Source organism: Ranitomeya variabilis, chromosome 7 (genome assembly GCF_051348905.1).
Source record: "Ranitomeya variabilis isolate aRanVar5 chromosome 7, aRanVar5.hap1, whole genome shotgun sequence".
Classification (NCBI taxonomy): Eukaryota; Metazoa; Chordata; class Amphibia; order Anura; family Dendrobatidae; genus Ranitomeya; species Ranitomeya variabilis.
In genome coordinates this window covers 80,647,845-80,715,913 of record NC_135238.1, presented here as the reverse complement: position 1 = coordinate 80,715,913, position 68,069 = coordinate 80,647,845, and the positions used below count along the sequence as shown (strand labels likewise).

The 68,069-nt window shown below is 46.7% G+C and overlaps 1 protein-coding gene across 1 annotated transcript; it reads left to right on the top strand.

The window, feature by feature from the left end:
* Nucleotides 1-9,057: 9,057 nt before the first annotated feature.
* ZC3H15 (zinc finger CCCH-type containing 15) lies at nucleotides 9,058-28,745 on the top strand. Its single transcript, XM_077275361.1, has 10 exons — nucleotides 9,058-9,298; nucleotides 16,229-16,330; nucleotides 20,467-20,578; nucleotides 22,803-22,955; nucleotides 23,289-23,380; nucleotides 23,850-24,032; nucleotides 24,370-24,516; nucleotides 24,604-24,705; nucleotides 26,657-26,783; nucleotides 28,352-28,745. The coding sequence occupies exons 1-10, from the start codon at nucleotides 9,224-9,226 to the stop codon at nucleotides 28,531-28,533; spliced, it is 1,275 nt and encodes a 424-aa protein (XP_077131476.1). The 5' UTR covers nucleotides 9,058-9,223; the 3' UTR covers nucleotides 28,534-28,745.
* Nucleotides 28,746-68,069: the final 39,324 nt, after the last annotated feature.

Below are 68,069 nucleotides of genomic sequence, written 5' to 3'. Positions count from 1 at the left end.
TGCTGATATACCGCTGCTGTCACTGTACACTGCTGATATACAGCTGCTCTGTCATGTACGCTGCAGATATACCGCTGCTCTGTCACTGTACACTGCTGATATACCGCTGCTGTCACTGTACGCTGCTGATATACGGCTGCTCTGTCACTGTACACTGCTGATATACCGCTGCTCTGTCACTGTACACTGAAGATATACCGCTGCTCTGTCACTGTACACTGCTGATATACCGCTGCTCTGTTACTGTACACTGCTGATATACCGCTGCTGTCACTGTACACTGCAGATATACCGCTGCTATCACTGTACGCTGCAGATATACCGCTACTGTCACTGTACGCTGCTGATATACCACTGCTGTCACTGTACGCTGCTGATATACCGCTGCTCTGTCACTGTACACTGCAGATATACCGCTGCTGCCACTGTACACTGCTGATATACCGCTGCTCTGTCACTGTATGCTGCAGATATACCGCTGCTGTCACTGTACACTGCTGATATACCGCTGCTGTCACTGTACACTGCAGATATACCGCTGCTGTCACTGTACGCTGCTGATATACCGCTGCTGTCACTGTACACTGCTGATATACCGCTGCTGTCACTGTACACTGCTGATATACCACTGCTCTGCCACTGTACGCTGCTGATATACCGCTGCTGTCACTGTACACTGCTGATATACAGCTGCTCTGTCATGTACGCTGCAGATATACCGCTGCTCTGTCACTGTACACTGCTGATATACCGCTGCTGTCACTGTACGCTGCTGATATACGGCTGCTCTGTCACTGTACACTGCTGATATACCGCTGCTCTGTCACTGTACACTGCAGATATACCGCTGCTCTGTCACTGTACACTGCTGATATACCGCTGCTCTGTTACTGTACACTGCTGATATACCGCTGCTGTCACTGTACACTGCAGATATACCGCTGCTATCACTGTACGCTGCAGATATACCGCTACTGTCACTGTACGCTGCTGATATACCAATGCTGTCACTGTACGCTGCTGATATACCGCTGCTCTGTCACTGTACACTGCAGATATACCGCTGCTGCCACTGTACACTGCTGATATACCGCTGCTCTGTCACTGTATGCTGCAGATATACCGCTGCTCTGTCACTGTACACTGCTGATATACCGCTGCTGTCACTGTACACTGCAGATATACCGCTGCTGTCACTGTACGCTGCTGATATACCGCTGCTCTGTCACTGTACACTGCTGATATACCGCTGCTGTCACTGTACACTGCTGATATACCGCTGCTCTGTCACTGTACGCTGCTGATATACCGCTGCTGTCACTGTACACTGCAGATATACCGCTACTGTCACTGTACGCTGCTGATATACCGCTGCTCTGTCACTGTACGCTGCTGATATACCGCTGCTCTGTCACTGTACACTGCAGATATACCGCTGCTGCCACTGTACACTGCTGATATACCGCTGCTCTGTCACTGTATGCTGCAGATATACCGCTGCTCTGTCACTGTACACTGCTGATATACCACTGCTGTCACTGTACACTGCTGATAAACCGCTGCTGTCACTGTATGCTGCAGATATACTGCTGCTGTCACTGTACACTGCTGATATACCGCTGCTCTGTCACTGTACACTGCTGATATACCGTTACTCTGTCACTGTACGCTGCTGATATACCGCTGCTGTCACTGTACATTGCTGATATACCGCTGCTCTGTCACTGTATGCTGCAGATATACCGCTGCTCTGTCACTGTACACTGCTGATATACCGCTGCTCTGTCACTGTACGCTGCTGATATACCGCTGCTGTCACTGTACACTGCTGATATACCGCTGCTCTGTCACTGTACACTGCTGATATACCGCTGCTGTCACTGTACACTGCTGATATACCGCTGCTCTGTCACTGTACGCTGCTGATATACCGCTGCTCTGTCACTGTACACTGCTGATATATCGCTGCTGTCACTGTACGCTGCTGATATACCACTGCTGTCACTGTACGCTGCTGATATACCGCTGCTCTGTCACTGTACACTGCTGATATACCGCTGCTGTCACTGTACACTGCTGATATACCACTGCTGTCACTGTACGCTGCTGATATACCGCTGCTGTCACTGTACACTGCTGATATACCGCTGCTGTCACTGTACGCTGCTGATATACCGCTGCTCTGTCACTGTACACTGCAGATATACCGCTGCTCTGTCACTGTACACTGCAGATATACCGCTGCTGTCACTGTACACTACAGATATACCGCTGCTGTCACTGTACACTGCAGATATACCGCTGCTCTGTCATTGTACACTGCTGATATACCGCAGCTGTCACTGTACACTGCAGATATACCACTGCTCTGTCATTGTACACTGCTGATATACCGCAGCTGTCACTGTACACTGCAGATATACCGCTGCTCTGTCACTGTACACTGCAGATATACCGCTGCTGTCACTGTACACTGCTGATATACCGCTGCTGTCACTGTACACTGCAGATGTACCGCTGCTGTCACTGTACGCTGCTGATATACCGCTGCTGTCACTGTACACTGCTGATATACCGCTGCTGTCACTGTACACTGCAGATATACCGCTGCTGTCATTGTACACTGCAGATATACCGCTGCTCTATCATTGTACACTGCTGATATACCGCAGCTGTCACTGTACACTGCATATATCCCGCTGCTCTGTCACTGTACACTGCAGATATACCGCTGCTGTCACTGTACACTGCTGATATACCGCTGCTGTCACTGTACACTGCAGATGTACCGCTGCTCTGTCACTGTACGCTGCTGATATACCGCTGCTGTCACTGTACACTGCTGATATACCGCTGCTGTCACTGTACACTGCAGATGTACCGCTGCTGTCACTGTACACTGCAGATATACCGCTGCTCTGTCATTGTACACTGCTGATATACCGCTGCTGTCACTGTACACTGCAGATATACCGCTGCTCTGTGACTGTACACTGCAGATACACCACTGCTCTGTCACTGTACACTGCTGATATACCGCTGTCACTGTACACTGCAGATATACCGCTGCTCTGTCACTGTACGCTGCTGATATACCGCTGCTCTGTCACTGTACGCTGCTGATATACCACTGCTCTGTCACTACACTGCAGATATACCGCTGCTCTGTCACTGTACACTGCAGATATACCGCTGCTGTCACTGTATACTGCTGATATACCGCTGCTGTCACTGTACACTGCAGATGTACCGCTGCTCTGTCACTGTACGCTGCTGATATACCGCTGCTGTCACTGTACAATGCTGATATACCGCTGCTGTCACTGTACACTGCAGATGTACCGCTGCTGTCACTGTACACTGCAGATATACTGCTGCTCTGTCATTGTACACTGCTGATATACCGCTGCTGTCACTGTACACTGCAGATATACCGCTGCTCTGTCACTGTACACTGCAGATATACCACTGCTCTGTCACTGTACCCTGCTGATATACCGCTGTCACTGTACACTGCAGATATACCGCTGCTCTGTCACTGTACGCTGCTGATATACCGCTGCTCTGTCACTGTACGCTGCTGATATACCGCTGCTCTGTCACTGTACGCTGCTGATATACCGCTGCTCTGTCACTGTACACTGCTGATATACCGCTGCTGTCACTGTACACTGCTGATATACCGCTGCTGTCACTGTACACTTCAGATATACCGCTGCTCTGTCACTGTACGCTGCTGATATACCGCTGCTCTGTCACTGTACACTGCTGATATACCGCTGCTCTGTCACTGTACGCTGCTGATATACCGCTGCTCTGTCACTGTACACTGCTGATATACCGCCGCTGTCACTGTACACTGCTGATATACCGCTGCTGTCACTGTACACTGCAGATATACCGCTGCTGTCACTGTACACTGCAGATATACCGCTGCTGTCACTGTACGCTGCTGATATACCGCTGCTGATATACCGCTGCTGTCACTGTACACTGCTGATATACCGCTGCTGTCACTGTACGCTGCTGATATACCGCTGCTCTGTCACTGTACACTGCTGATATACCGCTGCTCTGTCACTGTACGCTGCTGATATACCGCTGCTCTGTCACTGTACACTGCACATATACCGCTGCTCTGTCACTGTACACTGCTGATATACCGCTGCTCTGTCACTGTACACTGCTGATATACCGCTGCTCTGTCACTGTATGCTGCTGATATACCGCTGCTTTGTCACTGTACGCTGCTGATATACCGCTGCTCTGTCACTGTACACTGCTGATATACCGCTGCTCTGTCACTGTACACTGCAGATATACCGCTGCTGTCACTGTACACTGCTGATATACCGCTGCTCTGTCACTGTACACTGCAGATATACCGCTGCTGTCACTGTACACTGCTGATATACCGCTGCTCTGTCACTGTACGCTGCTGATATATCGCTGCTCTGTCACTGTACGCTGCTGATATACCGCTGCTCTGTCACTGTACACTGCAGATATACCGCTGCTGTCACTGTACACTGCTGATATACCGCTGCTCTGTCACTGTACACTGCTGATATACCGCTGCTCTGTCACTGTACACTGCTGATATACCGCTGCTGTCACTGTACACTGCTGATATACCGCTGCTCTGTCACTGTACACTGCAGATATACCGCTGCTCTGTCACTGTACACTGCAGATATACCGCTGCTCTGTCACTGTACGCTGCTGATATACCGCTGCTGTCACTGTACACTGCAGATATACCGCTGCTGTCACTGTACACTGCAGATATACCGCTGCTGTCACTGTACACTGCTGATATACCGCTGCTCTGTCACTGTACACTGCAGATATACCGCTGCTCTGTCACTGTACACTGCTGATATACCGCTGCTGTCACTGTACACTGCAGATATACCGCTGCTCTGTCACTGTACACTGCTGATATACCGCTGCTGTCACTGTACACTGCAGATATACCGCTGCTGTCACTGTACACTGCTGATATACCGCTGCTCTGTCACTGTACACTGCTGATATACCTCTGCTGTCACTGTACACTGCTGATATACCGCTGCTCTGTCACTGTACACTGCTGATATACCGCTGCTCTGTCACTGTACACTGCTGATATACCGCTGCTCTGTCACTGTACACTGCTGATATACCGCTGCTGTCACTGTACACTGCTGATATACCGCTGCTGTCACTGTACGCTGCTGATATACCGCTGCTCTGTCACTGTACACTGCAGATATACCGCTGCTGTCACTGTACACTGCAGATATACCGCTGCTCTGTCACTGTACGCTGCTGATATACCGCTGCTCTGTCACTGTACGCTGCTGATATACCGCTGCTCTGTCACTGTACGCTGCTGATATACCGCTGCTCTGTCACTGTACACTGCTGATATACCGCTGCTCTGTCACTGTACACTGCAGATATACCGCTGCTCTGTCACTGTACACTGCAGATATACCGCTGCTGTCACTGTACACTGCTGATATACCGCTGCTGTCACTGTACACTGCTGATATACCGCTGCTGTCACTGTACACTGCAGATATACCGCTGCTCTGTCATTGTACACTGCTGATATACCGCAGCTGTCACTGTACACTGCAGATATACCGCTGCTCTGTCATTGTACACTGCTGATATACCGCAGCTGTCACTGTACACTGCAGATATACCGCTGCTCTGTCACTGTACACTGCAGATATACCGCTGCTGTCACTGTACACTGCTGATATACCGCTGCTGTCACTGTACACTGCAGATGTACCGCTGCTCTGTCACTGTACGCTGCTGATATACCGCTGCTGTCACTGTACACTGCAGATATACCGCTGCTCTGTCATTGTACACTGCTGATATACTGCAGCTGTCACTGTACACTGCAGATATACCGCTGCTCTGTCACTGTACACTGCAGATATACCGCTGCTGTCACTGTATACTGCTGATATACCGCTGCTGTCACTGTACACTGCAGATGTACCGCTGCTCTGTCACTGTACGCTGCTGATATACCGCTGCTGTCACTGTACAATGCTGATATACCGCTGCTGTCACTGTACACTGCAGATGTACCGCTGCTGTCACTGTACACTGCAGATATACTGCTGCTCTGTCATTGTACACTGCTGATATACCGCTGCTGTCACTGTACACTGCAGATATACCGCTGCTCTGTCACTGTACACTGCAGATATACCACTGCTCTGTCACTGTACACTGCTGATATACCGCTGTCACTGTACACTGCAGATATACCGCTGCTCTGTCACTGTACGCTGCTGATATACCGCTGCTCTGTCACTGTACGCTGCTGATATACCGCTGCTCTGTCACTGTACGCTGCTGATATACCGCTGCTCTGTCACTGTACACTGCTGATATACCGCTGCTGTCACTGTACACTGCTGATATACCGCTGCTGTCACTGTACACTTCAGATATACCGCTGCTCTGTCACTGTACACTGCTGATATACCGCTGCTCTGTCACTGTACGCTGCTGATATACCGCTGCTCTGTCATTGTACACTGCTGATATACCGCTGCTCTGTCACTGTACGCTGCTGATATACCGCTGCTCTGTCACTGTACACTGCTGATATACCGCCGCTGTCACTGTACACTGCTGATATACCGCTGCTGTCACTGTACACTGCAGATATACCGCTGCTCTGTCATTGTACACTGCTGATATACCGCTGCTGTCACTGTACACTGCAGATATACCGCTGCTCTGTCACTGTACACTGCAGATATACCGCTGCTGTCACTGTACACTGCAGATATACCGCTGCTGTCACTGTACGCTGCTGATATACCGCTGCTGATATACCGCTGCTGTCACTGTACACTGCTGATATACCGCTGCTGTCACTGTACGCTGCTGATATACCGCTGCTCTGTCACTGTACACTGCTGATATACCGCTGCTCTGTCACTGTACGCTGCTGATATACCGCTGCTCTGTCACTGTACACTGCACATATACCGCTGCTCTATCACTGTACACTGCTGATATACCGCTGCTCTGTCACTGTACACTGCTGATATACCGCTGCTCTGTCACTGTATGCTGCTGATATACCGATGCTTTGTCACTGTACGCTGCTGATATACCGCTGCTCTGTCACTGTACACTGCTGATATACCGCTGCTCTGTCACTGTACACTGCAGATATACCGCTGCTGTCACTGTACACTGCTGATATACCGCTGCTCTGTCACTGTACACTGCAGATATACCGCTGCTGTCACTGTACACTGCTGATATACCGCTGCTCTGTCACTGTACGCTGCTGATATATCGCTGCTCTGTCACTGTACGCTGCTGATATACCGCTGGTCTGTCACTGTACGCTGCAGATATACCGCTGCTGTCACTGTACACTGCTGATATACCGCTGCTCTGTCACTGTACACTGCTGATATACCGCTGCTCTGTCACTGTACACTGCTGATATACCGCTGCTGTCACTGTACACTGCTGATATACCGCTGCTCTGTCACTGTACACTGCAGATATACTGCTGCTCTGTCACTTTACACTGCAGATATACCGCTGCTCTGTCACTGTACACTGCAGATATACCGCTGCTGTCACTGTACGCTGCTGATATACCGCTGCTGTCACTGTACACTGCAGATATACCGCTGCTGTAACTGTACACTGCTGATATACCGCTGCTCTGTCACTGTACACTGCAGATATACCGCTGCTCTGTCACTGTACACTGCTGATATACCGCTGCTGTCACTGTACACTGCAGATATACCGCTGCTGTCACTGTACACTGCTGATATACCGCTGCTCTGTCACTGTACACTGCTGATATACCGCTGCTGTCACTGTACACTGCTGATATACCGCTGCTCTGTCACTGTACACTGCTGATATACCGCTGCTCTGTCACTGTACACTGCTGATATACCGCTGCTCTGTCACTGTACACTGCTGATATACCGCTGCTGTCACTGTACACTGCTGATATACCGCTGCTGTCACTGTACGCTGCTGATATACCGCTGCTCTGTCACTGTACACTGCTGATATACCGCTGCTGTCACTGTACACTGCAGATATACCGCTGCTGTCACTGTACACTGCTGATATACCGCTGCTCTGTCACTGTACACTGCTGATATACCGCTGCTGTCACTGTACACTGCAGATATACCGCTGCTCTGTCACTGTACACTGCTGATATACCGCTGCTCTGTCACTGTACGCTGCTGATATACCGCTGCTCTGTCACTGTACACTGCTGATATACCGCTGCTGTCACTGTACACTGCAGATATACCGCTGCTGTCACTGTACACTGCTGATATACCGCTGCTCTGTCACTGTACACTGCAGATATACCGCTTCTCTGTCACTGTACACTGCTGATATACCGCTGCTCTGTCACTGTACGCTGCTGATATACCGCTGCTCTGTCACTGTACACTGCTGATATACCGCTGCTGTCACTGTACACTGCAGATATACCGCTGCTGTCACTGTACACTGCTGATATACCGCTGCTCTGTCACTGTACGCTGCTGATATACCGCTGCTCTGTCACTGTACACTGCTGATATACCGCTGCTCTGTCACTGTACACTGCTGATATACCGCTGCTCTGTCACTGTACACTGCTGATATACCGCTGCTCTGTCACTGTACACTCAAGGTAAAACACGGGCCTGTCTGCTGCAGCCTGAGGAGGGGAAGCTGGGTTTGCACTAGGGACCTTAGCTGTATCCGCTGTGTCCGGTCATGGCCGCAGGTTTAAATTCTCATTGCATAGTGCTTCTGATCGGTGAGGGTGGTCCGGAGACCCCAACAGTCAGGCACAGCTGCACTCTGAGGTCCGGCGCTCCTGCACGGGCGGTGCTATGTACAGGCTCAATGGTCTGTGTGAGAGGGAATGTCCAGTCCACACTCAGTAATGAGCCCCCACACCGACCCTCACAGTCCTGTAACTGCAGACTACAGAGGAGGGATTCAGGAACACGTCCGCACTACACATCCCATCATGCCTGACCAGCGAACAGCACCATGGGAGATCCCGTCCAGCCACTCCGGCGGCGGCGGCACTGTGCGTCACGCAGGTCCAGTTTCTCCGGCTGGTCTAGGAGTGATGACGTCACTGCTGAACTTCCAGCCGTAAAGCGAGCTCTTATGTGAGGCAGGGAGTGCAGTCAGGACTGCGTGCACCGCAATGCCACCAAAGAAAGTGCCAGCTCCTCCGCCAACGAAGAAGACCGACCAGAAGAAGAAGGAGAAGATCATAGAGGTGACGCCATACTGCAGCCCGTGTGCTGAGCGCAGCGACTCATGTGTGCGGGCGGCCCCGGCCTGCCGGCTGTCATCCTCCCCAGTTTGGAGCCCTGGTACTGGGCCTTACCTCTCCGGTGCTGTGATTGGGGCTGATTACCCGACGTCTCAGAGCTGATCCTCCGAGCCCCCTATTATGTTCCCCTCTTCTATAATGCCAAGACATAAAGGGGGGGCTCCAGGGGCAGCAAAGGTTGGACAAAATGCTGAAATAATTAACTCCCCCCTAGATGCCCGCCGGGTGTCTGCCCCTCGCCCGGTCCCTGCCCGCTCCCGCCTGGTGTCTGCCTCTCGTCCGGTTCATGCCCCTTCACCTTTTTCGCCGGGTGTCTGTCTCTTGCCCGATCCATGCCCAATGTCTGGTCCCGCCGGGTGTCTGCCCAATGTCTGGTCCCGCCGGGTGTCTGCCCCTTGCCCAGTCCCGCCAGGTGTCTGCCCATTGCCAGGTCCTGCCGGGTGTCTGCCTCTTGTCCGGTTCATTCCCCTTTTCCGCCGGGTGTCTGTCTCTCGCCAGATCCATGCCCCATGCCCGGTCCCGCCGGGTGTCTGCTCCTTGCCAGGTCCCGCCGGGTGTCTGCCTCTCGTCCGGTTCATGCCCCATGCCCGGTCCCGCCGGGTGTCTGCCCATTGCCAGGTCCCGCCGGGTGTCTGCCTCTCGTCCGGTTCATGCCCCATGCCCGGTCCCGCCGGGTGTCTGCTCCTTGCCAGGTCCCGCCAGGTGTCTGCCTCTCGTCCGGTTCATGCCCCTTCACCTTTTCCGCCGGGTGTCTGTCTCTTGCCCGATCCATGCCCAATGTCTGGTCCCGCCGGGTGTCTGCCCAATGTCTGGTCCCGCCGGGTGTCTGCCCAATGTCTGGTCCCGCCGGGTGTCTGCCCAATGTCTGGTCCCGCCGGGTGTCTGCCCAATGTCTGGTCCCGCCGGGTGTCTGCCCAATGTCTGGTCCCGCCGGGTGTCTGCCCAATGTCTGGTCCCGCCGGGTGTCTGCCCAATTTCTGGTCCCGCCGGGTGTCTGCCCAATTTCTGGTCCCGCCGGGTGTCTGCCCAATGTCTGGTCCCGCCGGGTGTCTGCCCATTGCCAGGTCCTGCCGGGTGTCTGCCTCTTGTCCGGTTCATTCCCGTTTTCCGCCGGGTGTCTGTCTCTCGCCAGATCCATGCCACATGCCTTGTCCCGCCGGGTGTCTGCCCCTCGCCTTGTCCCGCCGGGTGTATGCCCCGCGCCTAGACTGTAATGAGTGAAATGATATGGAGCAGTTTGCCAGTGATCTCTGTATGGAGAAGCTCCATCTTGTCTGGAAACATCAAAATGCTTTAGATGTATTGAAAATAGAATGAGCTAATCTGCTTTATGTATAAAATGTGCTCTGGCATCCTGAATGCAGACCCCATCTTGCAGTCCTAGCTGCCCCCTTAGGGCTTGTTTCCACTTGCGAGAAACACGTCCGTGTCTCGCATGTGGAAACCAAGCTCTGGCGCCGGCACTTGGGAGCGGAGCGTGCAGCTCCATGTGCTCCTATGCAGCCGCACGCTCCGCTCTGGAGTGCCGGCGCCAGAGCTTGGTTTCCACATGCGAGACACAGACATATTTCTCGCAAGTGGAAACAAGCCCTTACACTGATGCTCACACCCGGACACTGCTTCCCCCTCCCGGGTTCGTATATGATTGGAGGGCTTCCTGATGGATTTCCACAGACATATGCTAGTATTTAGGACCATGGTGGCATATGTCCCTTAGGTTCTCCTTTAAAGTCCCTCTAGTTTTTTTATTTCCTCATCATTTATCAGTAATGAAGGTTTGCTGTGAATACACCCTTAGTCTGTGTCAGTATAGTCTTGTTTCTACACCGTAGCTTTCTCTTGTCCTATTCTGAGTATATTTCTTTTCTTCTGGCATCTCACGTCCCATATAAGTCTGACAATCGATCTTACAGATGAGGGGTAGCATGTACTTGGATTCTTCTTGCATTCTGGTGCCATGATGAGCATTGTGGGACTGGAGCAGCCATTATTCTAGTGCAGTACAGAAGCCTGCGGGTTGTATGTACTTGTCTGTGGTGGCAGCATGGTTGCTACTTTTATGGTTATTCCCAACCTAGATGGAATCCCGATGCTATCTCATCGGGAGGGCGGTAATGTCACTATGGGGGCAGACATGCGGCGCTGTTGTTGCCTAATGGCATCCTGTGATAATCTAATGACTTTTGCATCAGGGGACTCATGTGCTTGACGCCTACGCTTATATGCAGTTTTTTTGTCCCAGAGATGCTGTCGCTCTTCAAGAGTCCCTTTTGCCCTTTGTTGTCTTCGACGTTGTGCCTTTGCTACTTTCCTTTCATTGTCATTGGCGTACTTTTTAGGAGGAGCCATGTTGGCATTGATATAACCCCTTTAATGTGACCGGCTTCCTCTGCCTGTAGATACATAACGCATCTGCTGCCGGGATCAGCTGAATGATTCACTGTGCCTGCGCAGAATTCGTGCAGGCGCAGTAAATCAGACCGCCGTCTTCTTTGTACAGACAGATAGCGGCTGTCACATTAAAACTGTGCATGTGCTCCTTCTGTACAAAGATGGTGGCGATCAGTGAATCATTTGGCTGATCCCGGAGGTGACATGTTCGCGACGGTGTTCCACTGGTGGTACCGCACAAGAGGATGTGTGAGTGGTGCGTACGGCATATAGAGTGTGTGTGTGGTGTGACGGTGGTACCGTGCAATAGGTTGGTACCAGCAACCATCACTTGGGTTTCCCAATATGGCGGTGAACGTCTTCTGCTTGGAATCCTGGGATACGGTGACATCTGGACAGAACAGGAAATGTAAACATTACAAGGCAATTGTAACAACTCTGCTGGCATCACGGCATGGCCTCTCATCTCTCACACTATCTTACCCACTGCTCCAGGTCATGTTGTGGTTTCTGTTTCTTGCCGGCTCCATATTCTGTGTCTCTGCTCTCTGCATGCTTCCTGGCTGTGTGCATAGGGGGGCGGCGCCTGAACTCTCTGGTTCTTATAGGAATCTAGTGCACCTGTCTAATCTGTTCCTGACCAATTACCAAGAGGCCTCCAGTATTTAGTGCAGCTCCACCCAGTGGACTGGGCCTGTGCAATGTGATAGCTCAGTTTGTGTTTTAAGGTACCGTCACATTAAGCGACGCTGCAGCGATATCGACAACGATGTCGATCGCTGCAGCGTCGCTGTGTGGTCGCTGGAGAGCTGTCACACAGACAGCTCTCCAGCGACCAACGATGCCGAAGTCCCCGGGTAACCAGGGTAAACATCGGGTTACTAAGCGCAGGGACGCGCTTAGTAACCCGATGTTTACCCTGGTTACCATTGTAAATGTAAAAAAAAAACACTACATACTCACCTTCTGGTGTCCATCATGTCCCTGGCCGTCTGCTTCCCGCACTGACTGTGAGCGCCGGCCGTAAAGTAAAAGCAGAGCACAGCGGTGACGTCACCGCTGTGCTTTACGGCCGGCCGGCGCTCACAGTCCGTGCGGGAAGCAGACGGCCAGGGACCTGACGGACATCAGAAGGTGAGTATGTTCCGTTTTTTTTTTTACATTTACAATGGTAACCAGGGTAAATATCGGGTTACTAAGCGCGGCCCTGCGCTTAGTAACCCGATATTTACCCTGGTTACCATTGTAAAACATCGCTGGCATCGTTGCTTTTGCTGTCAAACACAACGATACACGCCGATCTGACGACCAAATAAAGTTCTGGACTTTCAGCAACGACCAGCGATATCACAGCAGGATCCAGATCGCTGCTGCGTGTCAAACACAACGATATCGCTATCCAGGACGCTGCAACGTCACGGATCGCTATTGTTATCGTTGCAAAGTCGTTTAGTGTGAAGGTACCTTAACTTCTGAGTTTGACAGGCCTTGCTCTGTGTTACTCCCTCTCTAGAGGCTTTTCTCAGTGTTCTTGCCTTGATCTTGTTGTCTGCCCTCCAGGAGGTAGAATATCCTGGTCCCTGTGTCTTTGTTCTTGTTCCTTGTCTTGTTCCATTACCTTGTCTGAACTTAGTCTTATCTCAGTCTCCTTGTCTGTGGCTTCCTTCCCTGCTGTGTCTTTCCTTGTGTTCAGTCTGCTTATGCTCCGCACTCTTGCAGCTCTGCCTGCTCTGAACCCTTGTGACCTTGCCTGGGCTCCGCTCTCTTGCTGCTTTGCCTCTGCTCTGCACTCCTGCGGTTCCTGCCAGCCCTGTGTTCTCTGCCGTGCCTGCCAGCCCTGTGTTCTCTGCCATGCCTGCCAGCCCTGTGTTCTCTGCCGTGCCTGCCAGCCCTGTGTTCTCTGCCGTGCCTGCCAGCCCTGTGTTCTCTGCCGTGCCTGCCAGCCCTGTGTTCTCTGCCGTGCCTGCCAGCCCTGTGTTCTCTGCCGTGCCTGCCAGCCCTGTGTTCTCTGCCGTGCCTGCTTGCCTACTCGTCCAAGTTTCAGCAGTGCTCATCTGCCAGTCGCCCGCACCTGTCCTAGTGTCCCTGTTCTCCAAGTGGGATCAGCAGCCACAGCCAGACACCACCCTGGAGTAGCACCTGGCAACTGCCTGCCACACGAGCCTGCCTTCACCAACAGAGGCTCCAGCAAAAACCCAGGCAGCTGTCATAGTCACGCCCCTTCCAGGGTAGTCTGGTTTGTGGCACAGTGGGGCCACAAACCCCCCGAGCTCTTGCCCACCAGTCAGGGCGTGAGCATGACAGCTATTATATAAATAGATTCAAAGGTTATTTTGTCCTCTGGAACCTCCAGCGATCCCAGGAATTAGGCTCTGCACAGCCCCGTCTTGTATGAAGTAGAAGTGCACATGCTCGACCTCCACTTCATTCATTGTCTATGGGACTTTTGGAGAAAGCAGTGGTAGCAGCGCAATGTCCCAGCACGATCCAAGTCGCTGCTTCCAATCACCTCAAGTCTTTCCCAGACCGCAATCAGTTCTGATGAAGGTCTAAACAGACCGAAACGTTATATTGTGGATTGCTAATAGATCTGCTGCACGTTTATACATTTCTGAGTGCCAAGTTTATAGCTGCTACTGGATTACGGGTTGGAACCCTACTTGGGCGCCTGGTCTACTCACCAGGAGTGCCGTATATTCCTTCTGGACATTTTGGAGAAAGCAGACTACAGTGCTGGACTATTTTCAGCAGTCCCATTGAGAAATTTAGCATGTGCACTTCCGTTGTATTAATCATGGGGCTCTTGAGAACCCAGTTCCAGGGACATAGGATCCCCATTCTCGGGATATCTGGAGCACTGACCCAGCAGTCAAGTTATCTCCTATCCTATTGGTATAACTTATAATTTGGGGAAAACACTTTAAGAATGATAACCAACACATGGCGAAGAAAACCTTATGCCACAATATGCACCTTGCCCTTAAAGGTATAACAAGATATGGCATGGGAAGCACTTGCTATTGGCTGTCACTACATGAGTAGCTTGCGGAAAAGGCCAAGATGGCTGTCTACACTACACCAGTACCGGTGCCATGTAAACTGTACATATGATCCTTTGAGGGAATAGTAGGATGGAGGACCACTGTGTAACTTACCCATAGGCGCTGCTAGTAACTGGGCCTCTGACCTTCTTCTGTCTGTTGTGGTCACCGTGGATAAGTGGCATCCCAGGGCCACATATCTAAGGTGACCACAATCTCTTGCTGATTGTCCTGGCTGAAAATCCTCTGCGTTTTCCAGTAGCTCCGTTCTGACACTTAGAAATCTCGTGCACGTGCTGCGGAGAATATGCATAGGGCAGATTTACATGCAAAGAATGACATATTGAGCTTATTCCCGACTATCCGCACAGGTATTTCCTGCAGTGGGAAGTTGGCAGCAGACGTGCCATGTGGGAACTTGCCCTTAAAGGGAAGGTGCCACCAGTTTTCTTGTAGTTTGTTTTTTTGTGAAATTAAGCTTAAAATAGTAAATAAAATGTATTAATGCAATGTTTGCACTGTTTGCAAACATTTCTATATGAAAAATATTATATATTTTCTTACAAATATATATATATTGACCACTAGGGGGAGCATTTTCCGTTCTAGACCTCAAGCAGCTATAGTAAGACTTACCAGCTTTACTGTTAGCTGGAAAATCTGGGCAGTAACTGCTGACATCAGCATTTCCCTCCCCTTTTGGGTGGTCTAATATCCCTGGGGCAGAATGAAGAGCAGCATCACAGGGCAGAGCCATTTTGTGTGTGACTGCCCTGTGATCTGCTATCACCAGCAGTTACTGCATCAGAAGCACAGTTTATGTGGTGTGTATGGAGCAGCATTGTCTGTGCAGAGCTGTCTGTGACTCATCCCTCAGTAAGATAAGAAGGAGATCCAGGTCTGCAGTGAATGGCCAGGCATTGTGGAGGGAGGGGAGAGATACATTGTATGGCTGACAGAGGTGTCAGGTGTCACCTCTCTCTGCAGGCTGGGAATGCAGCTGAATGGAGCTCCTGTGATAGAGAGTAAGTGGAGCTGGGCAGAGAGCACTGGGCTATAATAAAATGGCAGCTAGTCACACCTACAGCAGTGAGTTGTGCAGCCCACAGAGGCGTGCCCAGCTCACTGCTAACGCCTCTCCAATGTTATAGATAGGGTCAGCGCCGGTCTATTATCTCCTATGTCCATGGGGTGCTGTAAAATGACACTGTTAGTGCCCTGCTACTGCTGCAAAACCAAGATGTCAGCCCCCAGTTCCTTTTTTAAACACATATAACACACGAAATCTGTTTCACATGCATTTAAAACTTGGTTATAGCAGCATGTTATGCTACATTACAGTGATTTATTAATGATCTACAAACGCGGTACCTTATACGATGCCACATTGTACAATCAAATGGTGGATTTGTCCTAAAATACATTTTATCTTTGATTGCAGGACAAGACATTCGGCCTTAAGAACAAAAAGGGTGCCAAGCAGCAGAAATTCATAAAAAATGTCACACATCAGGTGAAATACGGGCAGCAGAACCCTCGAGTGGTAAGTAAGCGTTGTGTCCGGTGCTTTGTAGCTGTCATACTGACAGTGTGAGTGGTACAGTCATTGCGCCTTATGGCATTACTGGCAGGGTGGTCTAGAGCCCTCCTGTCCTAAGAGCCACCCCTGGTAATGCGCAGCCAGTCCAGATCCACCTCTAGATGCCGAGGCTTTTCCTGCACTAAAGGCCCCGTCTCACTAAGCGATTTACCAACGATCACGACCAGCGATATGACCTGGCCGTGATCGTTGGTAAGTCGCTGTGTGGTCGCTGGGGAGCTGTCACACAGACAGCTCTCTCCAGCGACCAACGATCAGGGGAACGACTTCGGCATCGTTGAAACTGTCTTCAACGATGCCGAAGTCCCCCTGCAGCACCCGGGTAACCAGGGTAAACATCGGGTTACTAAGCGCAGGGCCGCGCTTAGTAACCCGATGTTTACCCTGGTTACCAAAAAAAACAAACAGTACATACTCGCCTTTCGGTGTCCAGGTCCCTTGCCGTCTGCTTCCTGCTCTGACTGAGCCGCCGTACAGCGAGAGCAGAGTGCAGCGGTGACGTCACTGCTGTGCTCTCACTTCTCACTGTACGGCGGCACTCAGTGAGAGCAGGAAGCAGACGGCAAGGGACACCGAAAGGCGAGTATGTACTGTTTGTTTTTTTTGGTAACCAGGGTAAACATCGGGTTACTAAGCGCGGCCCTGCGCTTAGTAACCCGATGTTTACCCTGGTTACCAGTGAAGACATCGCTGGATCGGTGTCACACACACCGATTCAGCGATGTCAGCGGGGCCTCAACGACCAAAAAAAGGTCCAGGCCATTCTGACACGACCAGCGATCTCGCAGCAGGGGCCTGATCGCTGGTACGTGTCACACATAGCGAGATCGCTATGGAGGTCGCTGTTGCGTCACAAAACTTGTGACTCAGCAGCGATCTCGCTAGCGATCTCGCTATGTGAGACGGGGCCTTTACTCTGTTTATTGTCCCTGTAATTATTCCTCGGGCCGCTAATCAGCAGAGCTAACGTTCTTAGGAGCCTGTGTGCCAACATTCAGATCATTATCAGTACATCCCCTGTGTGAAGAGAGAATACCCTGCCGGCAATAGCGCAGCCTGTATGGGGGGTTACTATGGAAGTAGCAGCTGTGTCCATCCCCCTGCATGCTCACTTGGATTGCCACATGGAAGACCAAGGCTAATCACCTTTTTTCTGTATCATCGATCAGCACTATTTTGGCAGCTTATCCGATCATGTAAAAGCACTTTAGCGGCTTGAAAAAAATCAGACATGGTGCATTATCCCCTGGCTGACCCCAGGACTTTTTGTTTTTGTTTTTTTCTTTTACCATTAGCTATAACTTGTGGTTTTTATTTTTTTTTTACAGTATGTTATAGTGTTCAGTGATGGTTTAGTTTACCTTATAATGTTCTGACATTGGGATGGGAGTTTAATTTTTCCGGCATTCATGATGTGGTAAAATTGACCATACAAATCAATACTTCAGGTCAGTATTATCTGGGGCAGGTGTAGGCACTGGAAAAAGTGGCAATACTGGTATTACAATTTTTTTTTATTTTTATTCCGTTATGGTGCCCGCCATACTGGTTACCCTATATACTCTAGTATAAGCCTAGATTTTCAGCCCATTTTTTTTAGGCCGAAAGTGCCCCTCTCGGCTTATACTCGAGTCATTGTCCCAGGGGGTCGGCAGGTGAGGGGGAGCGGCAGGAACCGGCGGCTGTCACATCATACTAACCCCCTCCCGGTGCGTTCTCTGCACGTCTCTGCTTCTCCGATGGTCTCTAGTGCCTGCAGCTCTTCCTGTGTTCAGCGGTCACGTGATACCACTCATTAAAGTAATGAATATGGACGCATCTCCACTCCCATAGGTGTCGAGTGCATATTCATTACTTTAATGAGCAGTACCATGTGACCGCTGAACACAGGAACAAGCTGCCGGCACGCCCGAGACCATCAGAGAAGCAGGGACCGTGCCAGGAGGGTGAGTATGACGGGGGAGGGTGAGCCATGCTATATTCACCTGTCCCCGTTCCACCAGCTGGGCTCTGTCTTCCACATCCTCTGGCTGTGACGTTCAGGTCAGAGGGCGCGATGATGTGTTTAGTGCGTGCCCTCTGCCTGAATAGTCACTGCAGAGAGCCGGAAGACACAGCGGCACGCAGCAGTGGAACGGGGACATGTGAATATTGCAAGTGTCGGGGGCCTGAGCCAGTGGCAACTCCCGCACCTGGCCCCTATAGAGCGCCGGTGTTCCTGCCTGCTCAGGACACTCTGCGCCCAGCGATGAGAGGTGACTGTTTTTTTTTTGTTTTTTTTTTATCGCAGCAGCATATGGGGCATATTATGCTGTGTAGCATCTTATGGGGCCATCAACCTTTACGGAGCATTATATGGGGCATATTATTCTATGGAGCATCTTATGGGGCCATCATTAACCTTTGTGCAGCATTATATGGGGCATATTTTAATATGGAGCATCTAATGGGACCATTATTAACCTTTGTGCAGCATTATATGGGGCGTATTTTGTATGGAGCATCTTATGGGGCCCATCATGAACTGTATGGAGCATTATATGAGACTCCTGATTCTATATGGATATTCAAAAACATTTAACCTACTGATGTCTCAATTAATTTTACTTTTATTGGTATCTATTTTTTTTTTTAAATTTACCAGTAGCTGCTGCATTTCCCACCCTAGGCTTATACTTGAGTCATTAAGTTTTCCCAGAATTTTGTGGCAAAATTAGGGGTCTCTGCTTATACTTGGGTCGGCTTATACTCGCGTATATACGGTAATTACTTTATATTTTCAAAAACATATACCTTTTTTTTTTTTTTACCTTTTTTAAGTGATTTTGCAGTCGTTGGATCGCTTTATCTATATAGTGTAATACTACAGTATTGCGATATATAGTGAAAATGACGGTCCCATATGAAACCCAGGCTACGGCTAGGCTTCACACGAGTACCAAGATGGTCGTGACTTGGGTCTTCAGCAGGCTGCCATGGCTATCCATAGCCACCTGTGTGACATCATGTTAGAAATTAAGTGGTTAAACAGCAGTAATTAGAGCTGTGGCAGATGCCAGCAGTGTGACACAGCCGATACCTTCCCTGTATAGTGCGGGCTCAGATCATGCACCTGAACCCAGTGTGTGCCCTACATGTACGCCATACGTCAGGAATGGGGCTACAATGATTGTTCTGGGTACAGTGTTCATTATAGCCTGTCACAGAAGGCGGGGGCCTATGTAAATCACTAGGCTCTGGCTGATGGCTAGAACAGTGACACGGCAGAGGGGGTGGATGCAGGTCGTATGACTGAATCATGGGAATTGTAGTCTGCAGTCATGCAGACGTCATTGGGTGGGGGGGGTGAGTCCTGGATGTAAGTAAAGGCAGCACCCGACCAAAGAAACCAGAGGCCGAAGGGACCTCAAAATGAGATGAAGAGGTATTGTAGAGGTTTGTGGGCTCGATAAAGTGCCGCATAGACACGTCAGCAGTGCCGCAGCCAATCGGTGAGCCCAGCCGCTCTGAGCACGGGACGTTCTGACTACATGGAAACTTCCCGCTCAGAGCCGCTGAGCTCACTGATTGGCTGGTGACGTGATGCCACCGCCGCACCAAATGCCAAACACTGGAGCAGTGTAGAGACTTGCCGGCGGACCCAAGGAAGAGGAGGAGAGCATAGTGTTTCTTCATCATCAGCAGCCAGGGACCAACAACCCCATGAATGAAGACTTCCCTTAGTGGGGTCCCAGCTTTTTTTTCTCTAGAAAGCTAAGCCATGAAGTGGGATGTCCAGGGAGGATACGTTGTCGCCTACCCATGGGATAGATTTGGGTGATAACTAGTGATGAGCGAGTATACTTGTTGCTCGGGTGGTCTCCGAGTATTTATGACTGCTCGGAGATATAGTTTTCATCGTGGCAGCTGACTGATTTACAGCTACTAGCCAGGCTGAGTACATGTGGGGGTTCCCTAGCAACCAGCAACCCCTGTGTGGCCTGATACAGACTGGCTTGGTGGGGATGGGCCTCTTACAAGACATATTGAAGATTGTAGTGTCAGATGTCAGAACATTTTCAGCTTTTTCTGTTCTTTAGGTGACGCAGACTGACGCTGATAAGAAAACTAAAAAGGATGACAAAAAGAAAGATCTTCAAGAGCTTAATGACCTCTTTAAACCGGTAGTAGCTGCGCAAAAGGTCAGCAAAGGTAGATTAACTGCATGAAAACTCAGTGCATGTGTGGGAATGGGAGCGTTCCTGGGCACAGTCTGTATTACTGGGGTTTCTTTTTTAAAATATACATATATTTGTTAAATCTTTAGTATGGCATCATCTTAATATGGTGTCCACCATTAGGCTACGCTCACAAACTGCTTAAAAAATCTGCAACGCTTTGTTCTTTACCATTCACAATAGCAGCTGTAAGTCACGATCGGAGGGAAACCATCATAATGGCCCATAAGGCATGAAGCCAATGTGAACAGACTCCTATTCTGTGAGTACTGTAAGATGCATTCAGTGGCCAGGATTTGGTCTTGGTTTGAGACACTGACTGCTTGTGTATCGGGTCAGTATAATCTAAGGGGCATGTTACTACACCACGTGTATACCAGCACATGACTTGTTTGCATACCCTATGATGGTCCATTTTTGTAGCCATTTAAGTTAATACTAGTGAGCAAAAAACTTACTGCACACTGTCATTCATGTGCTATTTTTCATTAGTACAAAACTAAACACACTCACAGTCAGAACTTCCCATAAAAATATATAACTTTATTAGTACATAAATACACATATAAAAAGCTGTAGAGCAGGTTAATGAACAACAGGGAAAACCAGGACATGCACTATATAACGGTCCATATGCCCACAGGCTCAAGGCAGACTAACTGCAACGACATCAGTTTAATAGAGTCGATCCAATGCATTAAGTATGGGGCCCATGCTGAATAATATGAAAAATCAATACCCCAGAGAACACACATAGTAGTATAGCATTAAGGAACTAGTATATAACATATGTAACTACCTGATGCCGTTCACAGCAAGACGCCGAGAGTGCACCCGACGTACGTTTCGGAGGTCACCGCTCCTTCCTCAGGTGCGGTGAGCTCCGAAACGTACGTCGGGTGCACTCTCGGCGTCTTGCTGTGAACGGCATCAGGTAGTTACATATGTTATATACTAGTTCCTTAATGCTATACTACTATGTGTGTTCTCTGGGGTATTGATTTTTCATATTATTCAGCATGGGCCCCATACTTAATGCATTGGATCGACTCTATTAAACTGATGTCGTTGCAGTTAGTCTGCCTTGAGCCTGTGGGCATATGGACCGTTATATAGTGCATGTCCTGGTTTTCCCTGTTGTTCATTAACCTGCTCTACAGCTTTTTATATGTGTATTTATGTACTAATAAAGTTATATATTTTTATGGGAAGTTCTGACTGCGAGTGTGTTTAGTTTTGTACCATATGGTTGGCAGTTGTTTCCTGACTACAGTCTGGATATACATGCATTGAGGTACCTTTGTGATATATTTTTCTATTTGCACTCTTGTTCATGGGTACCTCTGCATGACTATGTATTTAACAATCTCCCTTTATATTTTTCATTAGTGTGTATATAGCCTTAGAATAAGATATTCAAGGGGTTATCCATCTTGTATGTTTGTTTTTGGTTTTTTTTGTTTTTTTTTTATACCGTGGGATCCATCCAGCACAATGATGAAGTGTCCTTGTGTTCCTCGGAGTGACATGTCCCCTTCACTGTTCACAGCTGCTCTTATGGATGCGCTATGGTTAGTGATGAGTGAGCATGGTCGGATAAGGTGTTATCCAGGGTGCTCGCCTGCTAATGGCGTGTTCTAATACAGTATTTGAGTCTCCTTGGCTGCAAGTCTCTTAGCTGTTAGACAGCCACAACACATGCGGGGATTTCCTAACAGCCACGGGGACTCAAATATGGCATTAGAGCGCGCTGAAGACACTATTGGCATTAGAGCACACTCGCTCATTACTAGCTATGGGTTCTGTATAAATAATGATGAGGACCCTTCATTGTGCTGATTAATGTAGGTTTCGGGACCCCTGTGTATGAGCCAGAGCATAGAGCTGCTGTGGAGGACCCAGGTCATGGGTGTATGATCCGGCCGCCTTCTTCAGCCCCCATTGTGGGCTCCTCACCACTTCAGTCCCTCAGTGTAATCTATGAAAGCTGTGCCTCTCACTGCAAGGGATAAAAACCAATCTCCTGTCCCTCACTTCTCAAACCCAGTTGTAGGGTGAGCCGCTCCCTAAGTTTCTGTCTTCTCATTTCCGATCTGTAAAATGCTTCTGAGTCCTCTGTGTGTGTGATGGCGGGCCAATCTGAGGGCTATAACTCACAAAACTGGATGACTTGATTATTTTTTTTTGGTCTTACATAGGCGCTGATCCAAAGTCTGTAGTATGTGCTTTCTACAAGCAAGGCCAGTGCACAAAGGGCGACAAGTGCAAATTCTCCCATGACTTGTCCTTAGAAAGGAAATGTGAGAAGAGGAGTGTTTACGTTGATGGAAGAGATGATGAGCTTGAAAAAGGTACAACTGTCTGTGCACTCCATTGTTGCCCAACCCCTAAGGTGAAGTGCCATTCATATGACCCCCAGGGTAATTATTAGACATGACGTCTGTAGATGGAGTGTTCTGCCCATCCATATGTAATGGGGGAGCTGCTGGTTATGGGGCCACTTGCATCTATCGAGCAGAACCCTATGAGTGGACTTGTCTGAAGCATGGCACCTAGGAATAGACTGTGTATTGTATCTTTTGCTATAGATGTGAATAAAATAGGTGGTCTCACTAATTCATCATGGCTTACCCCTATGTTCAGACTCGAGAGCTGCTTGACTATATCCATATTCTTATTTGTAGATACAATGGAGAATTGGGATGAGAAAAAACTGGAAGAAGTGGTGAACCAGAAGCACGGAGAAGCAGAAAAGAAGAAACCTAAAACCCAGATAGTAAGTTATATTTTTGGTGTTTTTTTTTTTTTTGCATTGGTGGGAAGCCCCCCGTAGTTATCTCCGTCAGTGTGTACTATGTGGGGACTTTCTGACCATTAATGAATGGTGAGGCTGCACACTGCAGGGAGGTGTGGTGGGACATGGAGGCCGCTCAGATGAGCGGCTGTCCATGTAAATCCTGCCGAGCGCAAGACTGCTTCCCCTTCCTGTTTCTTAAAGGGGAAGTTGTAAGAGAGGGAATAAATACATGATGAACTGATATGGGGTAAGGACTTGTGCACACCAGTCGTTTCCCTGGAGTGATGCATGCTCCCCTCCTGGTAACCACTTGTGGGCAATACTTATTGCAGCATGCTCCAGTCCGGGCATGGTGTGTGGGTGAATATGGAGGGGCCACTGAACTACTTTTCTGTTCTGTGACTGGGTCTGGATCCGGGAGCTGATCTTTACACATTTATTGTCACAGGTTTGTAAATTCTTCCTAGACGCAATAGAAAGCAACAAATATGGCTGGTTTTGGGTCTGCCCTGGTGGAGGCGACACCTGCATGTATCGCCACGCGCTGCCTCCCGGCTTCGTATTAAAGAAGGACAAAAAGAAAGAAGAAAAGGAAGATGAAATTTCGTTAGAAGATTTGATAGAAAAGGAGGTATGCCGAATTACTTTCACAAGGGGCGACAGTCACCTTCTTCAGAGCTTCTACTATGGACAATGATTTAAGACATGACTACTCCCTACAGTATGGATTCCTGTAGCTCCATAGCGCCCCATAACAGTGCCTGCCAGAGAATCCCACCATTGTGGTCACCGGTCCCAACAATACGACAGATTACTATCACAGTCCACATGAGACCCCAGGACTGCTGGTTGTCCCCTGCTATCTTACTGGGTTGTCATGTCTGCCATATCTAGTCTTTTAGCCGTAAAGTTGTCTACCTTGTAAACGTGAGTGCGTGTTTTGTGATTTGTCCTTTTCTGCTCTATAGCGTGCTGCCCTCGGACCAAATGTCACCAGGATCACCTTAGAATCATTTCTCGCTTGGAAAAAAAGAAAACGGCAAGATCGAATAGTAAAAGCTGAAGAGGAAATGGAAAGGAGAAAGGCCGACTTTAAAGCAGGGAAGTCCTTGGGGGTACGTATTACCAGGTGTCCTTACAGTGGTAGCTTCTGCATTGCTCCAAAGCCTCTGTATTCGTGATCCTGTATTTCGCCTTCATAGATCAGTGGTCGTGAAGTGTTTGAATTCAGACCTGAGCTTGTGGATGACGACGATGAGGAGGCGGATGACACCCAATACATTGCTGAGACAGATGAAGATGATGTAAGCTTTGTCCTGTGATTGCCTATGCCTCTATAATCTGCGGATTGTGACTGCTGTACCTGTGTTCATGTAGAGTGCAACTGGAATGGGTCATCAGAAAAAAAGACCACCTGTTTAAATCAGGAAATTGCTACATTTTTTGTTGTTTTTGGGTGTGTTTTTTTTTTGCAAATTTTGAAATTTCTATAGCGCTATCCACATGGTCTGTGTGGGAAAAGTGACAGCACATGCATTAGTATGGTTCATTTTACAGATGAGAAGCAGGTAACTCTTGCCCCTATCCAAAATGCACCAAGGACCCACAGCCATTTGCCTGGCGAATCTTACCTGCCTGAAACATTTCTCTTGCTGTCTTACCTTGACCTAATACTAAACTTTTATTTTTTGCTATTTTCAGCAGCTACATTGACATAGGCAGCAATAGGCTGGCACTGACTCATTGACATGTGGGCACAAAGGTCATAGTGCAAGGTGGGGAAGAGATGAGCTCAGACATCAGTTATTGTTACCAGTCATAGTAAATCCTGCCTGTGCTGATAATGAGACTACTGCGCAGAACTGGACGGATCAGGCTAGTGATAGGCATAGTTGCCAAAGTGAAATTGCAAGCTTTCTCCTTTTTGTTTCTTTTAAACATGGTGATATGGAAAATTTAAAAAAAAAAAAAGTTCAACATTTTGTTTAAACAATTACTCTTACAATAGAAACTTGATTTAACCATAAGATAATTTGCTATGACAACTCCTACATAGGTTGTGTCCCTGCACTCCACGTGGGCTCTGCCGCTGAGCCCGTGTGTTTTCCGGCACGTCCGCAGATTTCATCAGGTGGAATCGCCATAAAACGTGTGGCTGTTAACATGTTAAATGCCGCTGTTAATCTCCAATAGCCGCATTTAACATGGCCGCACCGGAAGTGCATTACAAATCCTGCCCATCGGCACCCCTTTCACATGATCACGGGGTGCTGATGAGTCGGCATGACAAGCCGGGGGGGGTCTGCAGGAGACCCATGTGGTTGTCCTTGCCAGGACTGAAGCCCTGCTATGTATAGCACAGGCAATTGGAGTATCGCAGCTTCAAGTCTCATAAGGAGACTATTGAAGCCAGTAAAAAGTATTAAAAAAAAAAAAAAGTTTTAAAAAATATAAAAGTTCAAATCACCCCCTCTTTTGCCCCATTCATTCAAAATAAAACCACAAAAAATAAAAATACACATATTTGGTAGGGCGTTTCTGAACGCAGCAATATCTATCAAAATATAAAAATAATGAACCCAATCAGTAAACGACATAACGAGAAGCAAAAGCAAAACTCCAGAATTATGTTTTGTTTTTTGTTGTTTTTTTTGGTCGCCGCAACATTGCAAGAAAATGCAAAAAAAAAAAACAGGAGATCAAAAGAACGTATCTGCTCCAAAATAGTATCAATAAAATCGTCAGCTCAGCGTGCAAAAAATAAACCCTCGCCCAACCCGAGATCACAAAAAATGGAGATTCTGCAGGTCTCGGAAGATGGCGCCATTTTATTTTTTATTTTTTACAAACTTTTGAATTTTTTCCCATCACTTAAGTAAAAATCCTGTAGGATTTGTGGTGTGTAATTAGTCTGATTTTAAGGAAAGAAGTGAATCTGTCTTCATCCTTCCCTACCATCAATGTCTCTTTTTCTAAATTGGGGGGGGGGGGGGGGGGAAAACTTGGGATCTCATGTAAAACACCACCTCTCACATCCATTGGAAGGTGGATTTTCCCCTGTGAATACTTTGGACCTTTTCTATGTTTGCGGAGTAAAGCCCACTCATAATACAAGAGGCTTCAGGATAATTGGGGGGGGATCTGGTAGAACTGCTGATTTTATGCTGATTTTGTCTATTCCTCCTACTGTTCCCACCACAGGGTGTGACCTAATGTTAGTTTTGTTTCTCATAAAATGGATTTTCATTCCAACAGTTGGACACTTCCGATGTTCAAGACATTGACCTGAGTCGCTTTGTCCTGAAAGATGTTGATGAAACGGGCATCACCGTCGCCAGCCACGAGCGTTTCAGCACATACGTCACACCGGCAGACAGAGACGGTAAGTGAGCAGCTCGCCTTATGGTAATGCTTCATAGCCTAACATTCCACCAGACACACATGGATGTTTTTATTTTTTTTTGCCTTTTTTTTTTTTTTTCTCAATGCAATGAAGTGTTAATGGGCAAAATTTGTAAACTCATCATTTTCAATAAAAACTTGATAAATCTGTTCATCGTAGTGGAAAAAATAATTGTGTAGTTAGATCCAATCATTATATACTATTGCATCTTTGTGTCAAGTATTGAAAAATTGTAAAAGTAAAAACAAAATAGAAGAAAAAAAAAAAAAAAGCCGCTTTCTCCTTACTTGGACCTGGGCAAAGTGCGGCCCACATCCAGCCCTCTGGCTGTTCCAGTCTGGCCCATGAGCTGATACAGCTGAAGGGCTGAAAACGGTGGGCCACGGGCCGCACCATGTCCTCCCCCACCAGCTTCCAAATATCACGGCTGTCGGCATACTGAGGATGCATATAGTGGTCAATACAATGGTGGAAGACGGCGCCACCGACTTCTTCCACCAGTCTGTGTGTGCAGCTGAGACTTCAAAGCCAATGGCATCACTACTTCACGTCTGCTATGCATAGTCAGTGCACTGGAGCAGAGCCATGGGGCAGGTTTGTGTTGTTTTTTTTTTAATTTTTTTTTTTTATAAACGTGTGCAAGGGACAAGTGCCGCTATGTGAGGGCTCATGCTGTATATAGGGGCTGTGTGTGGGCTCCTACATTAATTCTGCTCAGTATTAGGTTATACAATGAATATTACTATAAAATAATTAATATTGAGCAAAATTAATGTCAGCCTATTAGTCTGGACCTCCATAACAGTCTCTCCTCTGGCCCCTGGAGAAAATTGTTTGCCCACCTCTGTCCTTACCAATTTCTGTTACAATAAAAAAAAAAATGTAAATTTTAAAAAAAGCAAAATTAGTATTCATTGTCACATCCATTACCTACAAAATATATTCTTTTATTTAACCCATCTGTTAAACGCTCCTCCTGAGCACTGGACACTGACACAGTAGTTGATATTTCGAGACTGCAGTCACAGTTCAGACAGTAAGGGTATGTTTCCACGGTCCGTAAAGGCTTCGGGTTTGATGCTGCATTCATCTGCTGCGTCAAACCCTAAGTGTCCAGATGTTACAGCATAGTGGATGTGATTTGAAGAAATCCTGTCTCCACTATGCGTGCAAGGACGCCTCCGGCGTCTCTGCGGAGATGGACATGTGGTGCGTCTTTCGAGACCGCAGCATGTCAGTTTATCTTGCAGAGACGCTTAGTCTCCTCAAGATAAATGTCACCGTACAATGTATTGGACGCGGTGATTCTGCACAGTTCAATGAACACATGCGGAATCACCTGCATTCAAAAGCCGGCATCGCTTTGGACGGATCGGACATGTGCTGCGTCAAAAGTGCTGCCAGTTTCTGACCGTGGAAACATACCCTAAGACATGTAAAGCCGGCAGGAATAAAGTGCAGATATCATGCTGTACTTGGATGTATGTCCGTTGGCCTCGAAGTATTGGGTTGTGATTGCTTCTCGCCTATCCCTGTCTTTTCTACAGATGCAAAGCTAAATGAAGCATCAGGCGGTGACATGAGAAATGGAGAACACCATGATTATGCCGAAGAAAGTGAAGAAGACGACGAAGAAAATCTAGAGGATGCAGTGCCTGTTGATGAAAATCTTTTTACTGGAGAAGATCTAGATGAACTTGAGGAACAGCTGAATACACTGGATGAATGAACATTGCTGCCGGCCCTCACATCATTAGTAGGATATTCAGACTGCCATGCCGTTACAACTTGATTTTTTAATAGGGAAAAATGACTGTCCCTTCTCGCTTCTACAGAGCACATCACAAACGATTAAAGAAACCATTTCTCGTGTCGTAATTTTGACAACTGTAAATTGGTCAGACTCTATAGGAATGAAAAATAATAAAGGTCTTATTTGGATGTAGTGGCACATGATCTGTTTTATTTAATGCTTTGTGTATTATGTTGCATTTGTCTTGATTTAATAAAAACCTAAGGTAAAATGTGGTAATGGATGTAGTACAGTAAATCTGCACTGATCTCCATCCTCTCTTATGTAGCCTGCCCGTCGTCCTCCTTTCTGTTATATAGACTGCCCGTCGTCCTCCCCGCTGCTTTGTAGACTGCTCGTCTTCCTCCTTTCTGTTATATAGACTGCCCGTCCTCTTCCTCGCTTTTGTGTAGACTGCCCGTCCTCCTTTCTGTTATCTAGACTGCTCCTCCTCGCTGTTATGTAGACTGTTCCTCCTCCTCGCTGTTATGTAAACTACTCATCCTCTTCCTTTCTGTTATGTAGACTGCTCGTCCTCCTTTCTGTTATGTAGACTGCTCATCCTCCTCCTTTCTGTTATGTAAACTGCTCGTCGTCCTCCTTTCTGTTATATAGACTGCTCCTCCTCCCTTATGTAGACTGCCCGTCCTCCTTTCTGTTCTGTAGACTGCTTGTCTACCTCCTCGCTGTTACGTATACTACCCATCCTCTTCCTCTCTGTTAGGCCTGTTTCACACCTCAGTGTCTCCAGTACATGTGGTGACCGTTTTCTCATGTACCAGAGACACGGACACACGTAGACCCATTCAAATGAATGGGTCTATGCACATGTCAGCGTGTTTTCACGGACCGTGTGCAAAACACGAAGACATGTCTGTTTTTATCCGGACACATGGGCCGCAAAACCTGCCACACAAGTGCACACGGAGAACAATGTAAATAAGACACCTTTCCGTTACTAATCCTATAGTTGTTAAAGGGTTAATAATACACCACACAGTAAGAATAAAGTCTTTTAATGAAATAAAACAATAAACAGTTTTGCCATCTTTATTAGTCTGCCAATCTAAGCGAAGCCCTCGATCTGCAAAAAAAAAATTTAAAATAAAAGAACAACAATATATCTGTCCGTCGTACAGTCAGTCCCACGCCATAATCCATATCTAGGGGAATGTACAGTTTACAATCGGGAGCGGTGCTAATGCGACCACCCCCTGCTGTAAACCACTGGGGAATGAATGATACGCAGCGGGTGCAGGCTCAGTAACTAGCGGTGACATCACTGAGTCTGTGCTCGCTGCGTATCATTCATTACCCAGTGGTTAACAACAGGGGCGGTCGCATTAGCACTGCTCCCGATTGTAAACTGTACATTCCCCAGATATATATTACGGCATGGGACTGACTGTACGCCGGACCGGACAGGTATGGGTATATTGTTGGTTTATTAATTTTTATTTTTTTTTTACAGGAGATCGAGGGCTTTGCTTGGACTGGCAGACTAATAAAGATGGCAAAACTGTTATTTATTTTATTTCATTAGAAGACTTCTGGCTTAATGTCACATTGCAATAGGAAGGTGACATTAACCCCTCATTTATCCCACTTGCCACCGCTACACGACAAGTGGGTAGAACCATGCAACGTTCCAGAATTGGCACATCTAATAGATGCGCCTTTTCTGGGCAGCTGTGGGCTGCTGTTTTTAGGCTGGGGGGACAAATCCATGGCCCCTTACCAGCCTGAGAATAGCAGCCTGCACCTGTGAGTTTTGCCGGGATGGTTTACAAACATAGGGGGACCCCACGTCAGGTTTTTCTTTCATTCATTCTCCCCTGCTTGCCGACCGAGCAAGGGATAACAGCCGGCTTCAGCACCACACGCAGGGGAACAGCGCTTACTGTAGCACTGCTTCGTCAGCGGCTGTCCGTGTGGTACTGAGGCGGCACACGGTTGCCACACGTGTGCCGCACGTAGTATACACACGGACACTGATATCTCCGGTACCGGAAATATCAGGATGTGTGAAACTGGGCTAACGTAGACTGCTCTTCCACTTCCTCTCTTATGTAGACTGCTCCTTGTCCACGCTGCTATGTAGACTGCTTGTCCTCCTCGCTCGTCCATGGGCACTATTTATATTTATTCATCATAAAGGATGAAGGGGCTGCAACGTTATTCCACAAGTGGGAGCTAGCTCCTCATTGGCTCCCAGCTTGCAGACCAAAAGTTTGGACACACCTTCTCATTTAAAGATTTTTCTGTATTTTCATGACTATGAAAATTGTACATTCACACTGAAGGCATCAAAACTATGAATTAACACATGTGGAATTATATACTTAACAAAAAAGTGTGAAACAACTGAAAATATGTCTTATTTTCCTATCGCCACGACAGCACCCCTACGGGAGAGAGGGGATCCGCCCACCTTCCGGACAGGAACCTACAGGATTTAAAGGGGCGGTCCCCCTCACCACTCCAGTTTGGGTTCCTGTCCGGACGGCGGGAGCCTGCAGAAATTAATCCTACCCGGGTCCGCCATGCCTCTGTGCGGTGTCCGTAGTGAACGACAGAATCGGGGGCCCGGAAGCAGCGTCGGGGGTGTCCTGCTTGCAGACCCCCCCCTCGTCTGACCACACGGAGCACGTTCCAGGGGTCGGGCAGTGCCGTCTTGGTCCAGAGTGCAGGCGCGGTGTTCAGCGCTCACACCGGCGCAGGTGAACCCGGAAGTAGTTCTCACACTTCCGGGGTAAGCTGGAGGAGGAGCGCTGCAGCGTTTCAAAAGAGCGGCGGCTGTACAGGGAAGCGTGCAGCAATGTCTTCAGTAGGAGACACCGAGCACCCTCAAGGAGAGGGACCGGAGCAGCGCAGCAAGGTAGCCGTTCTAGAAGCAGCAGCAGCGTGGTACGGGGGCAGCAGCGTGTGAGCGCCCCAGCGTCACAAGTGGATCGTTCTCCTCCAAAACCGGTATTCACAGATTCAGCCTCATGGTGAGTGTTATCAAAGCTCCTGGTGCTGATATGGTCTGTTATTTTGTGCTTTGTTTTAGGGGAAAAAATCATCTAAATCTAAGCACAAGCAATGTGCGTTATGCATGACCCCAATGCCTGACAATTATACTAAAAGGCTTTGTCAGGTGTGCATCTGTCAGACCTTAGAAGAGGAGGCTCCCCTTCGTTCGTCAGACCTTAGAGAGGTCATCAGGGAAGAAATAAACTATTCCCTTAGAACCAGCCGCCATGGGAGGTTAAGCAGGGACGTATCTCCAGGATCTAGTCCGTCCCTGCAAGAAGGTGAATGTTCCCGCTTCTTGTCACCATCCTCCTCAGAGGAAGAAGGAAGGCCATGTTTTTCGGTTGATAACATGGATATATTAGTTAAAGGAGTCCGAGCAACCATGGGGGTTACTGAAAACAGGGAACCGAAATCTGCACAAGACTTAATGTTTGCGGGCTTGTGCCAGAGGAGTCGTAAGTCATTCCCGGTTGTGGATACAGTGAAGACCCTTATAAAACGGGAATGGGATAAACAAGATAAAGGTTTCCTTCCGTCGTCAGCAAAAAGAAGGTATCCCTTTGATGATGATGATCTGTCGGTATGGATGAAGGTCCCAAAAGTGGATGCAGCGGTGGCCTCTTCATCTAAAGCCGGAGCCTTACCTCTTGAGGATGTCGGCCTTCTGAAAGATCCGTCAGATAGGAAAGCGGACATGTTTTTGAAGAAGGTGTGGGAGTCGTCTGCTGGTGCTTTCAAACCGGCAATCTCCAGTACTTGTACGGCTAGATCTGTCATGGTTTGGATAACCCAGCTGGAGGAACAGCTGAAATCCAAAGTGCCCAGAGACAAAATACTAAACTCCCTATCGCAAATACGGGAAGGAGTGGCGTATTTAGCGGACGCATCTGTGGATTCGCTGAAGTTAGCAGCCAGATCAGCAGGTCTTTCAAACGCTGCTCGACGAGCCCTATGGCTTAAGACCTGGAAGGGAGATGCCCAGGTGAGAGCAAAACTGTGTACGATTCCATGTAGGGGTGAGTACCTGTTTGGCCCGGTATTGGATGACATTCTAGCTAAGGCTGAAGATAGGAAAAAGGGCTTTCCTAAAGTGTTTAATCCTACCTTTAGGAATACCTTCAGGAGGCGCTTCCAATACCGAAGACCTTATCAGAACCGAGACTGGGAATCAACAGACCCGAAGAAAAAAGGTTCGGACTCTAATGCCCCATCATCTTCATCAAGAAGAAGAAGAAATTACCGTTAATAGTGACCTCCCTGTAGGAGGCAGGTTAAAACACTACTATGCTCAGTGGGCCAAGATATCATCGAGTAACTGGGTTTTGGGCATAATTAAATCGGGGTTAAAATTAGAGTTTCGGGAAAAGCCTTCAAATTTTTATATCTTAACTACCCCTGATTCCTTAGACCAACAAAAGGCCCTTGAAAAGGAAGTCCAGATGTTAAGACAGAAGAAAGTTATACTAGAGGTTCCAAAACAACAACAGGGGAAGGGGTTCTATTCCCCTTTATTTTTAATTCCCAAACCGGATGGTTCCTTTCGAACCATCATAAATTTACGGAAATTGAACAAGCATCTACAATATCATGCTTTTAAAATGGAATCTATTAAAACAGCGACTAAACTTCTCTTTCCCAGATGTTATATGACAGTCCTGGATTTAAAGGATGCGTATTATCATCTGCCCATTCATCAGGAGCATCAACAATTCCTCAGAATGGCGGTGCGTTTAAACGACCAGGTCAGACATTTTCAGTTTACTGCAATGCCATTTGGTCTATCTATGGCACCGAGAGTGTTCACTAAGGTCATTTCGGAAGTAATGGCCTATGTCAGAGAACACGATACGTTAGTTGTACCCTACTTGGATGACTTCCTAGTAGTGGAGAATTCGTTTTCTCAGTGTAAAAATCGCCTAAATCATGTAATATCTTCCTTACAGGACTTAGGTTGGCTAGTCAACTTGGAAAAATCAAAGTTGGTTCCATCATCGACTCAGACTTTCCTAGGTATTCTGCTAAATTCGGAAGAGCAACTATGTTTCCTTCCGGAAGAGAAAAAGCAGAAGATAGTGCACAAAGTCAGTACTGTAACAAAAAGGCCAGATCTGACTTTGAGAGACGCTATGTCCCTTCTGGGATCCTTGACATCGTGCATACCGGCCGTCCAGTGGGCTCAGTTCCACACTCGAGTGTTGCAGGCCCAGGTCTTGGTGGCAGAGAAAAATCTTCAAGGCAAAAGACTCAGGCTATCCACTGCCACTCTAGACAGTCTGAGATGGTGGCTAGACATGGAACATTTAGGGAAAGGAGTAAGCTGGAATATAATACCAGACAACACGGTCACAACCGATGCCAGCCCGATAGGATGGGGAGCTCACATAGGAGATATTTGGGCTCAGGGGCAATGGTCTCTCTTAGAGGTTCAAGAATCCTCGAATTGGAAAGAGCTTACGGCAGTCAAAAAGGCCCTACTCAGGTTGCTACCATCTCTGCTGGATTCACATGTAAGAGTCCAGTCAGACAACACAACAGTAGTGGCGTATCTCAACCGTCAAGGGGGTACAAGATCAAAATCCCTAATGAACACCGCCTCAGACATTCTCAACATAGCCGAAGCTCATTTTCGCTCTCTATCGGCTGTTCACATTCGGGGAGAGCTCAACACAGAAGCAGATTACCTCAGCCGTCATTCTCTAAGTCAAGGAGAATGGGTTCTAGATCGGCAGGTGTTCAAACAAATAGTAGATCTTTGGGGGTTGCCCGTCATAGACCTATTTGCAACGAGAGAGAACAGACAGACCAGGAAATTTGCTTCGCTTCAGCTGGCAGACAAACCCTGTGTGATAGACTCCCTTCAGATGCACTGGGATTTCCCTCTAGGGTATGCATTTACCCCAATGTGTCTGATCCCTATAGTCCTCAGAAAGATCAGGGAGGAGAGGGCGAGAGTGATCTTGATTGCCCCCTTTTGGCCCAGGAGGGCATGGTTCTCGTTACTCAGAACAATGTCTGTGACCGATCCCTGGGTATTGCCAGTCACTCCGGAACTTCTTTCTCAGGGTCCATTCCATTACCCCAATGTGGAATTCCTACATCTGACGGCGTGGAATTTGAGAGGGAGTTATTAAGGAGAAGAGGGTTTTCAGAGGCTCTCATTTCTACTCTGTTAAACAGCCGGAAAGAAGTTACTACCAAGATCTATGCTAAGACTTGGAAAAAGTTCCTTGCCTTCTACCAACATCCCTTTTCAGGCAAGGTTCCAATTCTGGTTATTCTGGAATTCTTACAGAAAGGCCGAGAATTGGGCTTGGCAGTAAATACCCTTAGAGTCCAAATTTCAGCTCTGGGGGCATTATATAGCAGTGATGTGGCAGGGAACAGATGGGTATCCAGATTTATTAAGGCCACTGAACGTTCTAATCCAGTGTATGTGCCCAGTCTGCCACCATGGGATTTAAGTTTAGTTTTGGATGCCTTAACTGAACCCCCCTTTGAGCCTATTGATTCAGTCTCCATTAAATATTTAACTTTAAAGACCGCCCTCCTAGTTGCCCTAACTTCTGCTAGGAGAGTGAGTGATTTGCAGGCTTTATCGGTAGATCCCCCTTATTTAATGGTCTTTCAGGATAGGATCGTGTTAAAACCAGATCCAGCATATCTACCAAAAGTAGCTTCCAGGTTTCATAGAAGCCAAGAGATAGTTTTACCATCATTTTATGACAATCCAGTTTCAGCTGAAGAGCAGAAATGCCATATGCTAGACGTTAGAAGAACGCTGTTAGAATACCTCCACAAAACAGAGCCAGGGAGGCAGAGTAGGGCTCTGTTTGTTTCCTTTCAGAATCCAAGAAAAAGGGCGAGTGTAACGAAAGCGTCTATCGCCAGATGGATAAGAGATGCCATATATCTTGCTTATATTGCCAAAGGCCAAACACCACCAGATGGCATCAGAGCCCACTCTACTCGAGCCATGGCCTCATCCTGGGCGGAAAGAGCAGACGTCTCCATAGACGTAATATGTAAGGCGGCAACGTGGTCATCTCCTTCCACCTTTTATAGACATTACCGTCTTGACCTGTCATCAGAGGCCAATTTAACTTTTGGCCGTTCAGTACTTAGTACTGTAGTCCCTCCCAGGTGATTGATCTTTGAAAATCTCTCGTAGGGGTGCTGTCGTGGCGATAGGAAAACCGGTTTTTACGTACCGGTAATAGGATTTTACGGAGCCACGACAGCACCCGCACATTCCCCCCCGTAGTTAATCACTGGTTTCCTGCACTCTATTGAAAGGTGTGCTGTTAGTTATCACTCTTTTAGAGGTGATGGTATTTAGTAATGTTTAAGTATATATGTTTATGTACTAACTCAATGGGCGGTGTCCCTTATACTCTGAAACACAAACTGGAGTGGTGAGGGGGACCGCCCCTTTAAATCCTGTAGGTTCCTGTCCGGAAGGTGGGCGGATCCCCTCTCTCCCGTAGGGGTGCTGTCGTGGCTCCGTAAAATCCTGTTACCGGTACGTAAAAACCGGTATTCTAGGTTCTTCAAAGTAGCCACCTTTTGCTTTGATGCCTGCTTTGCACACTCTTGGAATACTCTTGATGAGCTTTAAAAGGTAGTCACCGGGAATGGTCTTCCAACAATCTTGAAGGAGTTCCCAGAGATGCTTAGCACTTGTTGGCCCTTTTGCCTTCACTCTGCAGTCCAGCTCACCCCAAACCATCTCGATTGGCTTTAGGTCTGGTGACTGTGGAGGCCAGGTCATCTGGCGTAGCACCCCATCACTCTCCTTCTTGGTCAAATAGCCCTTACACAGCCTGGAGGTGTGTTTGGGGTCATTGTCCTGTTGAAAAATAAATGATGGTCCAACTAAACGCAAACCGGATGAAATAGCATGCCGCTGCAAGATGCTGTGGTAGCCATGCTGGTTCAGTATGCCTTCAATTTTGAATAAATCCCCAACAGTGTCACCAGCAAAGCACCATCACACCTCCTCCTCCATGCTTCACGGAGGGAACCAGGCATGTAGAGTCCATCCGTTCACCTTTTCTGCATCACACAAAGACACGGTGGTTGGAACCAAAGATCTCAAATTTGGACTTCTCAGACCAAAGCACAGATTTCCACTGGTCTAATGTCCATTCCTTGTGTTCTTTAGCCCAAACAAGTCTCTTCTGCTTGTTGCCTGTCCTTAGCAGTGGTTTCCTAGCAGCTATTTTACCATGAAGGCCTGCTGCACAAAGTCTCCTCTTAACAGTTGTTGTAGAGATGTGTCTGCTGCTAGAACTCTGTGTGTCATTGACCTGGTCTCTAATCTGAGCTGCTGTTAACCTGCGATTTCTGAGGCTGGTGACTCGGATAAACTTATCCCCAGAAGCAGAGGTGACTCTTGGTCTTTCTTTCTTGGGGCGGTCCTCATGTGAGTCAGTTTCTTTGTAGCGCTTGATGGTTTTTACCACTGCACTTGGGGACACTTTCAAAGTTTTCCCAATTTTTCGGACTGACTGACCTTCATTTCTTGAAGTAATGATGGCCACTTGTTTTTCTTTACTTAGAATTTGTATTATGGCAAGAAAAAAGCAGCTAACAGTCTATTCAGTAGGACTATCAGCTGTGTATCCACCAGACTTCTGCACAACACAACTGATGGTCCCAACCCCATTTATAAGGCAAGAAATCCCACTTATTAAACCTGTGAAATGAAAACCTTTCCTGGTGACTACCTCTTGAACCTCATCAAGAGAATGCCAAGAGTGTGCAAAGCAGTCATCAAAGCAAAAGGTGGCTACGTTGAAGAACCTAGAATCTACTATATAACTGTCTAAGGGTCACTTCCGTCTTTCTGTCTGTCACAGATATTCATTGGTCGCGGCCTCTGTCTGTCATGGAATCCAAGTCGCTGATTGGTCGTGGCAAAACGCCCACGACCATTGCCACGACCAATCAGCAACGTGCACAGTCCGGAAGAAAATGGCCGCTCCTTACTCCCCGCACGTACTGCCCAGCGCCCGCATACTCCCCTCCGGTTACCTCTCACACAGGGTTAATGCCGGTGGTAACGGACCGCGTTATGAAGCGGGTAACGCACTCCGTAACCGCTGCTATTAACCCTGTGTGTCCCCAATTTTTTACTATTGAGGCTGCCTATGCGGCATCAATAGTAAAAAAATGTGATGATAAAAATAAAAAAACCTGCTATACTCACACTCCGTAGTCCGCCAAGCCGCTCGCGCCGGCCGCCATCTTCCGTTCCCGGCGATGCATTGTGAAATTACCCAGAAGACTTAGCGGTCTCGCGAGACCTCTAAGTCTTCTGGGTAATTTCGCAATGCATCCTGGGAACGGAAGATGGCGGCCGGCGCGAGCGGCTCAGCGGAGCTTCGGTGGATCACAAGCGTCGGTAACCGCTTCCTGGATCCAGACGCCAACAGAAGGTGAGTATATAACTTTTTTATTTAAATTTTTTTTTTAAGAGGGATATCATGCCCACATTGCTATATACGTGGGCTGCGCAATATACTACGTGGGCTGCGCAATATACAACGTGGGCTGCGCAATATACAACGTGGCCTGCGCAATATACTACATGGACTGTGCAATATACAACGTGGGCTGCGCAATATACTACATGGACTGTGCAATATACAATGTGGGCTGCGCAATATACTACGTTGGCTGTGCAATGTACAACGTGGGCTGCGCAATGTACTACGTGGGCTGCGCAATATACAACATTTCCCTTGGCCCAACACCTCCTCACGCAGACTATTCAAAGTGTGCTCCAGCATGTAGATGACTGGAATAGTGATGCTGATGGCATTGTCAGCGCTAACCATCTTAATAGCCATTTCAAAACTGTGAAGGGTGCTGAGGTCCTTCATCTGTGCCCACTCCTCAAGCGTGATTTGCACCAAGTCCGTACTGCGTTGGCAAAGGGACATACTGCAACAGGGCTCATCGCTGCTGTCTCAGTAGCTGCTACATGTGCAGAGTGGAATTCCACTGTCGGAACATTGAAAATCAAATGGTTAACCAGTAGGCTGAAAGGCCTCTGTAGCAATGCAAGCCGATTGCGCTGCAATCGTTGGAAGTGAGCAAAAAGTGACTGTGCTTTCTGCAGCAGGGCATGCAGGCCAGGTTAGTGGGGGAGACATTTCTGTACCACCAGGTCAAGGACATGAGCCATGTAAAGCATGTATATGAAGTTGCCCCAGTGTAGGGCTGCCACCAGATTTGCACAGTTATCACATACGGACTTCCCTAACTTCAGGTACAGTGGAGACAGCCATTGCTCTAACTCGGCCTGGATAGCTGTCCACAACTCTTGAGCTGTGTGTCTCCAAGGCATATTATTTTAACACTGTCTGATTGCGGAGAGTTGTGGCTGCACAGTGGTGGAGATTCTCTCTGCACTGTTGGAATGCGAGTCTGATTAAGGGAGAGGTTGAGGGCAGAGGTGGAGGCACTAGAGAAGGTGGAGGAGCCAGAAGCAGTGAACAAAGTATTAGATACAGAGGTTTGTCCCGCTAGCCTTGGGGATTCAAAGACTTGCAAATCAGTCCCTTGACTGCCTGCCCCCACAGCCACCAGAGTCACCCAGTGCCCAGTCAGAGAGATGTGATGCCCCTTCCCATGTTTGCTATTCCAGGTGTCAGTGGTGAAATGCACCCTGGCAGGCATAGATTTTTTCAGGGAATGGGTGATGTTGTCTGCGACATGCTGATGTAAAACAGACAGCTTTCTTAAAGAAGTAATGGTGGCTGGGCATCTGGTATTAGGAGACTGTGACGGCCATCAACTTTCAGAAACTATATCCACCAGGCTGAAAGGCATAATTTCCGTGGCCAACAGATTGGAGATGGTGGAGTTCAAGCTCTTAGCTTTGGCATGTGTAGGAGGAAACATTAATTTACGTGACCACAACTGTAGGACCGAGAGCTGAACAGGCAATTTGCATATTAAATTTGCCAGAGGAGCATTGCACGGCGAATAAGCCTCCTTACCTTGACAAGCCTGAGATGGTATGTCACTCTCCACAAGGAGAAACTTTACCCCTTAGATTTGTGCCTGAAATTGAGACAATGGGTTACGGCTCTGCCTTGTTGTACCAGGTTTGCTCTCTCAATGCTCTAAGAGGTTCACATTCTATCATTTTGGTGCTCCAGATGAAAATGTTGCCCCCTTTCTCCACGGCTTTTATGAAAATGTCTGCCATCACACCCAGTTCCTACAAAACTTTCCTTCCTGCATACATATAATTACCAAACTGAGTCTTGAATATAAAGAAGAAACCAAAGCAACAGCATACCCAGGTCTAGAGAGATGATGTGAAGCCCATGTAGTTTAGGCACCACCTATCTGATATGGGACTTAATACCACTTATTTGATATGGAGCCAGATGATTTACACATATTTCATTTCTCACTTATCTATATCTATGTTTTAACAATGTGTTCACTTTCTACTTATATCTTCTCTTACTTACAAATTCTGATGCATTATTTCCATGTATGTAATGTAATTGAGAAAATATTTATACATTTGTATTTCGATAATTATGTTCTGTGTATCATGTTTATAAATATTTTGCCATGGGTTTTGTTAAATTGCTTGTTTGCTGATTTAATTTTCAGTTCACTTTCACTTGGGACCAGTCACTTTGACACTATATATATTTTCCTATATATTTTGTTTTCCTATTTTTCCAGTACACTATGTGGTAAAATGAATGGTGTCATTCAAAAGTACAACTTGTCGAGTAAAAAACAAGCCCTCATATGCCTATGTGGACAGAAAAATAAAAGTTATGGCTCTGGGAAGGAGAGGAGGAAAAAATGGAAACTCAAAAATGGAAATTGGCCCTGCTGTGTAGGGGTTAAAATACAGAATCTAGCCATGCATCACATACCAGGCTGTGTGATGTTATTTACTGGAGCCGCCAGCCGAAAGTATTCACTTGCTGAGTCTACTTGTATTTGCAGCCGCCTCATATTGATTTGAATTCGAGGAGGATGTGCAGTACCAAGCTCCGGCTGCTACAAGTAGACGGAGTAGTTTGGCAAGTGAGCACTTCCATCCGGCGGCCGCCGCCTCTGTCACCGATAGCAGCTGATCAATGAGGGAGCTGGGTGTCGGACCCCTGGCCAATCAGACATTGATATCCTATCCCAAAGATAGGTCATCAATATTAAAGTAGTGGACAACCTTTTTAAGGAATTGACCACAAGCTCTCCATGGAATTTAGATCTAGAGAGTTTCCTGGATATAGACCCAAAATCTCAATGTTTTGTTCAAAGAGACTCTTCATTATTACTTTTGCCTTGATGATTGTGGCAATGATTGTGTGATTATTTGCTTTGATGGTGCTCCATCAAGCAGTGTTCTTCACCAAATTGCTCCTGCATCATTGGGAGAAGTTGCTCTTGTAGGATGTTTAGATATGATTCTTTATTCATGATCACTTTTCTTCTCTGGACAATCATTTTTCCAAATGTCCCAAACATAAAAAATAACTTTGAAGGAATTACAGGGTTTGGACTGCAGAGGACTGTGATATAGTCGTCATCTATGGTAAAAGCCCCCTTCTGACTGTTTTGCACATTTGAAAGAAAACTTTGTGAAAAAAAAAAATTTGTTTTAGCCTCAAAACTTTTGTCATTACTGTACAGCAATATTTATCTTGACTTTCTCAATCGATGAGATCGCCCATATATAGTTATCACAGATGTTGTAGCGCATAGCCTCATTGTGCACTTAAATGGAATACAAAGTGATTACAGGTCAAAAGAATCCCAAGAAGTGGCATGGTAAAATCATATGCATGCATACAGAACCTACTGGAAAATAGAAGTGCCCTATTTACTGTTGTTCATCCCCTGAGATGATTAATGGAAGTAGAGACTATGCCCAAAGACACCAATAAAATATCACAATAAACAGGTAGCCTAATATTTTCAAGTTTCAAAACAAAATCAGAAGAGGAATTATTTCAAGCAGGGTTTTGTCTAAAAATATGGCTATATAACTCAAAATGGAGCCAACCCTGAATGCCCGGGGCTTCTCTGACGATGTATATACTTTAGGAAGTGTATAAAACACTGGAGTAAAGTGATCCACCTTGAGAAATTGTTGCAAATCCTAATAAAAGAGTAAATCAAGTCAAGCTTCATCAACAGATTTCTTAATGTGTCTGTCTATATCAAATTTAGCGTCACAGATAAGTTGTTTATATTCCAACTCATCACAAAGCTGTTTCTCAATCTCCTTGATATACTTGTACATGGATTTAATATAAAGTCTGCTCCACCTTAAACAGCTGGTTTTGCAGGTCAACTATTATGATGGACAAGATCCTTGAAGGCCCATACCTCCTCTCCCTGCTAGTCAAATTAGAGAAAGATAATTTATCAACAGAAACACTTTCTTTTAGACAGTCAATATATCTCTGAAACATTAATAAAAGCATCAATTACTGGAATATTAACATTAGGCACCTAATTGCTTCTATTCGAAAAGGACAATCATTTAAATGAGAGTTCAAAGTCCTCAGATTTAATAGATGTGTCCCTTAATGTATGCCCAGAGAACCATACCGTTAATTTTATAGTTCTGCAAAAACAATGTAAATTCACCTTTAATTAAAATCAAATTTTATTAGAGTGTGGGAAAACAGATAGTCCCTTACTCAAAACAGATCATTGAGATGAAGTAAGCAACTTATACAATATATTTACCACTAGTGATGAAAACATTGTCCATCTCGTTGTTGCTCACTGGTGGCACCCTATGTGACATGGTCTGAATTTTGGGTGAATTTCAACATTCTTTTACTTTCTGTGCCTGCATCCTCTTTGCCTTATTTGTTTGTTACATTGATAGAAACAATTGTTTTTGCCCCTAAAATAGAGTTCTCTGTGTCTCCTGGAGAGATTTCTCACTATATATTGTCCCACTAGTCTAGATTAGACCATTTCCCAATTGTAGATTTTTCCATTAGCATAATCTTTTTGGTCCCTATACCACTCACGTTCCACTTTAGTTTCTTTAAAGAAGCACTCCCATCAAAGTTTTTACCCTCCTAATATATGGCAGTGTTTTAATATTATATGGCACTGTGTACTTATAATTGCTCAGACAAGACGCTAGCAGCAGGGCAGCACAGAGGAACATCTCATGCTTTGAGGCCCAATAGTTGAAAGACACAGTGGAATTAGTGAGTATGCTGGTTTAGTCGGCCAGCTATTGCTTGACAATCTTTAAAAACTTTTGCCCTCCTGGTCAACAACACCCAGTCATCAAGGCCCTGGGCGCAGTGATAGTGTCATGAAATTGTTCCACGCCTTCGACAGTGTACTCCTGCCTCTGCTGTATATCTCCCTGGCCTCTCCTCCTTGGTTAGGCAAGAAAGCTTACCCCCTGCAGCTAGTGTTGTCTGATAAGATTTTTTTCAACATATTTTCCACAATAGCCTTCTGATATAGCACCTTTTTAGAAGATTTCTCTACCTCAAAAAGAAGAAATGCAAAGCTCTCCTCATAGCTTGGGTCTAGCAGGGTGAACAACCAGTGCTCTTTTTTGCCTAGATGAATATAATGGGAGGGTCAAGGGAAAGGCAGCGGTAAATAAAGTCTTCCATTTGCGCCAAGTTCCATACGGCAAACACTTTCCTATATTCAAAAAAATGACACCTCTCCATCTCCTCCTCTTTCTCTTCCTTCTCATTCCCATCATCAGCCCATCCACGTAGGGAAAACAGGACAAAGGTTGTGTAGCCTCTGTTGCGCTACTCATCATCTCCTGTCCCTCCTCAGCGTCCACCTCCTATTTGTTATACAGTCCGCGCCAAGCAAATGAGTTGAGCCTCGGCTGGCTACAATCTCTCTGTGTTATATCTTCCTCCATCCCCACCTGGTCCCCATGCAGAGCCTCCAAATCCTCCAAAAATTATTCAAAAAACACCAGATTATTTTTGTGCACTAATATACCAGACAACCACCCCCTCCATGGATTGGTAGGCTTAGAGTGGTTGTTTCATATGTTTTGTTGCACCTGTGTTGCTACAATCTTTAATTGGGTCCACTGCATCTTGATAGTGCATTTGTTTGGAGGCCTCAGCAGGTAAGCATCTCTTCCTTTTTTCTGGTGTTTTTTGAATAATTTTTTGAGGATTTCTAAGTCCTCTTTTTGTGGTTTTTCTGTTCAGTGATATGACTCGCAAGTGTGAGGACCCTTGACGTGGGTTGCGAGCTTCCATATTTTGGCCATAATCTCAACTAATACCTCACATATATTTACAGTATATGTGTTTTTTGCACTTTATTTATCTTTCAGGGTGCAGTTGGGCTGAGATGGCCCTGTAAACTGTGGCATATCTTCACATGGGATGCATTTTAGCTAGCACTGCGCAGTCCGCCTGATCTAAAAGTATGGGCGTCTGTCATGATTCCCAATGGCAAGGAAACATCAAAACACAAAAATAACGGACGAGCTCTGGGTGATGGAATCTTGAGCTGACCGTGAGCTAAATCTACCACACAACTAATAGTGGCCAGGGAGCATACCTACGACTTCCTAGATGCCACGCGCCAGCCGGAGGACTAACTACGCCTGGTAGAGGAAGGAACAGACCTGGCTTACCTCTAGGGAAATACCCCAAAAGATGATAGCAGCCCCCCACATGTAATGACGGTGAGGTAAGAGGAAAAGACATACACAGTATGAAAGTAGATTTAGCAAAGTGAGGTCCACTTACTAGATAGCAGAAGGATACAAAAGAGGACTTCACGGTCAACTGAAAACCCTTTCAAAAAACCATCCTGAAATTACTTTAAGACTCCTGTGTCAACTCATGGCACAGGAGTGGAAATTTCAGCCCGCAAGAGCTTCCAGCTACAGAGAATAACAAAACTGCAAACTGGACAAAAGATACAAAACAAAAGGACAAACTCCACTTAGCTGATCAGCAGACTAGTAGCAGGAACATGCAACCGAAGGCTCTGGTTACAATGATGACCGGCAAGGAAATGACTGGAGAGCAAGGCTAAATAGGAAACTCCCAAACACTGATGGGAACAGGTGACCTGAGACAGCAAAGCACACACAAGTCACCAGTACCACCAGCAACCACCAGGGGATCCCAAAAAGCGGACTCACAACAGTACCCCCCCCTTAAGGAGGGGGCACCGAACCCTCACGAGAACCGCCAGGGCGATCTGGATGAGCCCTATGAAAGGCACGAACCAAATCCGAGGCATGAACATCAGAGGCAGTTACCCAAGAATTATCTTCCTGACCATAGCCCTTCCATTTAACCAGATATTGAAGTCTCCGTCTGGAAACACGGGAATCCAAGATCTTCTCTACAACGTACTCCAATTCACCCTCCACCAGCACAGGAGCAGGAGGTTCAGTAGAAGGAACCACCGGTACCTCATATCTCCGCAACAACGACCGATGGAATACATTATGGATAGCGAAAGATGCCGGGAGGTCCAAACGAAAGGACACAGGGTTAAGTATCTCCAAAATCCTATAAGGACCGATGAACCGAGGCTTAAACTTAGGAGAAGAAACCCTCAGGGACAAAACGGGAAGACAACCACACCAAGTCCCCAACACGAAGGCGAGGACCAACACGACGACGGCGGTTAGCAAACTGCTGAGTCCTCTCCTGGGACAACTTCAAATTGTCCACCACTTGTCCCCAAATCCGATGCAACCGATCCACCACCGCATCCACTCCAGGACAATCCGAAGATTCCACCTGACCAGATGAAAAACGAGGATGAAACCCCGAATTGCAAAAGAAAGGAGAAACCAAAGTGGCGGAACTAGCCCGATTATTAAGAGCAAATTCTGCCAACGGCAAAAAGGCAACCCAGTCATCCTGATCCGCAGACACAAAACACCTCAAATAAGTCTCCAAAGTTTGATTAGTTCGCTCCGTCTGGCCATTAGTCTGAGGATGGAATGCAGACGAAAAAGACAAATCAATGCCCAACCTGGCACAGAATGCCCCCCAAAATCTAGACACGAACTGGGTTCCCCTGTCAGAAACGATGTTTTCCGGAATACCATGCAAGCGAACCACATTTTGAAAAAATAGAGGGACCAACTCAGATGAGGAAGGCAACTTAGGCAATGGTACCAAATGAACCATTTTAGAAAAACGGTCACACACCACCCAGATGACAGACATCTTCTGAGAAACAGGGAGATCAGAAATAAAGTCCATAGAGATGTGCGTCCAAGGCCTCTTCGGAACAGGCAAGGGCAACAATAACCCACTAGCCCTAGAACAACAAGGCTTGGCCCGAGCACACACATCACAAGACTGCACAAAAACACGCACATCTCGAGACAGGGAAGGCCACCAAAAGGATCTAGCCACCAAATCTCTGGTACCAAAGATTCCAGGATGACCTGCCAGCGAAGAAGAATGAACTTCCGAGATGACTCTACTGGTCCAATCATCAGGAACAAACAGTCTACCAGGCGGACAACGATCAGGTCTATCCGCCTGAAATTTTTGCAAAGCACGTCGCAGATCTGGGGAGACAGCAGACAAAACCACTCCATCCTTAAGGACACCAGCAGGTTCAGAATCCCCAGGGGAGTCAGGCTCAAAACTCCTAGAAAGAGCATCTGCCTTAACATTCTTAGAACCCGGTAAGTATGAAACCACAAAATTAAACCGAGAAAAAAACAACGACCATCGTGCCTGTCTAGGATTCAGGCGCCTGGCAGACTCTAAATAAATCAGATTCTTGTGATCAGTCAAAACTACCACCTGATGTCTGGCACCCTCAAGCCAATGACGCCACTCCTCAAATGCCCACTTCATGGCCAAAAGCTCCCGATTACCAACATCATAGTTTCGCTCGGCGGCCGAAAATTTTCGAGAAAAGTACGCACAAGGTCTCATCACTGAGCAGTCGGAACTTCTCTGCGACAAAACCGCCCCCGCTCCGATCTCGGAAGCATCGACCTCAACCTGAAAGGGAAAGAGAAACATCAGGCTGGCGCAACACAGGGGCAGACAAAAAGCGGCGCTTAAGCTCCCGAAAGGCCTCCACAGCAGCAGGGGACCAATTGGCAACATCAGCACCCCTCTTGGTCAAATCCGTCAGAGGTTTAGCAACGCCAGAAAAACCAGTTATAAATCGACGATAAAAATTAGCAAAGCCCAAGAATTTCTGAAGACTCTTAAGAGAAGTAGGCTGCGTCCAGTCACAAATAGCCCGAACCTTGACAGGGTCCATCTCAATAGAAGAAGGGGAAAAAATGTACCCCAAAAAGGAAATCTTTTGAACCCCAAAAACACACTTTGAACCCTTTACACACAAAGAATTCTCCCGCAAAACCTGAAAAACCCTCCTGACCTGTTGAACATGAGACTCCCAGTCATCAGAAAAAATCAAAATATCATCCAAATACACAATCATAAATTTATCCAAATATTCACGGAAAATATCATGCATTAAGGACTGAAAGACTGAAGGTGCATTAGAAAGGCCGAAAGGCATTACTAAATACTCAAAATGGCCCTCAGGCGTATTAAATGCGGTTTTCCACTCATCCCCCTGCTTAATTCGCACCAAATTATACGCCCCACGAAGATCAATCTTAGAGAACCACTTAGCCCCCCTTATGCGAGCAAACAAATCAGTCAGCAAAGGCAACGGATACTGATATTTGACTGTAATTTTATTCAGGAGTCGATAATCAATACAAGGCCTCAGAGAGCCATCCTTTTTAGATACAAAGAAAAAACCAGCTCCTAAAGGAGATGAAGAAGGACGAATATGTCCCTTTTCCAGGGACTCCTTAATATACTCTCGCATAGCAGCATGTTCAGGTACAGATAAGTTAAACAAACGACCCTTTGGAAATTTACTGCCAGGAATCAGATCTATGGCGCAATCACAATCTCTGTGGGGAGGGAGTGAACCAATTTTTGGCTCCTCAAAAATATCACGATAATCAGACAAAAATGCCGGAATCTCAGAGGGAATAGATGACGAAATGGAAACCAAAGGTATGTCCCCATGAACCCCCCGACAACCCCAGCTTAACACAGACATTGTTTTCCAGTCAAGGACTGGGTTATGAGATTGTAACCATGGTAATCCAAGCACCAAAACATCATGCAAATTGTACAACACAAGGAAGCGAATCACCTCCTGATGGTCTGGAGTCATACGCATAGTCACTTGCGTCCAGAATTGTGGTTTATTACAAGCCAAAGGCGTAGAATCAATACCCTTCAGAGGTATAGGGACTTCCAGAGGCTCCAAATCAAACCCACAGCGCCTGGCAAAGGACCAATCCATAAGACTCAGAGCGGCGCCAGAGTCCACATAGGCATCCACGGTAATAACTGATAATGAACAAATCAAGGTTACAGACAGAATAGATTTAGACTGTAAAGTGCCAATTGAAATAGACTTGTCAGCCTTCCTTGTACGTTTAGAGCATGTTGATATAACATGAGCAGAATCACCACAATAGAAGCATAACCCATTTTTACGCCTATAATTCTGCCGCTCGCTTCTGGACAGAATTCTGTCACATTGCATTTTCTCTGGCGTCTCTTCAGAAGATACCGCCAAATGGTGCACGGGTTTGCGCTCCCGCAAACGCCGATCAATCTGAATAGCCATTGTCATGGACTCATTCAGACCTGTGGGCGCAGGGAACCCGACCATAACATCTTTAACGGCATCAGAAAGGCCCTCTCTGAAATTTGCCGCTAGGGCGCACTCATTCCACTGAGTAAGCACAGACCATCTACGAAATTTTTGGCAGTATATCTCAGCTTCATCTTGCCCTTGAGATAGGGCTATCAAAGCTTTTTCAGCTTGAATCTCCAAATTAGGTTCCTCATAAAGCAACCCTAAAGCCAGAAAAAACGCATCCACATTGAGCAACGCAGGATCCCCTGGTGTCAATGAAAATGCCCAATTTTGAGGGTCACCTCGCAGCAAAGAAATTACAATCTTAACCTGCTGGACAGGATCTCCAGAGGAGTGAGGTCTGAGAGAAAGGAACAATTTACAATTATATTTGAAATTCAGGAACCGAGATCTATCTCCGGAAAACACCTCTGGTGTAGGAATTTTAGGTTCAGACATCGGAGTATGTATAACAAAATCTTGCAAATTTTGAACCTTGGTAGCAAGATTATTTAAACCTACAGCCAAACTCTGAGGGTCCATCTTTAAACAGGTGAGATCAGAGCCATTCAAGGATTAGAAGGAGAGAAAGGCAAAGGCTGTAATTAGAGCTGAAATACAACTGATCCAACTATGGAGCAAGCATAGGGGGAAAAAAAAATAAAAAAATCTACAGACTTCTTTTATCTCTCCTTTCTTCTGCCAATAACTTTAACATTGGCCGGTCATACTGTCATGATTCCCAATGGCAAGGAAACATCAAAACACAAAAATAACGGACGAGCTCTGGGTGATGGAATCTCGAGCTGACCGTGAGCTAAATCTACCACACAACTAATAGTGGCCAGGGAGCATACCTACGACTTCCTAGATGCCACGCGCCAGCCGGAGGACTAACTACGCCTGGTAGAGGAAGGAACAGACCTGGCTTACCTCTAGGGAAATACCCCAAAAGATGATAGCAGCCCCCCACATGTAATGACGGTGAGGTAAGAGGAAAAGACATACACAGTATGAAAGTAGATTTAGCAAAGTGAGGTCCACTTACTAGATAGCAGAAGGATACAAAAGAGGACTTCACGGTCAACTGAAAACCCTTTCAAAAAACCATCCTGAAATTACTTTAAGACTCCTGTGTCAACTCATGGCACAGGAGTGGCAATTTCAGCCCGCAAGAGCTTCCAGCTACAGAGAATAACAAAACTGCAAACTGGACAAAAGATACAAAACAAAAGGACAAAGTCCACTTAGCTGATCAGCAGACTAGTAGCAGGAACATGCAACCGAAGGCTCTGGTTACAATGATGACCGGCAAGGAAATGACTGGAGAGCAAGGCTAAATAGGAAACTCCCAAACACTGATGGGAACAGGTGACCTGAGACAGCAAAGCACACACAAGTCACCAGTACCACCAGCAACCACCAAGGGATCCCAAAAAGCGGACTCACAACAGGCGTCACTAATAGGTTGTGAGCCAGATGCTCTGCATTACCTGTATGTGAACAGCGCCGCATACAGATTATTTTTGTGCACTAATATACCAGACAACCACCCCCTCCATGGATTGGTAGACTGAGAGTGGTTGCTTCATCGGTATTGTTGCACATGTGTTGCCGCCATCTTTAATTGGGTTCACTGCATCCTGATCGTGCATTTGTTTGGAGGCCTCAGCAGGTAAGCATCTCTGCCTTTTTTCTGGTGTTTCTTGAATAATTTTTGGAGGATTTCTAAGTCCTTGTTTTGTGGTTTTGCTGTTTAGTGATAGGACTCACAAGTGTGAGGACCCTTGATGTGGGTTGCGAGCTTCCATATTTTGTCCATAATGTTTAATTGTCAGCAGTGACTGTTTAAGGAGGCACAGAAGCAGGATAGTTGCACTCACTACGGCGTCATTGCTGTTCACCATCTTTGTGGAATATTCAAGGTTTTGGAGAACTGCACAAATGTCAGACATCCATGCCCACTCTTCAGTTATTATGTGCGGATGCTGATCAGAATATCGACAGGCGTGCTGCAGCTGATACTCAACCACTGGCCTCTTCTGCTCATAAAGCCTTGCCAGTTTGTTCACTGTGGAGTTCAAGTGTGTGGTGATGTTGCACACCAGTCGTTGAGCTGGCACTTGCATGCGCTGCTGCAACATTGCCAGAGAGGAGGCAGCTGTAGCTGACTTCCAGAAATGGGCACTGTTGTGGCATACTTTTAACAAGCTCTGGCAAATCTGGGCATGTTTTCAGAAACTGCTGAACTACCAATGTGAGCACATGAGCCAATCATGGTACGTGTGTGAACTTGCCAAGCTTCATACAGCCAACAGGTTACACCTATTATCACACACTACCATGCCTGGTTGGAGGTTCAGTGGGAAAAAACACAGATCTGTCTGTTCTGTTATTCCTTTCAGAAGAGGCAATTTGCATATTTAATTTCCCAGAGGAGCATTGTACGGCAAATAAGCCTCCTTACCTTGACAAGCCAGAGATGGTATGTCACTCTCCATAAGGAGAAACGATACCCCTTAGACCCCAGTCCAGAGCCTCTCACCTAGCCAAATCAGTTCTCATGCTTTGCACTGACGAGGGCCAACAGCCCGAAACACCGTGTCTGCGAATTGAGATACTGATTTGGCTTTTATCCTAAGTCATATTGCACGACTCGTTAGAGGGTTGATTGTGACTTGTAGGATCGCTACTTCCAACAGGTGGCGCTATAGAGTTAAGTCCTCTTTTTCTCAGAAGAGGCAATTTGCATCCTTTAAGTAACTCAGCCAAGGTGTGCAGTTTGTCTCCTAGACACAATAGCTTTGGCAGGGCCTGTTGCCGCTTTTGCTGATGCAGTGCTGCAAAGCTTCCAGCTTCCGGCTGATGTGGATGACATGTTCTAAGATACCACATCGGGATGGAGGATGAGGAGGAGCCGGAGGTGGTGGAGGAACTGCTATAGGAGGTGGAGGAAACCTTGCTAGAATTAGGGCCAGCACCGTGCAAGGGTACGACTCAGCCCCAGCCTCCACAATGTTTATCCAGTGTGCCATCAGGGTAATGTAGCATTCCTGGCCACAAGCGCTTGTCCACGTGTTGGTCATTAAGTGAACAATGCCAGTAAGTGGTTTGGTAAGGGCACAGTGATGTTTCTGGACACGTGCTGGTACAAGGCGGGGCCACCACATCAGGAGAAAAAGTGTGGGCTGTGGACTGAGTACTGAGGGATGGCTTCCGCCATTAGTTGGGGGAAATCCTCTGTGTCTGCCAGCCTAAATGGCAACATTTCAATAGCAAGCAGCCTGGAAATGTGCCCATTTAGCCTTTGTGTCTGTGGGTCAGTGGCTGGGAATTTACTTTTTTGTTCCAAGGCCTGAGGTAGGAACAGTTGAAGGCTGGGCTGGGACAAGGATTTGAAAGTTCCTGATAATGGTAAGTCAGAATGGGCAAGGATATGTACAGGGCAAGAGACAAAAATAAAAAAACAACCATATCCCTCACCTGTCCGTTGTTCTGTCCCATGCCATAACCATGTCTAGGGATAAATCGTTTTCAGCCTGGACAGTGCCAAGATGTGACCGTCCAGGCTGAGAATCACTGATGAATGAGCTGCTGTGAGCGCAGCATCAGTGAGCAGCGGTGACACCATCAAAGTTGTTGCAGGTCACTGAGGCCACGTTCCCAGCTGGACTGAACTGCAGTGACCTCAGCATTGGGAGAAAAATTCACTGAGTTCACTGCAGTTCAGCTTAGTGAGTTCATGGCAGATCACCGTGAAATTCTCCAATCTACGCCAGGTAAACAAATACAATCTGGTTGGGCAGAAAACAAATGAAAGGTTACTATGAAAGGTTACTTTAAACACGTTTGTATTCCTCATGAGTAAGCTGTAAGTGAAAAAATGTATAGTCTATATATATCCTTCATTATGCCAGTGTATATTAATCTTATACTCACTGCTGTGCACTACTAATTGTCCACATTGTTTTTGGCTCACTTTGGGCTGTGTTTAGAGCTGATCGAATCCCTTTGATTGCAAATCGAATTTGAGTAAAATTTTATGGAATTCACTGATTCCAAATTCCAACAGTTTGCCATCGAATTTGCGTGAATAGGCAAAAAATGCTGACATGACCTCAAAAACAAACTCACATACTTCCCCATTGCAGCTATCACATCACATGGTAAAGTGCAGCCAATCAGGAGAAGCTATTATAGTCTGTATAGAAATCTAAGCAGGGAGTACAGAAACCATTTTAGGGTGATTAATGACAATCTGTTGATGATAGAGCTCAACGTTTAGCAATAAATATAGGAAGAGAAACCCCTAAAACATTGAACAAACAATCGAGACAATAATATATTGAATAATTACAGCAGTGAAGACGATGATGAGATTAGTAGTCTGGAAACAATAAAGAGATTCAATTGTTAGGGTTGGAGAGTGATAGAGGAATTGTTAGTAAAGGTACCATCACACTCAGCGACGCTGCAGCGATATAGACAACGAGACGATAGCTGCATCCTCGCTGTTTAGGTCGCTGTAGAGACGTCAAACACAGCAGCTCCAGAACGATGCAGGAGCGATCCAGTGACGTAACGGCGACTCACTTATCATTCTCACAGGTCGTTAGCTCCATGTAAAACATTGCTGGCATCGTTGCTTTTGCTGTCAAACACGACGATACACGCCGACCTGATGACCAAATAAAGTTCTGGACTTCTAGCTCCGACCAGCGATATCACAGCGGGATCCAGATCGCTGCTGCGTGTCAAACACAATGAGATCGCTAACCAGGACGCTGCAACGTCACGGATTGTTGTCGTTCTCCTTGTAAAGTTGCTGAGTGTGAAGGTACCTTTACAGTGTTAGACTCAATGTGATTGATCAGTGCTATGTTGTAGTAGGCATACTGTATGTCATATTGCAAATAACAAAAAAACTGATTACCACTTCCAAACAGAAAACTGTTGTGTACAGGTGCAAATTAAGAGAAGCCGTCTCTATACATAAGTAACAAATAAAGCTGGACTCTGTAGTCCTATAGCATGTAAACATGAAATATATGAAATTTGATTTGCATTACTGCTCTAGATAATAAGAAAAAAGATTATTCTTAGCACATAATTTGGCCAATTTCTCCGTGCCCAGCAGCCTCGATATGGCGATCTCCTGTTGCTGGGAACCTGTTGTGGATTCTGTTTGTGGGCTCCCTCTGGTGGTTACTGCTGGTACTGGGTGACTTTGGTGGGTTGCGGCCTTTGGTTTCCACCTGTCCATCAGAGGCTGGGTGGTTCCTATTTTACCTGGCCTTTCTGTCACTCCCTTGCCGGCTATCAATGTATTCAGATGTGCTCTGTTTGGTTCCTGCCTACCTGCTCCCAGATCTTTCAGGATAAGCTAAGTGCTGATTTTCAGTTGTTGGTTTTTTTGTCCAGCTTGCTTATTATGTCTCTATGCTAGCTGGTAGCTCTAGTGGACTGAGGTTCTCCCCATGTGCCATGAGTTGGCACATGGGTTCTTGTAATCTCAGGATGGTTTTTTTGATTAGGGTTTTTTGCTGACCGCTCAGACCCCTTTTGTATCGTTCTGCTTTCTAGTTTACAGCGGGCCTCAATTTGCTGAACCTATATATATCATCTCTATGTGTGTGCCTTCCTCTCATTTCACCGTCAATACATGTGGGGGGCAACTATACCTTTTGGGGTTCATTCCTCTGGAGGCAAGTGAGGTCTTTATTTTCTCTGCAGTACTAGTTAGCTCTTAGGCTGGTGCGTGGCGTCTAGAACCAACGTAGGCACGCTCCCTGGCTATCTCTAGTTGCGTTTGTCAGGCGTAGGGCAGCGGTCAGCCCAGGTTCCATCACCCTAGAGCTCGTCCGATATTTTGTATTACTTTGCTTGTCCCTTGCTATCCCTAGCCATTGGGATTCATGACAGTATAGCCGGCCCACAAAGTGTTAATTGTTTGGGCTGAAGCAGGAGAAAAAGAAGTGTTTAAGGGAAATTTTTTTTTTTTTTTCCTTCAGAGTTTTGCTGCCTAGCCCTTAATTGCTGTCTAGCTGCTTCTTACCTCCTCTTAACCCTTGAATGGCTCTGATATTAGCTGTTTAACATGGATGTCCAGAGTTTGGCTTCCAGCCTGAGTAATCTCGCGGCAAAAGTTCAAAACATACAGGATTTTGTTGTTCACACTCCCATGTCTGAACCTAGAATTCCTATTCCAGAGTTCTTTTCTGGAGATAGATCTACCTTCCTGAATTTCAGGAACAATTGTAAATTGTTTCTTTCTTTAAAATCTCGCTCCTCTGGAGACCCTGCTCAACAGGTCAAGATTGTAATATCTTTCCTGCGGGGCGACCCTCAGAATTGGGCATTTGCATTGGCACCAGGGGATCCTGCATTGCTCAATGTGGATGCGTTTTTTCTGGCATTGGGATTGCTCTATGAGGAACCCAACCTGGAGATTCAGGCTGAAAAGGCTTTATTAGCCCTCTCTCAGGGGCATGATGAAGCGGAAATATATTGTCAAAAATTTCGGAAATGGTCGGTGCTTACTCAGTGGAATGAGTGCGCCCTGGCTGCAAACTTCAGAAATGGTCTTTCCGAGGCCATTAAGGATATTATGGTGGGGTTCCCTACGCCTACAGGTCTGAATAAGTCGATGGCTATGGCCATTCAGATTGATCGGCGTTTACGGGAGCGCAAACCCGTGCACCACTTGGCGGTGTCTTCTGAACAGGCACCTGAGACTATGCAATGTGATAGAATTCAGTCCAGAAGTGAACGGCAAAATTATAGGCGGAAAAATGGATTGTGTTTTTATTGTGGTGATTCAGCTCATGTTATATCAGCATGCTCTAAACGCACAAAAAGGGTTGATAAATCTTTTGCCATTGGTACTCTGCAGCCTAAGTTCATTTTGTCTGTGACTCTGATTTTTTCACTGTCTTCCATTTCCGTCGATGCCTATGTGGATTCAGGCGCTGCCCTGAGTCTTATGGATTGGTCATTTGCTAAACGCTGCGGTTTTAGTCTGGAGCCTCTGGAAGTTCCTATCCCTCTGAAGGGAATTGACTCTACACCATTGGCTATGAATAAGCCGCAGTATTGGACACAAGTGACCATGCGCATGACTCCCGTTCATCAGGAGGTGATTCGCTTCCTTGTACTGTATAATTTACATGATGTATTAGTGCTTGGTCTGCCATGGTTACAAACTCATAATCCTGTCCTGGACTGGAAAACAATGTCTGTGTTAAGCTGGGGATGTCGGGGGGTTCATGATGATGCACCTCCGATTTCAATCGCTTCATCTACTCCTTCTGAGATCCCTGCGTTTTTGTCTGACTATAGGGATGTTTTTGAGGAGCCTAAGCTCAATTCGCTCCCTCCTCATAGAGATTGTGACTGTGCTATAGAATTGATTCCTGGCAGTAAGTTCCCTAAGGGTCGTTTATTTAATCTGTCACTGCCAGAGCATACTGCTATGCGGAATTATATTAAGGAGTCATTGGAAAAGGGACATATTCGTCCATCTTTGTCCCCTCTGGGAGCAGGTTTTTTTTTCGTGGCAAAAAAAGATGGTTCCCTGAGGCCTTGTATAGATTATCGCCTTCTGAATAAGATTACAGTCAAATATCAGTATCCACTGCCATTATTGACTGATTTGTTTGCTCGCATTAAGGGGGCTAGGTGGTTCACTAAGATAGATCTTCGCGGTGCGTATAATCTGGTGCGGATAAAACAGGGTGACGAGTGGAAAACCGCATTTAATACGCCTGAGGGCCATTTTGAGTATTTGATAATGCCTTTTGGACTCTCCAATGCTCCGTCAGTCTTTCAGTCCTTTATGCACAATATTTTCCGTGAATATCTGGATAAGTTTATGATTGTGTATTTGGATGATATTTTGGTGTTTTCTGATGACTGGGAGTCTCATGTTTTACAGGTCAGGAAGGTGTTTCAGGTTCTGCGGGCCAATTCTCTGTTTGTGAAGGGCTCAAAGTGTCTCTTCGGAGTCCAGAAGATTTCTTTTTTGGGGTACATTTTTTCTCCTTCTACTATTGAGATGGATCCCGTCAAGGTTCAGGCGATTTGTGACTGGACACAACCTACATCTGTTAAGAGCCTTCAGAAGTTCTTGGGGTTTGCTAATTTTTATCGTCGGTTCATTGCTAATTTTTCCAGTATTGTTAAACCTTTGACTGATTTGACTAAAAAGGGTGCTGATGTTGCTGATTGGTCTCCTGCGGCCGTGGAGGCCTTTCGGGAACTTAAGCGCCGGTTTTCTTCTGCTCCTGTGTTGTGTCAACCAGATGTTTCACTTCCTTTTCAGGTTGAGGTTGATGCTTCCGAGATTGGAGCGGGGGCGGTTTTGTCACAGAGAAGTTCTAATGGCTCGGTGATGAAGCCATGTGCATTCTTCTCTAGAAAATTCTCGCCCGCCGAGCGCAATTATGATGTGGGTAATCGGGAGCTTTTGGCCATGAAGTGGGCATTTGAGGAGTGGCGTCATTGGCTTGAGGGTGCTAAACATCGTGTGGTGGTCTTGACTGATCACAAGAATCTCATTTACCTTGAGTCTGCCAGGCGTTTGAATCCTAGACAGGCTCGTTGGTCGTTGTTTTTTTCTCGTTTCAATTTCGTGGTTTCATACCTGCCAGGTTCAAAGAATGTGAAGGCAGATGCTCTTTCCAGGAGTTTTGTGCCTGACTCTCCTGGAGACTCTGGGCCTACTGGTATCCTTAGGGATGGGGTAATATTGCAGCGCCCCAGAGTCCTGGTCGTTGCAGTACTGTGGCTCCGCCACTAAGGGGAGCCATGGTGCGTTCGATGGCACTGAAGGAGTTCCTCCAATCAGGTATCACAGACACCAATATGTTTCACAGCTGGGCCTCCGGGGGGAGCTAAGGGTGCTATTCATTAGGCCACTCCCCACCATAGTGGGTAAACTGGGGGTCAGGCAGGAAGTTAGGGAGAACGCTGACTGGATTGAACGAAGCAACACCTAGTGAGAGAGGGTGTTGTGGAGGAAGAGACAGTAGGGTCTCTGCCAGGGGTGGGACCCTGGCAGAGGCTTGGCATTGGAAAGAACGTAACGGGACCGTGCCTGCTCAGCATAGCGGCGGTGCCCAAGAAAGGACTAGAAGCGAGATAGATTGTGCTGAGTGAGAAACGAGATCAAGCAGACGGAGAATACCAGCAGGGGTTTTGTTGAAAGAGGCAGCACCTTGCTGAGGCGCATTACCGGTGGCCGGAACGCCGAGGGAGTGGAATAATATACAGCTTTAAGCCATACTCCAAACAGCGGCAGGACAGTCAGTCTCAGGCGGGCTGTCTACCACATATCACCTATGAAGTCTTGGGGGGCAATTGCGGGAGAGGGGCGTCTCTAGGGTCCCGGAAGAACTCCAGGCCTACCTGACAAACGGGTGCCGTTCCAACCTGAATACCAGGGAGGGACGGAATAAGAGAGGAACATCTAATCGAGTTGTGAGGGAACTTAAGAAACAGACACAACAGTTGTGGGGTACTTTCCGTGAGCACAGCAGGGAAGGACTACAACACACAGCGCTAAGAAGGAAGGCACTGATTTCCACCTGTGAGGAGAACTCTGGAGGTGCCATTGGACCGGCCGGACTTGCGCAGCCTGGTGGGCCAGATTCCGGACTGAGGACCAAGAGATCTCCAGTAAAGAGGTAAAGAGACTGCAACCTGGTGTCCTCGTTATTTACCGCGACCTGCACCCCACAACTGCACCGCTACACCACCGTTAACAGCACCTACTTCACCGGACGTCCCCCCACTGACGGACAGGGCCACGGACCAGGTCTAGCCACCGTGACAACCCCAGGACTGAGACCTAGAGGCCCGGCTCCGGGTACCCCTCGGCCCTGCGGCGGTGTGGGGGGGCGCTCCAACTTGGCGTCACGAACAGGATCTACTTAAGCCTGAAGAATCAGGTCATGTGTGCCTAGAGACTGTGATTTGTTGTGCATGAACTGTAGCTTTATCGAGAGACTGTGTGCTACCATTGACCAATAGAAGTTCCCGCCAAAAGCCGCCGCCATTGCTACTTTGGAGAAGAAGGAGGGCGTGCTATGGGAGGAGACTACCAGAATGGCGCGAGAAATGGATACCGCCCTCTGCGCTTCGGGCTGCAAGGGGATGACCTGCCCAAAAGCAGAAGACAACCTCCTGATTTGCAACAGCGGGAAGCAGGAGATGGAGAAGCCCGACCTCGGAGAAATGGCGGAGTCAGGTGCATGCACTGCCACCGACTATCAGGCAGCGATGATGAGCAGCGAGTGCCTGAGCAAGGAAGGAGCGATCCCGGCCTGCCCTCCTTCACCAGAGACGGACCAGGAGCCTGCGGACCTGACAGCGGAGCTACGTCCACCAATCCCGACCTCGGAGTTAGAGGAGGAGGAACCACAGCGAGCGGAGCAGCGTTCGGGGGCCTCATCGGAAGAGCCGCGGTCCGAGCAGCAGCCGACTCCAGCGTTCTTGTCAGCGGACCGGATCGACATCGGTGGAACCACATCAGGCGTAGGTACGGAAGACGCCCCTGCTCCCCCTCACGAGTCCGCTTCCACGACCCACCTCCATCTCAGTAAAGGGCGACCCTTCTCGGCAGGGTTAATGGTGTTATCCCCTGGTGACCTGGGGAGGATGGTGCCACCGCTGTCGACTAGAGTGGGAGAGCCCGTGGATGTGAGTCTAGATGGAGTAGTTCTTCGGTGGGACAGCCCCTGGGTTGGGACAGATGGATCCCAGGAGAACGGGTCCACTCTTGCGGTGCTTACGTGGGAACAATATAGACAGTGTTTGATTCTACAGTGGAAAGGCCGGAAAGAGGCCGAGCCGATGGGTCCATCGAGAATACAACAATCCCCTCCGGCATGGGATGACAGAGACGTGACAAGGCGGGGCACTGTGTTGGCCTACCATGCAAGAAGAGGGTGGGGCCTCATACACGAGCCAGGATTGGATACTGACGTTTTTGTTGCGCACTGTAACGTGAGGGCTCCCTGCTGTGGCCGAAGTGGAGAACCATTGCAAAAGGGGGATTCGGTGACCTACAGCCGCCACCAGAACCCGCTCGGGTGGTATGCACGGAATGTTCGGCGGTGTATGTCTGGAGCCGCGACCCTTACCGCCTCGGACCTGATCCCAGGAGCACCCGATCTTGTCACCATCGCAACGGTGCGCCTGGTTGCGGCCACCGAGTTGGCCAGTCGAGTTCATCTTCACGTTCGAACCGCGGACGCTGGCACCACGGTGGTTGGGGGGCAGGAGCCCGAGCCGCCTGAAAAAGAGTAAACCTCGGAAACCTGAAAATGTAAATAGTTACTGTTAAGTCCTTTTCAGTCCCTGGCTTACTAGAAGTAGGCATCCGAGTGAATGACACGCAACACAAAAGATTGTGTGATCATAACAGGGAAAGCTCAGGAGCCTGTCTGACTCACCGGGTGCTCACCCCTCCTTTATACAGAGAAGAGTTATACATTTTAAGACATGCGCACAAGCGCTCATATTCTCTTACAAAGCTTATCTATACTGTGAAATTTACGACCTCTAGTATGTAGGTAAAAAGTTACATCAGTCGAGAAGGAATGCGTCCATAAAAAAGAAATGTCAACTTTGCTCTAGTTTCTTCTGATAAGAAGTCAGATGTTTCAGGACAAAGACACAATGGATTCTTTCAGTCTAATCTCTACAATTCCCCCCTTTGACATATTCTTTTTTTATTAATTACCAAAGGGCCAAAGACAAAGCCTTTATTTTTGGTATTACACATGTACACGCTTATATCATTAATAAGAGAATCAAATCTAGTATCAATTCTTCCGTTTAACTCTCACAACCTTTTCTTTGTTTTGCAATAAGTATACTAAAATATAAAAAAACAAAGATTAGTACAGTAATATTAATTAGAATCACTAGAGGATAACATAAGAATAAAGAAGAAAATTTATACTCTTGCATCTATTACACAAAATTTATCTGTGCATACTGAGATACTCTTGAGCACAATCTGGAATAGTACGTATATGACTACAATAATCATAACTATATGTATTATGCTCTGCATTATCCCAGCAACCCACCCGCCGATTCCTCTGAACCAGTTGGCTGGGTTAAGAAAAGAAAAAGTATCAGACCACCAGTTATCCTTATTCTGGTCATTATCTTTGTCATACTGATCTCTGAGTCGTTGTACGTCCTTTAATTTAAATGTCATACTCATAGTACTATTCGGGTCTATATAATGACATCAGGTGGGTCCGTCAAATCTTGGTTCAAGAGCCTTTCTGGTGTGTCTTTTTACATAGACTTGATCACCTGGTTCCAACTTGTGACTTCCTTCAATGTTGTCAGGATCTGGAAGGGAAGCAAAAACTTGTGCATGCACCTTAGTTAATTGTTTCTGAAGATTTTGCACATAAGAAGTCAATGACTCAATATTTAACACAAGTTGTTGTGGAAAATAACATCCTAAATTGGCAGTCCTGCCAAACAAAATTTCATATGGAGACAGTTTAGTCTTACCCCTTGGGGTATTGCGTATTGAGTAAAGGGCCAGTGGAAGGCATTCTGTCCAAGGCTTTCCTGTTTCAGCCATGGCTTTCTGTATTTTTAATTTTAAAGTTCCATTCATGCGTTCCACCTTACCAGAACTTTGAGGATGGTACGGAGTGTGTAACTGACTTTCAACACCCAACATTTTCAGTACATTTTGAAATATTTCTCCAGTGAAATGAGTACCCCTATCTGACTCGATCACTTCAGGGAGACCGTAACGGGGTATCAGTTCGGCAACTAGCTTTACAGCAGTGTTTTTAGCTGAAGCCTTCCGAACTGGATAGGCCTCTGGCCACCCTGAGAACATGTCCACACACACCAACACATACTCATACCCATTACTTTTTGGCAGCTGGATAAAGTCTATTTGTAATCGCTGAAACGGATAGAGAGGTCGGACGTGATGCTTCATAGGGGTCTTTGTTGTCTGTCCGGGATTATGTGCCAGGCATATAGCACATGCAGCACAATAGTCTCTTGCGTAGTTGCCAAAACCTGGAGCCAACCAGACTTGCTTTGCCAGTAGTGTCATTGCATTTGCAGACACATGAGTAGGGTGGTGCAGTCCACCAACTACAATCGGGTACCAGGCTCTAGGTAGACATATTAGTCCATCTTTCTTCCAAATTCCTGCTTGTTCTTCTGCCCCTTCCTTTTTCCACCTGTCCCTCTCCTCTTCTCCTGCATCTTCCTGTGCTTGTCTCAGTCTATCTTCAGTATTTTCTGTGGGGTTTACAGTATGAACCTGCTGTAAGGGTTTAACTGCTGCTGCTTTGGCTGCTTTATCAGCCCTATCATTTCCCCTAGATTCCCTAGTGTCGAGTCTCACATGTGCAGCTACCTTAATTACTGCTACTTCTTTTGTTTCTTGTGCAGCCTCTAAGATCTGTTTGATCAGAGAAGCATGTTTTACAGGTTGGCCTGACGCTGTCATGTAACCTCTAGCTCTCCAGATTACTCCAAAGTCAAACACAATACCATGTGCATACCTAGAATCAGTGTATATATTAGCTGTCTGATTCTCAGCTATTTTTAGCGCTTCAATCAATGCTGTTAGTTCTGCTTCTTGTGCAGACTGTTTCGGTGGAAGAGGTTGTGCTTTGAGAGTTTCAGATTCTGACACAACTGCATACCCTGTATGAAAGTTACCTGTGTCATCTGCAAACCTACTACCGTCTATAAACAGCTCTAAATCTGGGTTTTGAAGTGGTGTTTCGGATACATTGGGTAAGCCTACCGTTTCTTGTAAAATGAGCTCTGTACAATCATGTGTGTCTGTAGGGAAAAAATTTGCGTGTGGATCAGTGTCCTTATTCCCCCCTTCAGACTCGAGAGGTAGCAGTGTTGCTAAATTAAGAGTCTGAAGCCTAGCAAATGTGATAGTCTGGTAGCCCTAACGCTGGAGCTGAAACAAGGGCATCTTTTAATTGTTGGAACGAAATCTGACCTTCTTTTGTCAACAAATAAGGTTCACTTTTCACACAGTCATACAGTGGTTGCATTAGTTGACTGGCATGTATAATCCATTGTCTACAATGAGACACTATTCCTAAAAATGCTCGTAGCTGTTTATGATTTCTAGGCTCATTCATCTGTCTTATTGCTTCAGTTCTTTGAGGTGTAAGATGCTTTTTACCTTGAGAAATGCAATGACCTAGAAAGACCACTTTGGTCTGACAAACTTGTAGCTTTTGTCTATTCACTTTACACCCTTCTTTTTCTAGAAAACATAGTAAACTCACAGTAGACCTTTCTGCGGTTTTTAGATCTGGGCAGCAAAATAGTATGTCATCCACATACTGCAAAATTACTACCTGTGTTTCAGGTTCAAACCTCTGAAGGACTGTTTGTAGGGCATTTGAATAAAGAGTAGGGGAGTGTATCATTCCCTGTGGAAGGCGTGTCCACGCCAACTGTTTGCCCTTAAATGTAAATGCAAACAAATGCCAACTGTCTTGGTGTAAAGGAACCGAGAAAAATGCATTTGAAAGATCTATTACAGTAAACACTTGAGAACTGGCTGGTATCTGTGATAGTAACGTATGAGGATTGGGTACAACTGGGGTGATTGGATCTAGAACTTTGTTTATTTCTCTTAGATCATGTACCATACGATATTTGGGCATAGAACTCTTATCAAGAGTTCTCTTCTTGACTGGATACAGAGGAGTGTTAGCAGGTGATTGTATCTCTACCAAAACTCCTTTCTCTCTATATCCCTCTATCTGTTTTGTAATTGCTAATTCCTGCTGGGCACTCACAGGGTATTGTCTGAGCTGTGGGAGAACAGCTCCTGGTTGCACAGATAATTTTACAGGAGAAATATGCAATAATCCCACATCAGTGTCACCCTGTGCCCACAGTGTTTCTGGGACCATTGAGAGATCTAGATCTGTGGTGTACTCTTTTTCTTCAGTATAATCCTCAAAAGCCTGAATTCTGACATATTGTTCTAATGATTCTGCATCATCAGGGATAGTCAACATAACTGTGCCATCTTCCCTAAAATTGATGTTAGCTTCTAATTTCTTTAGTACATCAGTTCCTAACAGACATGTTGGGGCACCTCTGGCATACAAAAATCTGGATGCAAAACATTTAGGTCCTAATGAGACCTCTAGGGGCACAGTATATGGCAGTGTTCGAATTACCCCATCATAACCCTCAGCAAAAGTTGTTTGTTCTGAAATATCTTCCGGATTCGGAAGAAAATCTTGATTCAAAATTGAGGAAGTTGCACCTGTATCTATCAAAAATGGAATCTCTCTCCCCCCCACATTCACCTGTATCATAGGTCTCCTAGCTGGTAGGGAAGTTTGTAACACATTGAGTCAATCTGAATCTGGTATGGGACCATCTATGATGGTAGATTTCTGCTGGTTGTCCGTTTGGGGAGGGTTATTTCTGGGAACAAATTTGCCTGACTTTATATCTGCCAACTTCTTCCTGCACTCTCTTTGGAAATGACCTGGCTTTTTACAGTAGTGGCAAGGAAAATTGTGTCTCACTCTTCCTCCTGTATTAGCTTGTGCTATTCTAACAGGCTTACGATTCTCTCTCATATCCATGGCTATTCCTAAACATCGCTGTTTCACAATATTTGGTTGTTCAATTGTTCTCCAATCTGGAGTAGAGGATTTAAATTTTTCTCTGATTTTTGGATCTAGCCCCTCTATTAATTGTTTTGTAAAAAGTCTCCTTACTGAAGCATCAGTCATATCCAATCCTTCATCCCTAAAGCTATTTTCTAGTTCTTGACTATATTCTTCAATACTTTGCCCAAATTTCTGCATAATCACACCTGTTGACCCCCTTTCCCTCTGTTTTCCTCCTTCTGTTCTTCCAGATGGTACAAATGATTGGGCTTTTGGATCTAGGTAAGGTGGTGGGATTATATCACAACTTTTTCCCTTTCCCATGATCCATTTGGAAGTGTCTGGATCATACTTCCAATTCTCCTCTTTAGCTGTTTTTGAGACCTCTATCATACAGTGTATGATTTCTTCCCACCCATTGTCTTTGATAATTCCTCCTCTTTCTTTACTCAGTCTTTCCCATTCTGTACTGAACATAAGTGCTTCTGAAATTCCCAATTTTTCTCTCACTCTTCTAATCTGACTTCTGACTATCTTTCCACATCTTTCCTGTATGATATCTGCTGCTTCCACTTGTCCTAAGACAGTTTTGGTCTGTTTATTTCTCATTTTAGCTATTTCTACCCCAGGTGACGTTTGGACAATCACTGTGGTGATGTCTCGTTGCCTTCTCTCCTAGGGAGCTAAAATATCCTTTCAATATTTGCTATTTCTACCCCAGGTGACGTTTGGACAACCACTTCCTCTGTTGGTGGCGTCTCGTTGCCTTCTCTCCTAGGGAGCTAAAATATTGAAGGGCTTGTCTGCTCCGTTTCTTCTAATATGCAGGACGTACTTAAGTGCTATTATGCACACAGACCCAGCAACACCATACAGATCACAAAACTTTCTGTGTCAGTTAGCATACTTGTCCCAAGCTCATGAAAACCGCGTCCTGGGCTCATTCTATCACACCTTATCCAGGGAATGTAGAAACAAGTTCTATAGGAGAGTCAAGCATGGGCGGAGGTCTCCCAGAAGGACGCTACCTCATAACCCAGTTAGGCTGACTTCACCAATAACCTTGTTCTAACAATCGTGGCTTATTGTTCTACGTACTTCTATTCTTCTTTCACAACATGTCACAACCTTCACACTGTTCACACACTGTTCACACACTGCTCACACACTGCCAGGGACTAGACTCATAAATCTATACAATATGGTAACCCGAGTTTTATAGGTATCTACTCACTACTAGACTAACCCAGCGTGACACGGCTCATAGAGATCTTTCGGATAATACAGGGCAGATAAAAGAGAACTAATAATGTCTCTTACCTGGCCAGGTATTTCAGTTCATTTGCCGTCCATTATCCCAGATCTCCGTTGTCCGTATCCGCAGGTAAATCTCGAGCAAACACTCTCTCCTCAGGTCCCTGTTCAGGCGCCAAGAAATGTTAAGTCCTTTTCAGTCCCTGGCTTACTAGAAGTAGGCATCCGAGTGAATGACACGCAACACAAAAGATTGTGTGATCATAACAGGGAAAGCTCAGGAGCCTGTCTGACTCACCGGGTGCTCACCCCTCCTTTATACAGAGAAGAGTTATACATTTTAAGACATGCGCACAAGCGCTCATATTCTCTTACAAAGCTTATCTATACTGTGAAATTTACGACCTCTAGTATGTAGGTAAAAAGTTACATCAGTCGAGAAGGAATGCGTCCATAAAAAAGAAATGTCAACTTTGCTCTAGTTTCTTCTGATAAGAAGTCAGATGTTTCAGGACAAAGACACAATGGATTCTTTCAGTCTAATCTCTACAGTTACTGTTTGTTCTTTTGTTCCTGTTGCTGCTAAACCCGTCCAGGGTAAACTTTAAAAGGTGACCCCTTTGTTGACCCGGGGTCACTATTGTTGTTTTCCAGAAGTTTTGCACAAAGTTACACAAACTGCAGTAATCATGGACTGTGCATGATTCAAACTTTCCTGTAAATAGTTTGCACCTTCTTAAAGGTGCTTCCTACTGGTTTTAGTTAAAGACACTTTGCGAAGATTCCATTCCGGAGCTCTGGTATGGACTGGTAGGCTGAGAAGAAGAGCTACCTCAGAGAGACTTGATCTCCTCTTAAAGGGGAGGTTAGAATTGAACTTGGAAAGTGATACTGTTTCCGAACAGTAATGTCATGATGATGCTTTGCAAGAAATGTAACCGTTTTACATGAAAAGTTATATGTGTTTAATATGTTTGAAATGTGAAGTTTGAATAATGTTCTTCAAAAGGAAAGATGCAGAAAGCCTGTTGAGGTGGACTAGAGTTCTGCATGGATAGAAACGTAAGAAAGTAATAATGAAGGTGAGGATAGAAGGTAAACCCTGCGTCCCCATAGAAAGTTAGTTCGTTACTAAGGACAGAAAGTAGACCCGTAGGGGTTAGTGAGTGAGTCCTTATAGGAGCCAGGCAGAGTGGGCTCCATGTTCTCAAACTGAAAGGAATGTTATGTCTATACTATGTATAGTAGAGAAAGGCAGTAGGCCCTGGCTGAACGGGGCGGTCCTGTAAAAGAAAGGAGAGGCAGTAGGTCTGGTGCCATAGGGACAGGCGGTCCTGCAGGTTCAAAAGTAGGAGAATGAAGAGTTACCTTGCCCTGTAATGTGATTATAGGAAGGCCTTTGATAAACTAAGAGTGTATGTTTCTTAAAGGCAATGTTAATTTATTGTTCCAGCATTTGCACTTAGTAGAATACCCGGTTGGGTAATGAGAGTAAATTGTAGCCTGTTGCTATGATATTTGATTATGTTTTGTAACGTTAAAGTGTCCTCACCTCCCATAAAGGGAAGCCTGTTCAAGTATGCTTATTGTTTTGCACTCAACAAATTTGTATGTCTTTTTGCTAACCTGTATTGTTGTTTTCTTCCCAGTCCCGGAGTACTGTGTTTAACCAGGGGGGAGTGCAGCGCCCCAGAGTCCTGGTCGTTGCAGTACTGTGGCTCCGCCACTAAGGGGAGCCATGGTGCGTTCGATGGCACTGAAGGAGTTCCTCCAATCAGGTATCACAGACACCAATATGTTTCACAGCTGGGCCTCCGGGGGGAGCTAAGGGTGCTATTCATTAGGCCACTCCCCACCATAGTGGGTAAACTGGGGGTCAGGCAGGAAGTTAGGGAGAACGCTGACTGGATTGAACGAAGCAACACCTAGTGAGAGAGGGTGTTGTGGAGGAAGAGACAGTAGGGTCTCTGCCAGGGGTGGGACCCTGGCAGAGGCTTGGCATTGGAAAGAACGTAACGGGACCGTGCCTGCTCAGCATAGCGGCGGTGCCCAAGAAAGGACTAGAAGCGAGATAGATTGTGCTGAGTGAGAAACGAGATCAAGCAGACGGAGAATACCAGCAGGGGTTTTGTTGAAAGAGGCAGCACCTTGCTGAGGCGCATTACCGGTGGCCGGAACGCCGAGGGAGTGGAATAATATACAGCTTTAAGCCATACTCCAAACAGCGGCAGGACAGTCAGTCTCAGGCGGGCTGTCTACCACATATCACCTATGAAGTCTTGGGGGGCAATTGCGGGAGAGGGGCGTCTCTAGGGTCCCGGAAGAACTCCAGGCCTACCTGACAAACGGGTGCCGTTCCAACCTGAATACCAGGGAGGGACGGAATAAGAGAGGAACATCTAATCGAGTTGTGAGGGAACTTAAGAAACAGACACAACAGTTGTGGGGTACTTTCCGTGAGCACAGCAGGGAAGGACTACAACACACAGCGCTAAGAAGGAAGGCACTGATTTCCACCTGTGAGGAGAACTCTGGAGGTGCCATTGGACCGGCCGGACTTGTGCAGCCTGGTGGGCCAGATTCCGGACTGAGGACCAAGAGATCTCCAGTAAAGAGGTAAAGAGACTGCAACCTGGTGTCCTCGTTATTTACCGCGACCTGCACCCCACAACTGCACCGCTACACCACCGTTAACAGCACCTACTTCACCGGACGTCCCCCCACTGACGGACAGGGCCACGGACCAGGTCTAGCCACCGTGACAACCCCAGGACTGAGACCTAGAGGCCCGGCTCCGGGTACCCCTCGGCCCTGCGGCGGTGTGGGGGGGCGCTCCAATATTGTCCGCCGTATCCCCAG

What these genes read in the sequence shown, in the direction of transcription:
- ZC3H15 (XM_077275361.1), top strand. Translation starts at nt 9,224, where the DNA reads ATGCCACCAAAGAAAGTGCCAGCTCCTCCGCCAACGAAGAAGACCGAC. An exon ending in CTGAGACAGATGAAGATGAT is followed by an intron (nt 24,706 to 26,656) that starts GTAAGCTTTGTC and finishes TCATTCCAACAG; the next exon opens with TTGGACACTTCCGATGTTCA. An exon ending in CACACCGGCAGACAGAGACG is followed by an intron (nt 26,784 to 28,351) that starts GTAAGTGAGCAG and finishes TCTTTTCTACAG; the next exon opens with ATGCAAAGCTAAATGAAGCA.